Source organism: Poecile atricapillus, chromosome 33 (assembly GCF_030490865.1).
Source record: "Poecile atricapillus isolate bPoeAtr1 chromosome 33, bPoeAtr1.hap1, whole genome shotgun sequence".
In the NCBI taxonomy this organism is placed as follows: domain Eukaryota; kingdom Metazoa; phylum Chordata; class Aves; order Passeriformes; family Paridae; genus Poecile; species Poecile atricapillus.
The window spans coordinates 3,874,701-3,945,364 of NC_081281.1; the positions used below are offsets into that span (position 1 = coordinate 3,874,701).

The window sequence follows — 70,664 nt, forward strand, 5'->3', positions numbered from 1 at the left end:
CTGTCAGAAGGCTGTGCTCCTTTTCAGATGGAAGCAGCAGCAGGCACAGAGGAGTTTGGCAAGCACTAAAGAGCCACAGAAGAGCGTGGCCTAGCAAAATGGGCCAGGAAAAAGCATTTGCTACATGTGCCCTTGTTGTCGCCTAACAACGGGTAGCAGCATAAACCAGATGCGGGTGAAGTTCTTGCAGGTGACATCTAACGTCAAATGAGCAAACCGGCTTACCACAGCTACGGTCCTCTGGCAGTCTGAAAGCTTTGCGCACAAGCCGGATGCTAAGCGCCTTCCTGTGCCTTTTGGCAGTGCTCGTGCATTGCCAGCACTAGGCGGGAATGGTCACTATCCCGCACACACGTTTCGTTGTGCCCGTTGCCAAGCGCTCTGGAGCACTGTTTATGACGAAAGCGGAACACCTCTTGCCGTTCCATTCTCAGAGCTCCTGAGTTAAGCAACCTGCGACTCTTGGCGCGAATGCCAGTGGAAAACATTTCCAATGCGTCTGGCAAATAGAAACTGAACCGGGGGATCGCTTTTGTCTGGAGCTGGCACCTGCGCCTTCCGCACACTCAGATTTGCCGCACATTCCAATGGCCAAGCTCCTTCTTAAGCAAGTTGAAAGCAGCTGTCAGAAGGCTGTGCTCCTTGTCAGATGGAAGCAGCAGCAGGCACAGAGGAGTTTGGCAAGCACTAAAGAGCCACAGAAGAGTGTGGCCTAGCAAAATGGGCCAGGAAAAAGCATTTGCTACATGTGCCCTTGTTGTCGCCTAACAACGGGTAGCAGCATAAACCAGATGCGGGTGAAGTTCTTGCAGGTGACATCTAACGTCAAATGAGCAAACCGGCTTACCACAGCTACGGTCCTCTGGCAGTCTGAAAGCTTTGCGCACAAGCCGGATGCTAAGCGCCTTCCTGTGCCTTTTGGCAGTGCTCGTGCATTGCCAGCACTAGGCGGGAATGGTCACTATCCCGCACACACGTTTCGTTGTGCCCGTTGCCAAGCGCTCTGGAGCACTGTTTATGACGAAAGCGGAACACCTCTTGCCGTTCCATTCTCAGAGCTCCTGAGTTAAGCAACCTGCGACTCTTGGCGCGAATGCCAGTGGAAAACATTTCCAATGCGTCTGGCAAATAGAAACTGAACCGGGGGATCGCTTCTGTCTGGAGCTGGCACCTGCGCCTTCCGCACACTCAGATTTGCCGCACATTCCAATGGCCAAGCTCCTTCTTAGGCAAGTTGAAAGCAGCTGTCAGAAGGCTGTGCTCCTTGTCAGATGGAAGCAGCAGCAGGCACAGAGGAGTTTGGCAAGCACTAAAGAGCCACAGAAGAGCGTGGCCTAGCAAAATGGGCCAGGAAAAAGCATTTGCTACATGTGCCCTTGTTGTCGCCTAACAACGGGTAGCAGCATAAACCAGATGCGGGTGAAGTTCTTGCAGGTGACATCTAACGTCAAATGAGCAAACCGGCTTACCACAGCTACGGTCCTCTGGCAGTCTGAAAGCTTTGCGCACAAGCCGGATGCTAAGCGCCTTCCTGTGCCTTTTGGCAGTGCTCGTGCATTGCCAGCACTAGGCGGGAATGGTCACTATCCCGCACACACGTTTCGTTGTGCCCGTTGCCAAGCGCTCTGGAGCACTGTTTATGACGAAAGCGGAACACCTCTTGCCGTTCCATTCTCAGAGCTCCTGAGTTAAGCAACCTGCGACTCTTGGCGCGAATGCCAGTGGAAAACATTTCCAATGCGTCTGGCAAATAGAAACTGAACCGGGGGATCGCTTTTGTCTGGAGCTGGCACCTGCGCCTTCCGCACACTCAGATTTGCCGCACATTCCAATGGCCAAGCTCCTTCTTAAGCAAGTTGAAAGCAGCTGTCAGAAGGCTGTGCTCCTTGTCAGATGGAAGCAGCAGCAGGCACAGAGGAGTTTGGCAAGCACTAAAGAGCCACAGAAGAGCGTGGCCTAGCAAAATGGGCGAGGAAAAAGCATTTGCTACATGTGCCCTTGTTGTCGCCTAACAACGGGTAGCAGCATAAACCAGATGCGGGTGAAGTTCTTGCAGGTGACATCTAACGTCAAATGAGCAAACCGGCTTACCACAGCTACGGTCCTCTGGCAGTCTGAAAGCTTTGCGCACAAGCCGGATGCTAAGCGCCTTCCTGTGCCTTTTGGCAGTGCTCGTGCATTGCCAGCACTAGGCGGGAATGGTCACTATCCCGCACACACGTTTCGTTGTGCCCGTTGCCAAGCGCTCTGGAGCACTGTTTATGACGAAAGCGGAACACCTCTTGCCGTTCCATTCTCAGAGCTCCTGAGTTAAGCAACCTGCGACTCTTGGCGCGAATGCCAGTGGAAAACATTTCCAATGCGTCTGGCAAATAGAAACTGAACCGGGGGATCGCTTCTGTCTGGAGCTGGCACCTGCGCCTTCCGCACACTCAGATTTGCCGCACATTCCAATGGCCAAGCTCCTTCTTAGGCAAGTTGAAAGCAGCTGTCAGAAGGCTGTGCTCCTTGTCAGATGGAAGCAGCAGCAGGCACAGAGGAGTTTGGCAAGCACTAAAGAGCCACAGAAGAGTGTGGCCTAGCAAAATGGGCCAGGAAAAAGCATTTGCTACATGTGCCCTTGTTGTCGCCTAACAACGGGTAGCAGCATAAACCAGATGCGGGTGAAGTTCTTGCAGGTGACATCTAACGTCAAATGAGCAAACCGGCTTACCACAGCTACGGTCCTCTGGCAGTCTGAAAGCTTTGCGCACAAGCCGGATGCTAAGCGCCTTCCTGTGCCTTTTGGCAGTGCTCGTGCATTGCCAGCACTAGGCGGGAATGGTCACTATCCCGCACACACGTTTCGTTGTGCCCGTTGCCAAGCGCTCTGGAGCACTGTTTATGACGAAAGCGGAACACCTCTTGCCGTTCCATTCTCAGAGCTCCTGAGTTAAGCAACCTGCGACTCTTGGCGCGAATGCCAGTGGAAAACATTTCCAATGCGTCTGGCAAATAGAAACTGAACCGGGGGATGGCTTCTGTCTGGAGCTGGCACCTGCGCCTTCCGCACACTCAGATTTGCCGCACATTCCAATGGCCAAGCTCCTTCTTAGGCAAGTTGAAAGCAGCTGTCAGAAGGCTGTGCTCCTTGTCAGATGGAAGCAGCAGCAGGCACAGAGGAGTTTGGCAAGCACTAAAGAGCCACAGAAGAGCGTGGCCTAGCAAAATGGGCCAGGAAAAAGCATTTGCTACATGTGCCCTTGTTGTCGCCTAACAACGGGTAGCAGCATAAACCAGATGCGGGTGAAGTTCTTGCAGGTGACATCTAACGTCAAATGAGCAAACCGGCTTACCACAGCTACGGTCCTCTGGCAGTCTGAAAGCTTTGCGCACAAGCTGGATGCTAAGCGCCTTCCTGTGCCTTTTGGCAGTGCTCGTGCATTGCCAGCACTAGGCGGGAATGGTCACTATCCCGCACACACGTTTCGTTGTGCCCGTTGCCAAGCGCTCTGGAGCACTGTTTATGACGAAAGCGGAACACCTCTTGCCGTTCCATTCTCAGAGCTCCTGAGTTAAGCAACCTGCGACTCTTGGCGCGAATGCCAGTGGAAAACATTTCCAATGCGTCTGGCAAATAGAAACTGAACCGGGGGATCGCTTCTGTCTGGAGCTGGCACCTGCGCCTTCCGCACACTCAGATTTGCCGCACATTCCAATGGCCAAGCTCCTTCTTAAGCAAGTTGAAAGCAGCTGTCAGAAGGCTGTGCTCCTTGTCAGATGGAAGCAGCAGCAGGCACAGAGGAGTTTGGCAAGCACTAAAGAGCCACAGAAGAGCGTGGCCTAGCAAAATGGGCGAGGAAAAAGCATTTGCTACATGTGCCCTTGTTGTCGCCTAACAACGGGTAGCAGCATAAACCAGATGCGGGTGAAGTTCTTGCAGGTGACATCTAACGTCAAATGAGCAAACCGGCTTACCACAGCTACGGTCCTCTGGCAGTCTGAAAGCTTTGCGCACAAGCCGGATGCTAAGCGCCTTCCTGTGCCTTTTGGCAGTGCTCGTGCATTGCCAGCACTAGGCGGGAATGGTCACTATCCCGCACACACGTTTCGTTGTGCCCGTTGCCAAGCGCTCTGGAGCACTGTTTATGACGAAAGCGGAACACCTCTTGCCGTTCCATTCTCAGAGCTCCTGAGTTAAGCAACCTGCGACTCTTGGCGCGAATGCCAGTGGAAAACATTTCCAATGCGTCTGGCAAATAGAAACTGAACCGGGGGATCGCTTCTGTCTGGAGCTGGCACCTGCGCCTTCCGCACACTCAGATTTGCCGCACATTCCAATGGCCAAGCTCCTTCTTAGGCAAGTTGAAAGCAGCTGTCAGAAGGCTGTGCTCCTTGTCAGATGGAAGCAGCAGCAGGCACAGAGGAGTTTGGCAAGCACTAAAAAGCCACAGAAGAGCGTGGCCTAGCAAAATGGGCCAGGAAAAAGCATTTGCTACATGTGCCCTTGTTGTCGCCTAACAACGGGTAGCAGCATAAACCAGATGCGGGTGAAGTTCTTGCAGGTGACATCTAACGTCAAATGAGCAAACCGGCTTACCACAGCTACGGTCCTCTGGCAGTCTGAAAGCTTTGCGCACAAGCCGGATGCTAAGCGCCTTCCTGTGCCTTTTGGCAGTGCTCGTGCATTGCCAGCACTAGGCGGGAATGGTCACTATCCCGCACACACGTTTCGTTGTGCCCGTTGCCAAGCGCTCTGGAGCACTGTTTATGACGAAAGCGGAACACCTCTTGCCGTTCCATTCTCAGAGCTCCTGAGTTAAGCAACCTGCGACTCTTGGCGCGAATGCCAGTGGAAAACATTTCCAATGCGTCTGGCAAATAGAAACTGAACCGGGGGATCGCTTTTGTCTGGAGCTGGCACCTGCGCCTTCCGCACACTCAGATTTGCCGCACATTCCAATGGCCAAGCTCCTTCTTAGGCAAGTTGAAAGCAGCTGTCAGAAGGCTGTGCTCCTTGTCAGATGGAAGCAGCAGCAGGCACAGAGGAGTTTGGCAAGCACTAAAGAGCCACAGAAGAGCGTGGCCTAGCAAAATGGGCCCGGAAAAAGCATTTGCTACATGTGCCCTTGTTGTCGCCTAACAACGGGTAGCAGCATAAACCAGATGCGGGTGAAGTTCTTGCAGGTGACATCTAACGTCAAATGAGCAAGCCGGCTTACCACAGCTACGGTCCTCTGGCAGTCTGAAAGCTTTGCGCACAAGCCGGATGCTAAGCGCCTTCCTGTGCCTTTTGGCAGTGCTCGTGCATTGCCAGCACTAGGCGGGAATGGTCACTATCCCGCACACACGTTTCGTTGTGCCCGTTGCCAAGCGCTCTGGAGCACTGTTTATGACGAAAGCGGAACACCTCTTGCCGTTCCATTCTCAGAGCTCCTGAGTTAAGCAACCTGCGACTCTTGGCGCGAATGCCAGTGGAAAACATTTCCAATGCGTCTGGCAAATAGAAACTGAACCGGGGGATCGCTTCTGTCTGGAGCTGGCACCTGCGCCTTCCGCACACTCAGATTTGCCGCACATTCCAATGGCCAAGCTCCTTCTTAGGCAAGTTGAAAGCAGCTGTCAGAAGGCTGTGCTCCTTGTCAGATGGAAGCAGCAGCAGGCACAGAGGAGTTTGGCAAGCACTAAAGAGCCACAGAAGAGCGTGGCCTAGCAAAATGGGCCAGGAAAAAGCATTTGCTACATGTGCCCTTGTTGTCGCCTAACAACGGGTAGCAGCATAAACCAGATGCGGGTGAAGTTCTTGCAGGTGACATCTAACGTCAAATGAGCAAACCGGCTTACCACAGCTACGGTCCTCTGGCAGTCTGAAAGCTTTGCGCACAAGCCGGATGCTAAGCGCCTTCCTGTGCCTTTTGGCAGTGCTCGTGCATTGCCAGCACTAGGCGGGAATGGTCACTATCCCGCACACACGTTTCGTTGTGCCCGTTGCCAAGCGCTCTGGAGCACTGTTTATGACGAAAGCGGAACACCTCTTGCCGTTCCATTCTCAGAGCTCCTGAGTTAAGCAACCTGCGACTCTTGGCGCGAATGCCAGTGGAAAACATTTCCAATGCGTCTGGCAAATACAAACTGAACCGGGGGATCGCTTTTGTCTGGAGCTGGCACCTGCACCTTCCGCACACTCAGATTTGCCGCACATTCCAATGGCCAAGCTCCTTCTTAGGCAAGTTGAAAGCAGCTGTCAGAAGGCTGTGCTCCTTGTCAGATGGAAGCAGCAACAGGCACGTAGCAGTTTGGCAAGCACTAAAGAGCCACAGAAGAGCGTGGCCTAGCAAAATGGGCCAGGAAAAAGCATTTGCTACATGTGCCCTTGTTGTCGCCTAACAACGGGTAGCAGCATAAACCAGATGCGGGTGAAGTTCTTGCAGGTGACATCTAACGTCAAATGAGCAAACCGGCTTACCACAGCTACGGTCCTCTGGCAGTCTGAAAGCTTTGCGCACAAGCCGGATGCTAAGCGCCTTCCTGTGCCTTTTGGCAGTGCTCGTGCATTGCCAGCACTAGGCGGGAATGGTCACTATCCCGCACACACGTTTCGTTGTGCCCGTTGCCAAGCGCTCTGGAGCACTGTTTATGACGAAAGCGGAACACCTCTTGCCGTTCCATTCTCAGAGCTCCTGAGTTAAGCAACCTGCGACTCCTGGCGCGAATGCCAGTGGAAAACATTTCCAATGCGTCTGGCAAATAGAAACTGAACCGGGGGATCGCTTTTGTCTGGAGCTGGCACCTGCGCCTTCCGCACACTCAGATTTGCCGCACATTCCAATGGCCAAGCTCCTTCTTAAGCAAGTTGAAAGCAGCTGTCAGAAGGCTGTGCTCCTTGTCAGATGGAAGCAGCAGCAGGCACAGAGGAGTTTGGCAAGCACTAAAGAGCCACAGAAGAGCGTGGCCTAGCAAAATGGGCCAAGAAAAAGCATTTGCTACATGTGCCCTTGTTGTCGCCTAACAACGGGTAGCAGCATAAACCAGATGCGGGTGAAGTTCTTGCAGGTGACATCTAACGTCAAATGAGCAAACCGGCTTACCACAGCTACGGTCCTCTGGCAGTCTGAAAGCTTTGCGCACAAGCCGGATGCTAAGCGCCTTCCTGTGCCTTTTGGCAGTGCTCGTGCATTGCCAGCACTAGGCGGGAATGGTCACTATCCCGCACACACGTTTCGTTGTGCCCGTTGCCAAGCGCTCTGGAGCACTGTTTATGACGAAAGCGGAACACCTCTTGCCGTTCCATTCTCAGAGCTCCTGAGTTAAGCAACCTGCGACTCTTGGCGCGAATGCCAGTGGAAAACATTTCCAATGCGTCTGGCAAATAGAAACTGAACCGGGGGATCGCTTCTGTCTGGAGCTGGCACCTGCGCCTTCCGCACACTCAGATTTGCCGCACATTCCAATGGCCAAGCTCCTTCTTAGGCAAGTTGAAAGCAGCTGTCAGAAGGCTGTGCTCCTTGTCAGATGGAAGCAGGGGCAGGCACAGAGGAGTTTGGCAAGCACTAAAGAGCCACAGAAGAGCGTGGCCTAGCAAAATGGGCCAGGAAAAAGCATTTGCTACATGTGCCCTTGTTGTCGCCTAACAACGGGTAGCAGCATAAACCAGATGCGGGTGAAGTTCTTGCAGGTGACATCTAACGTCAAATGAGCAAACCGGCTTACCACAGCTACGGTCCTCTGGCAGTCTGAAAGCTTTGCGCACAAGCCGGATGCTAAGCGCCTTCCTGTGCCTTTTGGCAGTGCTCGTGCATTGCCAGCACTAGGCGGGAATGGTCACTATCCCGCACACACGTTTCGTTGTGCCCGTTGCCAAGCGCTCTGGAGCACTGTTTATGACGAAAGCGGAACACCTCTTGCCGTTCCATTCTCAGAGCTCCTGAGTTAAGCAACCTGCGACTCCTGGCGCGAATGCCAGTGGAAAACATTTCCAATGCGTCTGGCAAATAGAAACTGAACCGGGGGATCGCTTTTGTCTGGAGCTGGCACCTGCGCCTTCCGCACACTCAGATTTGCCGCACATTCCAATGGCCAAGCTCCTTCTTAGGCAAGTTGAAAGCAGCTGTCAGAAGGCTGTGCTCCTTGTCAGATGGAAGCAGCAGCAGGCACAGAGGAGTTTGGCAAGCACTAAAGAGCCACAGAAGAGCGTGGCCTAGCAAAATGGGCCAGGAAAAAGCATTTGCTACATGTGCCCTTGTTGTCGCCTAACAACGGGTAGCAGCATAAACCAGATGCGGGTGAAGTTCTTGCAGGTGACATCTAACGTCAAATGAGCAAACCGGCTTACCACAGCTACGGTCCTCTGGCAGTCTGAAAGCTTTGCGCACAAGCCGGATGCTAAGCGCCTTCCTGTGCCTTTTGGCAGTGCTCGTGCATTGCCAGCACTAGGCGGGAATGGTCACTATCCCGCACACACGTTTCGTTGTGCCCGTTGCCAAGCGCTCTGGAGCACTGTTTATGACGAAAGCGGAACACCTCTTGCCGTTCCATTCTCAGAGCTCCTGAGTTAAGCAACCTGCGACTCCTGGCGCGAATGCCAGTGGAAAACATTTCCAATGCGTCTGGCAAATAGAAACTGAACCGGGGGATCGCTTTTGTCTGGAGCTGGCACCTGCGCCTTCCGCACACTCAGATTTGCCGCACATTCCAATGGCCAAGCTCCTTCTTAGGCAAGTTGAAAGCAGCTGTCAGAAGGCTGTGCTCCTTGTCAGAGGGAAGCAGCAGCAGGCACAGAGGAGTTTGGCAAGCACTAAAGAGCCACAGAAGAGCGTGACGTAACAAAATGGGCCAGGAAAAAGCATTTGCTACATGTGCCCTTGTTGTCGCCTAACAACGGGTAGCAGCATAAACCAGATGCGGGTGAAGTTCTTGCAGGTGACATCTAACGTCAAATGAGCAAGCCGGCTTACCACAGCTACGGTCCTCTGGTGTTGCAGCGGCCTCAGGGAGACAAAGAGTTACATTGTCCCACCCCAAACCCCTTGTGAAGGGCGGCCCAGGAGTTCTGATTGGGTTTGAGTCCCTGGGGGGTTCTCCCTTGGTGTGTTTCTAATGGTCCCTGACCCTGAACTCCACCCTCAAAGGTGGAAACCCTCGGTTCTGTCCCTCAAAAACCCCTGCTGTGCCTCTGTTCGGGGCTCTCTGTTCTGGACCTGAGTTTGTTCTCATGCTGAATAAATGGTTTCATGAACGGGAGCCCGTCTCGTTGGTGTTTCATGCTGGTCCCCAGAACCCTGCTGCTTCCCTGGACAAGATCCTGAGGTTGCAGGCTGCAAAAAATGGTGAGAGAATGCGTGGCATCCAGGAGAACAGCAGGAGCGGCTCCATGGACACCTCGTAAGTCCCCGGCTGATGGCTTGAGAGCCAGCGAGACCCCCGCCTTGGAAAGGAGGACTCGAGAGTACCTGGCAGGGAGACTGGGTTGAGAGTGCCTCGGGCATGGGGGAAGAAAAGGGATTACGGAGGTGTGGGAGCCGAGACCAGACGCTGGGACAAGCACCTAACATCACCCAACGAGACGTATTATGGACGATTATGGACGATATCAACACTATGGACGATATCAACATTATGGACGATTAACATTATGGACGATTATGGACGGTATGGATCTTCCGGTGGACTGTTTCTGTCTTCTGTGAAGTTCCTTTTTTTTTTTTTGGTGTATACCTCCCTGTACCTTCCCCTTTCCTCTGTTCCTAAGGGCAGGACAAAGGGTGAAAAAAGCCAAGATGGCTCGGGGTTGCTGCCGTCTGCCCGCCGTTCCGTGTCCTCCTTTACCCCCTGTCTCTCCATATTCCCCGTTCCCTGTCCGGGAAAGTCTGTCCCGGACCCCCCTCCCCATCCCAAGATGGCGCCGGCCACGCGGTCTGGGATCCCTTGTTTCCCGCCTTGCTCCTTCTTTTCCGGCCCCAAACCTTCCCTTCCCGAACCTCCCAGTAACTCCTGCTTGGCCCCATCCCTTTGTTCGGTGCTCCACCCCTGGGGGCTGTGCTTCTCCATCGTGGGCAACACCTCCTCCGGGGAAATCGAAACTGTAACCGAGCTCCCAAAGCCAGTGTCACACTGAGATCATCTAAAGGGCGACACCCACATGGGAGCCGGAGCCGAAGCTGGAGATCGAAGAATTCTGCCCCTCGTAAGAGGAGATCTAAGAGCTGCACCCTTCCTAACAGAGAATCCTAAAGTGGAAGAGACTGAACTAAAAAACCATTATGTTTGTATTAAGTACCATCACCGTTTAATTTGCCCGGCGTAGTCCGAGATTTAAGTGTTTGTTTTCAATTTTGTTTTTTCTGTTTGCTTAATGTGTTTTGTTATTGAGCTATTGGTGTCCCACAAAGCAAAGTGGGTGCTCTGTGGAAGAGGTGAGATTTTAAGGTGTATGTTTGGAAACGTTTTAAGCTCCTAATTAAAATTTGAACGGGAAAAAAAAAAAAAAAAAAAAAAAGGAGCAGATGTTGCAGCGGCCTCAGGGAGACAAAGAGTTACATTGTCCCACCCCAAACCCCTTGTGAAGGGCGGCCCAGGAGTTCTGATTGGGTTTGAGTCCCTGGGGGGTTCTCCCTTGGTGTGTTTCTAATGGTCCCTGACCCTGAACTCCACCCTCAAAGGTGGAAACCCTCGGTTCTGTCCCTCAAAAACCCCTGCTGTGCCTCTGTTCGGGGCTCTCTGTTCTGGACCTGAGTTTGTTCTCATGCTGAATAAATGGTTTCATGAACGGGAGCCCGTCTCGTTGGTGTTTCATGCTGGTCCCCAGAACCCTGCTGCTTCCCTGGACAAGATCCTGAGGTTGCAGGCTGCAACACTCTGGCAGTCTGAAAGCTTTGCGCACAAGCCGGATGCTAAGCGCCTTCCTGTGCCTTTTGGCAGTGCTCGTGCATGCCAGTACTAGGCGTGAATGGTCACTATCCCGCACACACGTTTCGTTGTGCCCGTTGCCAAGCGCTCTGGAGCACTGTTTATGACGAAAGCGGAACACCTCTTGCCGTTCCATTCTCAGAGCTCCTGAGTTAAGCAACCTGCGACTCTTGGCGCGAATGCCAGTGGAAAACATTTCCAATGCGTCTGGCAAATAGAAACTGAACCGGGGGATCGCTTCTGTCTGGAGCTGGCACCTGCGCCTTCCGCACACTCAGATTTGCCGCACATTCCAATGGCCAAGCTCCTTCTTAGGCAAGTTGAAAGCAGCTGTCAGAAGGCTGTGCTCCTTGTCAGATGGAAGCAGCAGCAGGCACAGAGGAGTTTGGCAAGCACTAAAGAGCCACAGAAGAGCGTGGCCTAGCAAAATGGGCCCGGAAAAAGCATTTGCTACATGTGCCCTTGTTGTCGCCTAACAACGGGTAGCAGCATAAACCAGATGCGGGTGAAGTTCTTGCAGGTGACATCTAACGTCAAATGAGCAAACCGGCTTACCACAGCTACGGTCCTCTGGCAGTCTGAAAGCTTTGCGCACAAGCCGGATGCTAAGCGCCTTCCTGTGCCTTTTGGCAGTGCTCGTGCATTGCCAGCACTAGGCGGGAATGGTCACTATCCCGCACACACGTTTCGTTGTGCCCGTTGCCAAGCGCTCTGGAGCACTGTTTATGACGAAAGCGGAACACCTCTTGCCGTTCCATTCTCAGAGCTCCTGAGTTAAGCAACCTGCGACTCTTGGCGCGAATGCCAGTGGAAAACATTTCCAATGCGTCTGGCAAATAGAAACTGAACCGGGGGATCACTTTTGTCTGGAGCTGGCACCTGCGCCTTCCGCACACTCAGATTTGCCGCACATTCCAATGGCCAAGCTCCTTCTTAGGCAAGTTGAAAGCAGCTGTCAGAAGGCTGTGCTCCTTGTCAGATGGAAGCAGCAGCAGGCACAGAGGAGTTTGGCAAGCACTAAAGAGCCACAGAAGAGCGTGGCCTAGCAAAATGGGCCAGGAAAAAGCATTTGCTACATGTGCCCTTGTTGTCGCCTAACAACGGGTAGCAGCATAAACCAGATGCGGGTGAAGTTCTTGCAGGTGACATCTAACGTCAAATGAGCAAACCGGCTTACCACAGCTACGGTCCTCTGGCAGTCTGAAAGCTTTGCGCACAAGCCGGATGCTAAGCGCCTTCCTGTGCCTTTTGGCAGTGCTCGTGCATTGCCAGCACTAGGCGGGAATGGTCACTATCCCGCACACACGTTTCGTTGTGCCCGTTGCCAAGCGCTCTGGAGCACTGTTTATGACGAAAGCGGAACACCTCTTGCCGTTCCATTCTCAGAGCTCCTGAGTTAAGCAACCTGCGACTCTTGGCGCGAATGCCAGTGGAAAACATTTCCAATGCGTCTGGCAAATACAAACTGAACCGGGGGATCGCTTTTGTCTGGAGCTGGCACCTGCACCTTCCGCACACTCAGATTTGCCGCACATTCCAATGGCCAAGCTCCTTCTTAGGCAAGTTGAAAGCAGCTGTCAGAAGGCTGTGCTCCTTGTCAGATGGAAGCAGCAACAGGCACATAGCAGTTTGGCAAGCACTAAAGAGCCACAGAAGAGCGTGGCCTAGCAAAATGGGCCAGGAAAAAGCATTTGCTACATGTGCCCTTGTTGTCGCCTAACAACGGGTAGCAGCATAAACCAGATGCGGGTGAAGTTCTTGCAGGTGACATCTAACGTCAAATGAGCAAACCGGCTTACCACAGCTACGGTCCTCTGGCAGTCTGAAAGCTTTGCGCACAAGCCGGATGCTAAGCGCCTTCCTGTGCCTTTTGGCAGTGCTCGTGCATTGCCAGCACTAGGCGGGAATGGTCACTATCCCGCACACACGTTTCGTTGTGCCCGTTGCCAAGCGCTCTGGAGCACTGTTTATGACGAAAGCGGAACACCTCTTGCCGTTCCATTCTCAGAGCTCCTGAGTTAAGCAACCTGCGACTCCTGGCGCGAATGCCAGTGGAAAACATTTCCAATGCGTCTGGCAAATAGAAACTGAACCGGGGGATCGCTTTTGTCTGGAGCTGGCACCTGCGCCTTCCGCACACTCAGATTTGCCGCACATTCCAATGGCCAAGCTCCTTCTTAAGCAAGTTGAAAGCAGCTGTCAGAAGGCTGTGCTCCTTGTCAGATGGAAGCAGCAGCAGGCACAGAGGAGTTTGGCAAGCACTAAAGAGCCACAGAAGAGCGTGGCCTAGCAAAATGGGCCAAGAAAAAGCATTTGCTACATGTGCCCTTGTTGTCGCCTAACAACGGGTAGCAGCATAAACCAGATGCGGGTGAAGTTCTTGCAGGTGACATCTAACGTCAAATGAGCAAACCGGCTTACCACAGCTACGGTCCTCTGGCAGTCTGAAAGCTTTGCGCACAAGCCGGATGCTAAGCGCCTTCCTGTGCCTTTTGGCAGTGCTCGTGCATTGCCAGCACTAGGCGGGAATGGTCACTATCCCGCACACACGTTTCGTTGTGCCCGTTGCCAAGCGCTCTGGAGCACTGTTTATGACGAAAGCGGAACACCTCTTGCCGTTCCATTCTCAGAGCTCCTGAGTTAAGCAACCTGCGACTCTTGGCGCGAATGCCAGTGGAAAACATTTCCAATGCGTCTGGCAAATAGAAACTGAACCGGGGGATCGCTTCTGTCTGGAGCTGGCACCTGCGCCTTCCGCACACTCAGATTTGCCGCACATTCCAATGGCCAAGCTCCTTCTTAGGCAAGTTGAAAGCAGCTGTCAGAAGGCTGTGCTCCTTGTCAGATGGAAGCAGGGGCAGGCACAGAGGAGTTTGGCAAGCACTAAAGAGCCACAGAAGAGCGTGGCCTAGCAAAATGGGCCAGGAAAAAGCATTTGCTACATGTGCCCTTGTTGTCGCCTAACAACGGGTAGCAGCATAAACCAGATGCGGGTGAAGTTCTTGCAGGTGACATCTAACGTCAAATGAGCAAACCGGCTTACCACAGCTACGGTCCTCTGGCAGTCTGAAAGCTTTGCGCACAAGCCGGATGCTAAGCGCCTTCCTGTGCCTTTTGGCAGTGCTCGTGCATTGCCAGCACTAGGCGGGAATGGTCACTATCCCGCACACACGTTTCGTTGTGCCCGTTGCCAAGCGCTCTGGAGCACTGTTTATGACGAAAGCGGAACACCTCTTGCCGTTCCATTCTCAGAGCTCCTGAGTTAAGCAACCTGCGACTCTTGGCGCGAATGCCAGTGGAAAACATTTCCAATGCGTCTGGCAAATAGAAACTGAACCGGGGGATCGCTTCTGTCTGGAGCTGGCACCTGCGCCTTCCGCACACTCAGATTTGCCCCACATTCCAATGGCCAAGCTCCTTCTTAGGCAAGTTGAAAGCAGCTGTCAGAAGGCTGTGCTCCTTGTCAGATGGAAGCAGCAGCAGGCACAGAGGAGTTTGGCAAGCACTAAAGAGCCACAGAAGAGCGTGGCCTAGCAAAATGGGCCAGGAAAAAGCATTTGCTACATGTGCCCTTGTTGTCGCCTAACAACGGGTAGCAGCATAAACCAGATGCGGGTGAAGTTCTTGCAGGTGACATCTAACGTCAAATGAGCAAACCGGCTTACCACAGCTACGGTCCTCTGGCAGTCTGAAAGCTTTGCGCACAAGCCGGATGCTAAGCGCCTTCCTGTGCCTTTTGGCAGTGCTCGTGCATTGCCAGCACTAGGCGGGAATGGTCACTATCCCGCACACACGTTTCGTTGTGCCCGTTGCCAAGCGCTCTGGAGCACTGTTTATGACGAAAGCGGAACACCTCTTGCCGTTCCATTCTCAGAGCTCCTGAGTTAAGCAACCTGCGACTCCTGGCGCGAATGCCAGTGGAAAACATTTCCAATGCGTCTGGCAAATAGAAACTGAACCGGGGGATCGCTTTTGTCTGGAGCTGGCACCTGCGCCTTCCGCACACTCAGATTTGCCGCACATTCCAATGGCCAAGCTCCTTCTTAGGCAAGTTGAAAGCAGCTGTCAGAAGGCTGTGCTCCTTGTCAGAGGGAAGCAGCAGCAGGCACAGAGGAGTTTGGCAAGCACTAAAGAGCCACAGAAGAGCGTGACGTAACAAAATGGGCCAGGAAAAAGCATTTGCTACATGTGCCCTTGTTGTCGCCTAACAACGGGTAGCAGCATAAACCAGATGCGGGTGAAGTTCTTGCAGGTGACATCTAACGTCAAATGAGCAAGCCGGCTTACCACAGCTACGGTCCTCTGGTGTTGCAGCGGCCTCAGGGAGACAAAGAGTTACATTGTCCCACCCCAAACCCCTTGTGAAGGGCGGCCCAGGAGTTCTGATTGGGTTTGAGTCCCTGGGGGGTTCTCCCTTGGTGTGTTTCTAATGGTCCCTGACCCTGAACTCCACCCTCAAAGGTGGAAACCCTCGGTTCTGTCCCTCAAAAACCCCTGCTGTGCCTCTGTTCGGGGCTCTCTGTTCTGGACCTGAGTTTGTTCTCATGCTGAATAAATGGTTTCATGAACGGGAGCCCGTCTCGTTGGTGTTTCATGCTGGTCCCCAGAACCCTGCTGCTTCCCTGGACAAGATCCTGAGGTTGCAGGCTGCAAAAAATGGTGAGAGAATGCGTGGCATCCAGGAGAACAGCAGGAGCGGCTCCATGGACACCTCGTAAGTCCCCGGCTGATGGCTTGAGAGCCAGCGAGACCCCCGCCTTGGAAAGGAGGACTCGAGAGTACCTGGCAGGGAGACTGGGTTGAGAGTGCCTCGGGCATGGGGGAAGAAAAGGGATTACGGAGGTGTGGGAGCCGAGACCAGACGCTGGGACAAGCACCTAACATCACCCAACGAGACGTATTATGGACGATTATGGACGATATCAACACTATGGACGATATCAACATTATGGACGATTAACATTATGGACGATTATGGACGGTATGGATCTTCCGGTGGACTGTTTCTGTCTTCTGTGAAGTTCCTTTTTTTTTTTTTGGTGTATACCTCCCTGTACCTTCCCCTTTCCTCTGTTCCTAAGGGCAGGACAAAGGGTGAAAAAAGCCAAGATGGCTCGGGGTTGCTGCCGTCTGCCCGCCGTTCCGTGTCCTCCTTTACCCCCTGTCTCTCCATATTCCCCGTTCCCTGTCCGGGAAAGTCTGTCCCGGACCCCCCTCCCCATCCCAAGATGGCGCCGGCCACGCGGTCTGGGATCCCTTGTTTCCCGCCTTGCTCCTTCTTTTCCGGCCCCAAACCTTCCCTTCCCGAACCTCCCAGTAACTCCTGCTTGGCCCCATCCCTTTGTTCGGTGCTCCACCCCTGGGGGCTGTGCTTCTCCATCGTGGGCAACACCTCCTCCGGGGAAATCGAAACTGTAACCGAGCTCCCAAAGCCAGTGTCACACTGAGATCATCTAAAGGGCGACACCCACATGGGAGCCGGAGCCGAAGCTGGAGATCGAAGAATTCTGCCCCTCGTAAGAGGAGATCTAAGAGCTGCACCCTTCCTAACAGAGAATCCTAAAGTGGAAGAGACTGAACTAAAAAACCATTATGTTTGTATTAAGTACCATCACCGTTTAATTTGCCCGGCGTAGTCCGAGATTTAAGTGTTTGTTTTCAATTTTGTTTTTTCTGTTTGCTTAATGTGTTTTGTTATTGAGCTATTGGTGTCCCACAAAGCAAAGTGGGTGCTCTGTGGAAGAGGTGAGATTTTAAGGTGTATGTTTGGAAACGTTTTAAGCTCCTAATTAAAATTTGAACGGGAAAAAAAAAAAAAAAAAAAAAAAGGAGCAGATGTTGCAGCGGCCTCAGGGAGACAAAGAGTTACATTGTCCCACCCCAAACCCCTTGTGAAGGGCGGCCCAGGAGTTCTGATTGGGTTTGAGTCCCTGGGGGGTTCTCCCTTGGTGTGTTTCTAATGGTCCCTGACCCTGAACTCCACCCTCAAAGGTGGAAACCCTCGGTTCTGTCCCTCAAAAACCCCTGCTGTGCCTCTGTTCGGGGCTCTCTGTTCTGGACCTGAGTTTGTTCTCATGCTGAATAAATGGTTTCATGAACGGGAGCCCGTCTCGTTGGTGTTTCATGCTGGTCCCCAGAACCCTGCTGCTTCCCTGGACAAGATCCTGAGGTTGCAGGCTGCAACACTCTGGCAGTCTGAAAGCTTTGCGCACAAGCCGGATGCTAAGCGCCTTCCTGTGCCTTTTGGCAGTGCTCGTGCATGCCAGTACTAGGCGTGAATGGTCACTATCCCGCACACACGTTTCGTTGTGCCCGTTGCCAAGCGCTCTGGAGCACTGTTTATGACGAAAGCGGAACACCTCTTGCCGTTCCATTCTCAGAGCTCCTGAGTTAAGCAACCTGCGACTCTTGGCGCGAATGCCAGTGGAAAACATTTCCAATGCGTCTGGCAAATAGAAACTGAACCGGGGGATCGCTTCTGTCTGGAGCTGGCACCTGCGCCTTCCGCACACTCAGATTTGCCGCACATTCCAATGGCCAAGCTCCTTCTTAGGCAAGTTGAAAGCAGCTGTCAGAAGGCTGTGCTCCTTGTCAGATGGAAGCAGCAGCAGGCACAGAGGAGTTTGGCAAGCACTAAAGAGCCACAGAAGAGCGTGGCCTAGCAAAATGGGCCCGGAAAAAGCATTTGCTACATGTGCCCTTGTTGTCGCCTAACAACGGGTAGCAGCATAAACCAGATGCGGGTGAAGTTCTTGCAGGTGACATCTAACGTCAAATGAGCAAACCGGCTTACCACAGCTACGGTCCTCTGGCAGTCTGAAAGCTTTGCGCACAAGCCGGATGCTAAGCGCCTTCCTGTGCCTTTTGGCAGTGCTCGTGCATTGCCAGCACTAGGCGGGAATGGTCACTATCCCGCACACACGTTTCGTTGTGCCCGTTGCCAAGCGCTCTGGAGCACTGTTTATGACGAAAGCGGAACACCTCTTGCCGTTCCATTCTCAGAGCTCCTGAGTTAAGCAACCTGCGACTCTTGGCGCGAATGCCAGTGGAAAACATTTCCAATGCGTCTGGCAAATAGAAACTGAACCGGGGGATCGCTTCTGTCTGGAGCTGGCACCTGCGCCTTCCGCACACTCAGATTTGCCGCACATTCCAATGGCCAAGCTCCTTCTTAGGCAAGTTGAAAGCAGCTGTCAGAAGGCTGTGCTCCTTGTCAGATGGAAGCAGCAGCAGGCACAGAGGAGTTTGGCAAGCACTAAAGAGCCACAGAAGAGCGTGGCCTAGCAAAATGGGCCAGGAAAAAGCATTTGCTACATGTGCCCTTGTTGTCGCCTAACAACGGGTAGCAGCATAAACCAGATGCGGGTGAAGTTCTTGCAGGTGACATCTAACGTCAAATGAGCAAACCGGCTTACCACAGCTACGGTCCTCTGGCAGTCTGAAAGCTTTGCGCACAAGCCGGATGCTAAGCGCCTTCCTGTGCCTTTTGGCAGTGCTCGTGCATTGCCAGCACTAGGCGGGAATGGTCACTATCCCGCACACACGTTTCGTTGTGCCCGTTGCCAAGCGCTCTGGAGCACTGTTTATGACGAAAGCGGAACACCTCTTGCCGTTCCATTCTCAGAGCTCCTGAGTTAAGCAACCTGCGACTCTTGGCGCGAATGCCAGTGGAAAACATTTCCAATGCGTCTGGCAAATACAAACTGAACCGGGGGATCGCTTTTGTCTGGAGCTGGCACCTGCACCTTCCGCACACTCAGATTTGCCGCACATTCCAATGGCCAAGCTCCTTCTTAGGCAAGTTGAAAGCAGCTGTCAGAAGGCTGTGCTCCTTGTCAGATGGAAGCAGCAACAGGCACATAGCAGTTTGGCAAGCACTAAAGAGCCACAGAAGAGCGTGGCCTAGCAAAATGGGCCAGGAAAAAGCATTTGCTACATGTGCCCTTGTTGTCGCCTAACAACGGGTAGCAGCATAAACCAGATGCGGGTGAAGTTCTTGCAGGTGACATCTAACGTCAAATGAGCAAACCGGCTTACCACAGCTACGGTCCTCTGGCAGTCTGAAAGCTTTGCGCACAAGCCGGATGCTAAGCGCCTTCCTGTGCCTTTTGGCAGTGCTCGTGCATTGCCAGCACTAGGCGGGAATGGTCACTATCCCGCACACACGTTTCGTTGTGCCCGTTGCCAAGCGCTCTGGAGCACTGTTTATGACGAAAGCGGAACACCTCTTGCCGTTCCATTCTCAGAGCTCCTGAGTTAAGCAACCTGCGACTCCTGGCGCGAATGCCAGTGGAAAACATTTCCAATGCGTCTGGCAAATAGAAACTGAACCGGGGGATCGCTTTTGTCTGGAGCTGGCACCTGCGCCTTCCGCACACTCAGATTTGCCGCACATTCCAATGGCCAAGCTCCTTCTTAAGCAAGTTGAAAGCAGCTGTCAGAAGGCTGTGCTCCTTGTCAGATGGAAGCAGCAGCAGGCACAGAGGAGTTTGGCAAGCACTAAAGAGCCACAGAAGAGCGTGGCCTAGCAAAATGGGCCAAGAAAAAGCATTTGCTACATGTGCCCTTGTTGTCGCCTAACAACGGGTAGCAGCATAAACCAGATGCGGGTGAAGTTCTTGCAGGTGACATCTAACGTCAAATGAGCAAACCGGCTTACCACAGCTACGGTCCTCTGGCAGTCTGAAAGCTTTGCGCACAAGCCGGATGCTAAGCGCCTTCCTGTGCCTTTTGGCAGTGCTCGTGCATTGCCAGCACTAGGCGGGAATGGTCACTATCCCGCACACACGTTTCGTTGTGCCCGTTGCCAAGCGCTCTGGAGCACTGTTTATGACGAAAGCGGAACACCTCTTGCCGTTCCATTCTCAGAGCTCCTGAGTTAAGCAACCTGCGACTCTTGGCGCGAATGCCAGTGGAAAACATTTCCAATGCGTCTGGCAAATAGAAACTGAACCGGGGGATCGCTTCTGTCTGGAGCTGGCACCTGCGCCTTCCGCACACTCAGATTTGCCGCACATTCCAATGGCCAAGCTCCTTCTTAGGCAAGTTGAAAGCAGCTGTCAGAAGGCTGTGCTCCTTGTCAGATGGAAGCAGGGGCAGGCACAGAGGAGTTTGGCAAGCACTAAAGAGCCACAGAAGAGCGTGGCCTAGCAAAATGGGCCAGGAAAAAGCATTTGCTACATGTGCCCTTGTTGTCGCCTAACAACGGGTAGCAGCATAAACCAGATGCGGGTGAAGTTCTTGCAGGTGACATCTAACGTCAAATGAGCAAACCGGCTTACCACAGCTACGGTCCTCTGGCAGTCTGAAAGCTTTGCGCACAAGCCGGATGCTAAGCGCCTTCCTGTGCCTTTTGGCAGTGCTCGTGCATTGCCAGCACTAGGCGGGAATGGTCACTATCCCGCACACACGTTTCGTTGTGCCCGTTGCCAAGCGCTCTGGAGCACTGTTTATGACGAAAGCGGAACACCTCTTGCCGTTCCATTCTCAGAGCTCCTGAGTTAAGCAACCTGCGACTCTTGGCGCGAATGCCAGTGGAAAACATTTCCAATGCGTCTGGCAAATAGAAACTGAACCAGGGGATCGCTTCTGTCTGGAGCTGGCACCTGCGCCTTCCGCACACTCAGATTTGCCCCACATTCCAATGGCCAAGCTCCTTCTTAGGCAAGTTGAAAGCAGCTGTCAGAAGGCTGTGCTCCTTGTCAGATGGAAGCAGCAGCAGGCACAGAGGAGTTTGGCAAGCACTAAAGAGCCACAGAAGAGCGTGGCCTAGCAAAATGGGCCAGGAAAAAGCATTTGCTACATGTGCCCTTGTTGTCGCCTAACAACGGGTAGCAGCATAAACCAGATGCGGGTGAAGTTCTTGCAGGTGACATCTAACGTCAAATGAGCAAACCGGCTTACCACAGCTACGGTCCTCTGGCAGTCTGAAAGCTTTGCGCACAAGCCGGATGCTAAGCGCCTTCCTGTGCCTTTTGGCAGTGCTCGTGCATTGCCAGCACTAGGCGGGAATGGTCACTATCCCGCACACACGTTTCGTTGTGCCCGTTGCCAAGCGCTCTGGAGCACTGTTTATGACGAAAGCGGAACACCTCTTGCCGTTCCATTCTCAGAGCTCCTGAGTTAAGCAACCTGCGACTCCTGGCGCGAATGCCAGTGGAAAACATTTCCAATGCGTCTGGCAAATAGAAACTGAACCGGGGGATCGCTTTTGTCTGGAGCTGGCACCTGCGCCTTCCGCACACTCAGATTTGCCGCACATTCCAATGGCCAAGCTCCTTCTTAGGCAAGTTGAAAGCAGCTGTCAGAAGGCTGTGCTCCTTGTCAGATGGAAGCAGCAGCAGGCACAGAGGAGTTTGGCAAGCACTAAAGAGCCACAGAAGAGCGTGGCCTAGCAAAATGGGCCAGGAAAAAGCATTTGCTACATGTGCCCTTGTTGTCGCCTAACAACGGGTAGCAGCATAAACCAGATGCGGGTGAAGTTCTTGCAGGTGACATCTAACGTCAAATGAGCAAACCGGCTTACCACAGCTACGGTCCTCTGGCAGTCTGAAAGCTTTGCGCACAAGCCGGATGCTAAGCGCCTTCCTGTGCCTTTTGGCAGTGCTCGTGCATTGCCAGCACTAGGCGGGAATGGTCACTATCCCGCACACACGTTTCGTTGTGCCCGTTGCCAAGCGCTCTGGAGCACTGTTTATGACGAAAGCGGAACACCTCTTGCCGTTCCATTCTCAGAGCTCCTGAGTTAAGCAACCTGCGACTCCTGGCGCGAATGCCAGTGGAAAACATTTCCAATGCGTCTGGCAAATAGAAACTGAACCGGGGGATCGCTTTTGTCTGGAGCTGGCACCTGCGCCTTCCGCACACTCAGATTTGCCGCACATTCCAATGGCCAAGCTCCTTCTTAGGCAAGTTGAAAGCAGCTGTCAGAAGGCTGTGCTCCTTGTCAGAGGGAAGCAGCAGCAGGCACAGAGGAGTTTGGCAAGCACTAAAGAGCCACAGAAGAGCGTGACGTAACAAAATGGGCCAGGAAAAAGCATTTGCTACATGTGCCCTTGTTGTCGCCTAACAACGGGTAGCAGCATAAACCAGATGCGGGTGAAGTTCTTGCAGGTGACATCTAACGTCAAATGAGCAAGCCGGCTTACCACAGCTACGGTCCTCTGGTGTTGCAGCGGCCTCAGGGAGACAAAGAGTTACATTGTCCCACCCCAAACCCCTTGTGAAGGGCGGCCCAGGAGTTCTGATTGGGTTTGAGTCCCTGGGGGGTTCTCCCTTGGTGTGTTTCTAATGGTCCCTGACCCTGAACTCCACCCTCAAAGGTGGAAACCCTCGGTTCTGTCCCTCAAAAACCCCTGCTGTGCCTCTGTTCGGGGCTCTCTGTTCTGGACCTGAGTTTGTTCTCATGCTGAATAAATGGTTTCATGAACGGGAGCCCGTCTCGTTGGTGTTTCATGCTGGTCCCCAGAACCCTGCTGCTTCCCTGGACAAGATCCTGAGGTTGCAGGCTGCAAAAAATGGTGAGAGAATGCGTGGCATCCAGGAGAACAGCAGGAGCGGCTCCATGGACACCTCGTAAGTCCCCGGCTGATGGCTTGAGAGCCAGCGAGACCCCCGCCTTGGAAAGGAGGACTCGAGAGTACCTGGCAGGGAGACTGGGTTGAGAGTGCCTCGGGCATGGGGGAAGAAAAGGGATTACGGAGGTGTGGGAGCCGAGACCAGACGCTGGGACAAGCACCTAACATCACCCAACGAGACGTATTATGGACGATTATGGACGATATCAACACTATGGACGATATCAACATTATGGACGATTAACATTATGGACGATTATGGACGGTATGGATCTTCCGGTGGACTGTTTCTGTCTTCTGTGAAGTTCCTTTTTTTTTTTTTGGTGTATACCTCCCTGTACCTTCCCCTTTCCTCTGTTCCTAAGGGCAGGACAAAGGGTGAAAAAAGCCAAGATGGCTCGGGGTTGCTGCCGTCTGCCCGCCGTTCCGTGTCCTCCTTTACCCCCTGTCTCTCCATATTCCCCGTTCCCTGTCCGGGAAAGTCTGTCCCGGACCCCCCTCCCCATCCCAAGATGGCGCCGGCCACGCGGTCTGGGATCCCTTGTTTCCCGCCTTGCTCCTTCTTTTCCGGCCCCAAACCTTCCCTTCCCGAACCTCCCAGTAACTCCTGCTTGGCCCCATCCCTTTGTTCGGTGCTCCACCCCTGGGGGCTGTGCTTCTCCATCGTGGGCAACACCTCCTCCGGGGAAATCGAAACTGTAACCGAGCTCCCAAAGCCAGTGTCACACTGAGATCATCTAAAGGGCGACACCCACATGGGAGCCGGAGCCGAAGCTGGAGATCGAAGAATTCTGCCCCTCGTAAGAGGAGATCTAAGAGCTGCACCCTTCCTAACAGAGAATCCTAAAGTGGAAGAGACTGAACTAAAAAACCATTATGTTTGTATTAAGTACCATCACCGTTTAATTTGCCCGGCGTAGTCCGAGATTTAAGTGTTTGTTTTCAATTTTGTTTTTTCTGTTTGCTTAATGTGTTTTGTTATTGAGCTATTGGTGTCCCACAAAGCAAAGTGGGTGCTCTGTGGAAGAGGTGAGATTTTAAGGTGTATGTTTGGAAACGTTTTAAGCTCCTAATTAAAATTTGAACGGGAAAAAAAAAAAAAAAAAAAAAAGGAGCAGATGTTGCAGCGGCCTCAGGGAGACAAAGAGTTACATTGTCCCACCCCAAACCCCTTGTGAAGGGCGGCCCAGGAGTTCTGATTGGGTTTGAGTCCCTGGGGGGTTCTCCCTTGGTGTGTTTCTAATGGTCCCTGACCCTGAACTCCACCCTCAAAGGTGGAAACCCTCGGTTCTGTCCCTCAAAAACCCCTGCTGTGCCTCTGTTCGGGGCTCTCTGTTCTGGACCTGAGTTTGTTCTCATGCTGAATAAATGGTTTCATGAACGGGAGCCCGTCTCGTTGGTGTTTCATGCTGGTCCCCAGAACCCTGCTGCTTCCCTGGACAAGATCCTGAGGTTGCAGGCTGCAACACTCTGGCAGTCTGAAAGCTTTGCGCACAAGCCGGATGCTAAGCGCCTTCCTGTGCCTTTTGGCAGTGCTCGTGCATGCCAGTACTAGGCGTGAATGGTCACTATCCCGCACACACGTTTCGTTGTGCCCGTTGCCAAGCGCTCTGGAGCACTGTTTATGACGAAAGCGGAACACCTCTTGCCGTTCCATTCTCAGAGCTCCTGAGTTAAGCAACCTGCGACTCTTGGCGCGAATGCCAGTGGAAAACATTTCCAATGCGTCTGGCAAATAGAAACTGAACCGGGGGATCGCTTCTGTCTGGAGCTGGCACCTGCGCCTTCCGCACACTCAGATTTGCCGCACATTCCAATGGCCAAGCTCCTTCTTAGGCAAGTTGAAAGCAGCTGTCAGAAGGCTGTGCTCCTTGTCAGATGGAAGCAGCAGCAGGCACAGAGGAGTTTGGCAAGCACTAAAGAGCCACAGAAGAGCGTGGCCTAGCAAAATGGGCCAGGAAAAAGCATTTGCTACATGTGCCCTTGTTGTCGCCTAACAACGGGTAGCAGCATAAACCAGATGCGGGTGAAGTTCTTGCAGGTGACATCTAACGTCAAATGAGCAAACCGGCTTACCACAGCTACGGTCCTCTGGCAGTCTGAAAGCTTTGCGCACAAGCCGGATGCTAAGCGCCTTCCTGTGCCTTTTGGCAGTGCTCGTGCATTGCCAGCACTAGGCGGGAATGGTCACTATCCCGCACACACGTTTCGTTGTGCCCGTTGCCAAGCGCTCTGGAGCACTGTTTATGACGAAAGCGGAACACCTCTTGCCGTTCCATTCTCAGAGCTCCTGAGTTAAGCAACCTGCGACTCTTGGCGCGAATGCCAGTGGAAAACATTTCCAATGCGTCTGGCAAATACAAACTGAACCGGGGGATCGCTTTTGTCTGGAGCTGGCACCTGCGCCTTCCGCACACTCAGATTTGCCGCACATTCCAATGGCCAAGCTCCTTCTTAGGCAAGTTGAAAGCAGCTGTCAGAAGGCTGTGCTCCTTGTCAGATGGAAGCAGCAACAGGCACAGAGGAGTTTGGCAAGCACTAAAGAGCCACAGAAGAGCGTGGCCTAGCAAAATGGGCCAGGAAAAAGCATTTGCTACATGTGCCCTTGTTGTCGCCTAACAACGGGTAGCAGCATAAACCAGATGCGGGTGAAGTTCTTGCAGGTGACATCTAACGTCAAATGAGCAAACCGGCTTACCACAGCTACGGTCCTCTGGCAGTCTGAAAGCTTTGCGCACAAGCCGGATGCTAAGCGCCTTCCTGTGCCTTTTGGCAGTGCTCGTGCATTGCCAGCACTAGGCGGGAATGGTCACTATCCCGCACACACGTTTCGTTGTGCCCGTTGCCAAGCGCTCTGGAGCACTGTTTATGACGAAAGCGGAACACCTCTTGCCGTTCCATTCTCAGAGCTCCTGAGTTAAGCAACCTGCGACTCCTGGCGCGAATGCCAGTGGAAAACATTTCCAATGCGTCTGGCAAATAGAAACTGAACCGGGGGATCGCTTTTGTCTGGAGCTGGCACCTGCGCCTTCCGCACACTCAGATTTGCCGCACATTCCAATGGCCAAGCTCCTTCTTAAGCAAGTTGAAAGCAGCTGTCAGAAGGCTGTGCTCCTTGTCAGATGGAAGCAGCAGCAGGCACAGAGGAGTTTGGCAAGCACTAAAGAGCCACAGAAGAGTGTGGCCTAGCAAAATGGGCCAGGAAAAAGCATTTGCTACATGTGCCCTTGTTGTCGCCTAACAATGGGTAGCAGCATAAACCAGATGCGGGTGAAGTTCTTGCAGGTGACATCTAACGTCAAATGAGCAAACCGGCTTACCACAGCTACGGTCCTCTGGCAGTCTGAAAGCTTTGCGCACAAGCCGGATGCTAAGCGCCTTCCTGTGCCTTTTGGCAGTGCTCGTGCATTGCCAGCACTAGGCGGGAATGGTCACTATCCCGCACACACGTTTCGTTGTGCCCGTTGCCAAGCGCTCTGGAGCACTGTTTATGACGAAAGCGGAACACCTCTTGCCGTTCCATTCTCAGAGCTCCTGAGTTAAGCAACCTGCGACTCTTGGCGCGAATGCCAGTGGAAAACATTTCCAATGCGTCTGGCAAATAGAAACTGAACCGGGGGATCGCTTCTGTCTGGAGCTGGCACCTGCGCCTTCCGCACACTCAGATTTGCCGCACATTCCAATGGCCAAGCTCCTTCTTAGGCAAGTTGAAAGCAGCTGTCAGAAGGCTGTGCTCCTTGTCAGATGGAAGCAGCAGCAGGCACAGAGGAGTTTGGCAAGCACTAAAGTGCCACAGAAGAGCGTGGCCTAGCAAAATGGGCCAGGAAAAAGCATTTGCTACATGTGCCCTTGTTGTCGCCTAACAACGGGTAGCAGCATAAAGCAGATGCGGGTGAAGTTCTTGCAGGTGACATCTAACGTCAAATGAGCAAACCGGCTTACCACAGCTACGGTCCTCTGGCAGTCTGAAAGCTTTGCGCACAAGCCGGATGCTAAGCGCCTTCCTGTGCCTTTTGGCAGTGCTCGTGCATTGCCAGCACTAGGCGGGAATGGTCACTATCCCGCACACACGTTTCGTTGTGCCCGTTGCCAAGCGCTCTGGAGCACTGTTTATGACGAAAGCGGAACACCTCTTGCCGTTCCATTCTCAGAGCTCCTGAGTTAAGCAACCTGCGACTCTTGGCGCGAATGCCAGTGGAAAACATTTCCAATGCGTCTGGCAAATAGAAACTGAACCGGGGGATCGCTTCTGTCTGGAGCTGGCACCTGCGCCTTCCGCACACTCAGATTTGCCGCACATTCCAATGGCCAAGCTCCTTCTTAGGCAAGTTGAAAGCAGCTGTCAGAAGGCTGTGCTCCTTGTCAGATGGAAGCAGCAGCAGGCACAGAGGAGTTTGGCAAGCACTAAAAAGCCACAGAAGAGCGTGGCCTAGCAAAATGGGCCAGGAAAAAGCATTTGCTACATGTGCCCTTGTTGTCGCCTAACAACGGGTAGCAGCATAAACCAGATGCCGGTGAAGTTCTTGCAGGTGACATCTAACGTCAAATGAGCAAACCGGCTTACCACAGCTACGGTCCTCTGGCAGTCTGAAAGCTTTGCGCACAACCCGGATGCTAAGCGCCTTCCTGTGCCTTTTGGCAGTGCTCGTGCATTGCCAGCACTAGGCGGGAATGGTCACTATCCCGCACACACGTTTCGTTGTGCCCGTTGCCAAGCGCTCTGGAGCACTGTTTATGACGAAAGCGGAACACCTCTTGCCGTTCCATTCTCAGAGCTCCTGAGTTAAGCAACCTGCGACTCTTGGCGCGAATGCCAGTGGAAAACATTTCCAATGCGTCTGGCAAATAGAAACTGAACCGGGGGATCGCTTTTGTCTGGAGCTGGCACCTGCGCCTTCCGCACACTCAGATTTGCCGCACATTCCAATGGCCAAGCTCCTTCTTAGGCAAGTTGAAAGCAGCTGTCAGAAGGCTGTGCTCCTTTTCAGATGGAAGCAGCAGCAGGCACAGAGGAGTTTGGCAAGCACTAAAGAGCCACAGAAGAGCGTGGCCTAGCAAAATGGGCCAAGAAAAAGCATTTGCTACATGTGCCCTTGTTGTCGCCTAACAACGGGTAGCAGCATAAACCAGATGCGGGTGAAGTTCTTGCAGGTGACATCTAACGTCAAATGAGCAAACCGGCTTACCACAGCTACGGTCCTCTGGCAGTCTGAAAGCTTTGCGCACAAGCCGGATGCTAAGCGCCTTCCTGTGCCTTTTGGCAGTGCTCGTGCATTGCCAGCACTAGGCGGGAATGGTCACTATCCCGCACACACGTTTCGTTGTGCCCGTTGCCAAGCGCTCTGGAGCACTGTTTATGACGAAAGCGGAACACCTCTTGCCGTTCCATTCTCAGAGCTCCTGAGTTAAGCAACCTGCGACTCTTGGCGCGAATGCCAGTGGAAAACATTTCCAATGCGTCTGGCAAATAGAAACTGAACCGGGGGATCGCTTCTGTCTGGAGCTGGCACCTGCGCCTTCCGCACACTCAGATTTGCCGCACATTCCAATGGCCAAGCTCCTTCTTAGGCAAGTTGAAAGCAGCTGTCAGAAGGCTGTGCTCCTTGTCAGATGGAAGCAGCAGCAGGCACAGAGGAGTTTGGCAAGCACTAAAGAGCCACAGAAGAGCGTGGCCTAGCAAAATGGGCCAGGAAAAAGCATTTGCTACATGTGCCCTTGTTGTCGCCTAACAACGGGTAGCAGCATAAACCAGATGCGGGTGAAGTTCTTGCAGGTGACATCTAACGTCAAATGAGCAAACCGGCTTACCACAGCTACGGTCCTCTGGCAGTCTGAAAGCTTTGCGCACAAGCCGGATGCTAAGCGCCTTCCTGTGCCTTTTGGCAGTGCTCGTGCATTGCCAGCACTAGGCGGGAATGGTCACTATCCCGCACACACGTTTCGTTGTGCCCGTTGCCAAGCGCTCTGGAGCACTGTTTATGACGAAAGCGGAACACCTCTTGCCGTTCCATTCTCAGAGCTCCTGAGTTAAGCAACCTGCGACTCTTGGCGCGAATGCCAGTGGAAAACATTTCCAATGCGTCTGGCAAATAGAAACTGAACCGGGGGATCGCTTTTGTCTGGAGCTGGCACCTGCGCCTTCCGCACACTCAGATTTGCCGCACATTCCAATGGCCAAGCTCCTTCTTAGGCAAGTTGAAAGCAGCTGTCAGAAGGCTGTGCTCCTTGTCAGATGGAAGCAGCAGCAGGCACAGAGGAGTTTGGCAAGCACTAAAGAGCCACAGAAGAGCGTGGCCTAGCAAAATGGGCGAGGAAAAAGCATTTGCTACATGTGCCCTTGTTGTCGCCTAACAACGGGTAGCAGCATAAACCAGATGCGGGTGAAGTTCTTGCAGGTGACATCTAACGTCAAATGAGCAAACCGGCTTACCACAGCTACGGTCCTCTGGCAGTCTGAAAGCTTTGCGCACAAGCCGGATGCTAAGCGCCTTCCTGTGCCTTTTGGCAGTGCTCGTGCATTGCCAGCACTAGGCGGGAATGGTCACTATCCCGCACACACGTTTCGTTGTGCCCGTTGCCAAGCGCTCTGGAGCACTGTTTATGACGAAAGCGGAACACCTCTTGCCGTTCCATTCTCAGAGCTCCTGAGTTAAGCAACCTGCGACTCTTGGCGCGAATGCCAGTGGAAAACATTTCCAATGCGTCTGGCAAATAGAAACTGAACCGGGGGATCGCTTCTGTCTGGAGCTGGCACCTGCGCCTTCCGCACACTCAGATTTGCCGCACATTCCAATGGCCAAGCTCCTTCTTAGGCAAGTTGAAAGCAGCTGTCAGAAGGCTGTGCTCCTTGTCAGATGGAAGCAGCAGCAGGCACAGAGGAGTTTGGCAAGCACTAAAAAGCCACAGAAGAGCGTGGCCTAGCAAAATGGGCCAGGAAAAAGCATTTGCTACATGTGCCCTTGTTGTCGCCTAACAACGGGTAGCAGCATAAACCAGATGCCGGTGAAGTTCTTGCAGGTGACATCTAACGTCAAATGAGCAAACCGGCTTACCACAGCTACGGTCCTCTGGCAGTCTGAAAGCTTTGCGCACAAGCCGGATGCTAAGCGCCTTCCTGTGCCTTTTGGCAGTGCTCGTGCATTGCCAGCACTAGGCGGGAATGGTCACTATCCCGCACACACGTTTCGTTGTGCCCGTTGCCAAGCGCTCTGGAGCACTGTTTATGACGAAAGCGGAACACCTCTTGCCGTTCCATTCTCAGAGCTCCTGAGTTAAGCAACCTGCGACTCTTGGCGCGAATGCCAGTGGAAAACATTTCCAATGCGTCTGGCAAATAGAAACTGAACCGGGGGATCGCTTCTGTCTGGAGCTGGCACCTGCGCCTTCCGCACACTCAGATTTGCCGCACATTCCAATGGCCAAGCTCCTTCTTAGGCAAGTTGAAAGCAGCTGTCAGAAGGCTGTGCTCCTTGTCAGATGGAAGCAGCAGCAGGCACAGAGGAGTTTGGCAAGCACTAAAGAGCCACAGAAGAGCGTGGCCTAGCAAAATGGGCGAGGAAAAAGCATTTGCTACATGTGCCCTTGTTGTCGCCTAACAACGGGTAGCAGCATAAACCAGATGCGGGTGAAGTTCTTGCAGGTGACATCTAACGTCAAATGAGCAAACCGGCTTACCACAGCTACGGTCCTCTGGCAGTCTGAAAGCTTTGCGCACAAGCCGGATGCTAAGCGCCTTCCTGTGCCTTTTGGCAGTGCTCGTGCATTGCCAGCACTAGGCGGGAATGGTCACTATCCCGCACACACGTTTCGTTGTGCCCGTTGCCAAGCGCTCTGGAGCACTGTTTATGACGAAAGCGGAACACCTCTTGCCGTTCCATTCTCAGAGCTCCTGAGTTAAGCAACCTGCGACTCTTGGCGCGAATGCCAGTGGAAAACATTTCCAATGCGTCTGGCAAATACAAACTGAACCGGGGGATCGCTTCTGTCTGGAGCTGGCACCTGCGCCTTCCGCACACTCAGATTTGCCGCACATTCCAATGGCCAAGCTCCTTCTTAGGCAAGTTGAAAGCAGCTGTCAGAAGGCTGTGCTCCTTGTCAGATGGAAGCAGCAGCAGGCACAGAGGAGTTTGGCAAGCACTAAAGAGCCACAGAAGAGCGTGGCCTAGCAAAATGGGCCAGGAAAAAGCATTTGCTACATGTGCCCTTGTTGTCGCCTAACAACGGGTAGCAGCATAAACCAGATGCGGGTGAAGTTCTTGCAGGTGACATCTAACGTCAAATGAGCAAACCGGCTTACCACAGCTACGGTCCTCTGGCAGTCTGAAAGCTTTGCGCACAAGCCGGATGCTAAGCGCCTTCCTGTGCCTTTTGGCAGTGCTCGTGCATTGCCAGCACTAGGCGGGAATGGTCACTATCCCGCACACACGTTTCGTTGTGCCCGTTGCCAAGCGCTCTGGAGCACTGTTTATGACGAAAGCGGAACACCTCTTGCCGTTCCATTCTCAGAGCTCCTGAGTTAAGCAACCTGCGACTCTTGGCGCGAATGCCAGTGGAAAACATTTCCAATGCGTCTGGCAAATAGAAACTGAACCGGGGGATCGCTTCTGTCTGGAGCTGGCACCTGCGCCTTCCGCACACTCAGATTTGCCGCACATTCCAATGGCCAAGCTCCTTCTTAGGCAAGTTGAAAGCAGCTGTCAGAAGTCTGTGCTCCTTGTCAGATGGAAGCAGCAACAGGCACAGAGGAGTTTGGCAAGCACTAAAGAGCCACAGAAGAGCGTGGCCTAGCAAAATGGGCCAGGAAAAAGCATTTGCTACATGTGCCCTTGTTGTCGCCTAACAACGGGTAGCAGCATAAACCAGATGCGGGTGAAGTTCTTGCAGGTGACATCTAACGTCAAATGAGCAAACCGGCTTACCACAGCTACGGTCCTCTGGCAGTCTGAAAGCTTTGCGCACAAGCCGGATGCTAAGCGCCTTCCTGTGCCTTTTGGCAGTGCTCGTGCATTGCCAGCACTAGGCGGGAATGGTCACTATCCCGCACACACGTTTCGTTGTGCCCGTTGCCAAGCGCTCTGGAGCACTGTTTATGACGAAAGCGGAACACCTCTTGCCGTTCCATTCTCAGAGCTCCTGAGTTAAGCAACCTGCGACTCTTGGCGCGAATGCCAGTGGAAAACATTTCCAATGCGTCTGGCAAATAGAAACTGAACCGGGGGATCGCTTCTGTCTGGAGCTGGCACCTGCGCCTTCCGCACACTCAGATTTGCCGCACATTCCAATGGCCAAGCTCCTTCTTAGGCAAGTTGAAAGCAGCTGTCAGAAGGCTGTGCTCCTTGTCAGATGGAAGCAGCAGCAGGCACAGAGGAGTTTGGCAAGCACTAAAGAGCCACAGAAGAGCGTGGCCTAGCAAAATGGGCCAGGAAAAAGCATTTGCTACATGTGCCCTTGTTGTCGCCTAACAACGGGTAGCAGCATAAACCAGATGCGGGTGAAGTTCTTGCAGGTGACATCTAACATCAAATGAGCAAACCGGCTTACCACAGCTACGGTCCTCTGGCAGTCTGAAAGCTTTGCGCACAAGCCGGATGCTAAGCGCCTTCCTGTGCCTTTTGGCAGTGCTCGTGCATGCCAGTACTAGGCGTGAATGGTCACTATCCCGCACACACGTTTCGTTGTGCCCGTTGCCAAGCGCTCTGGAGCACTGTTTATGACGAAAGCGGAACACCTCTTGCCGTTCCATTCTCAGAGCTCCTGAGTTAAGCAACCTGCGACTCTTGGCGCGAATGCCAGTGGAAAACATTTCCAATGCGTCTGGCAAATAGAAACTGAACCGGGGGATCGCTTCTGTCTGGAGCTGGCACCTGCGCCTTCCGCACACTCAGATTTGCCGCACATTCCAATGGCCAAGCTCCTTCTTAGGCAAGTTGAAAGCAGCTGTCAGAAGGCTGTGCTCCTTGTCAGATGGAAGCAGCAACAGGCACAGAGGAGTTTGGCAAGCACTAAAGAGCCACAGAAGAGCGTGGCCTAGCAAAATGGGCCAGGAAAAAGCATTTGCTACATGTGCCCTTGTTGTCGCCTAACAACGGGTAGCAGCATAAACCAGATGCGGGTGAAGTTCTTGCAGGTGACATCTAACGTCAAATGAGCAAACCGGCTTACCACAGCTACGGTCCTCTGGCAGTCTGAAAGCTTTGCGCACAAGCCGGATGCTAAGCGCCTTCCTGTGCCTTTTGGCAGTGCTCGTGCATTGCCAGCACTAGGCGGGAATGGTCACTATCCCGCACACACGTTTCGTTGTGCCCGTTGCCAAGCGCTCTGGAGCACTGTTTATGACGAAAGCGGAACACCTCTTGCCGTTCCATTCTCAGAGCTCCTGAGTTAAGCAACCTGCGACTCCTGGCGCGAATGCCAGTGGAAAACATTTCCAATGCGTCTGGCAAATAGAAACTGAACCGGGGGATCGCTTTTGTCTGGAGCTGGCACCTGCGCCTTCCGCACACTCAGATTTGCCGCACATTCCAATGGCCAAGCTCCTTCTTAAGCAAGTTGAAAGCAGCTGTCAGAAGGCTGTGCTCCTTGTCAGATGGAAGCAGCAGCAGGCACAGAGGAGTTTGGCAAGCACTAAAGAGCCACAGAAGAGTGTGGCCTAGCAAAATGGGCCAGGAAAAAGCATTTGCTACATGTGCCCTTGTTGTCGCCTAACAATGGGTAGCAGCATAAACCAGATGCGGGTGAAGTTCTTGCAGGTGACATCTAACGTCAAATGAGCAAGCCGGCTTACCACAGCTACGGTCCTCTGGCAGTCTGAAAGCTTTGCGCACAAGCCGGATGCTAAGCGCCTTCCTGTGCCTTTTGGCAGTGCTCGTGCATTGCCAGCACTAGGCGGGAATGGTCACTATCCCGCACACACGTTTCGTTGTGCCCGTTGCCAAGCGCTCTGGAGCACTGTTTATGACGAAAGCGGAACACCTCTTGCCGTTCCATTCTCAGAGCTCCTGAGTTAAGCAACCTGCGACTCCTGGCGCGAATGCCAGTGGAAAACATTTCCAATGCGTCTGGCAAATAGAAACTGAACCGGGGGATCGCTTTTGTCTGGAGCTGGCACCTGCGCCTTCCGCACACTCAGATTTGCCGCACATTCCAATGGCCAAGCTCCTTCTTAAGCAAGTTGAAAGCAGCTGTCAGAAGGCTGTGCTCCTTGTCAGATGGAAGCAGCAGCAGGCACAGAGGAGTTTGGCAAGCACTAAAGAGCCACAGAAGAGTGTGGCCTAGCAAAATGGGCCAGGAAAAAGCATTTGCTACATGTGCCCTTGTTGTCGCCTAACAATGGGTAGCAGCATAAACCAGATGCGGGTGAAGTTCTTGCAGGTGACATCTAACGTCAAATGAGCAAGCCGGCTTACCACAGCTACGGTCCTCTGGCAGTCTGAAAGCTTTGCGCACAAGCCGGATGCTAAGCGCCTTCCTGTGCCTTTTGGCAGTGCTCGTGCATTGCCAGCACTAGGCGGGAATGGTCACTATCCCGCACACACGTTTCGTTGTGCCCGTTGCCAAGCGCTCTGGAGCACTGTTTATGACGAAAGCGGAACACCTCTTGCCGTTCCATTCTCAGAGCTCCTGAGTTAAGCAACCTGCGACTCTTGGCGCGAATGCCAGTGGAAAACATTTCCAATGCGTCTGGCAAATAGAAACTGAACCGGGGGATCGCTTCTGTCTGGAGCTGGCACCTGCGCCTTCCGCACACTCAGATTTGCCGCACATTCCAATGGCCAAGCTCCTTCTTAGGCAAGTTGAAAGCAGCTGTCAGAAGGCTGTGCTCCTTGTCAGATGGAAGCAGCAGCAGGCACAGAGGAGTTTGGCAAGCACTAAAGTGCCACAGAAGAGCGTGGCCTAGCAAAATGGGCCAGGAAAAAGCATTTGCTACATGTGCCCTTGTTGTCGCCTAACAACGGGTAGCAGCATAAACCAGATGCGGGTGAAGTTCTTGCAGGTGACATCTAACGTCAAATGAGCAAACCGGCTTACCACAGCTACGGTCCTCTGGCAGTCTGAAAGCTTTGCGCACAACCCGGATGCTAAGCGCCTTCCTGTGCCTTTTGGCAGTGCTCGTGCATTGCCAGCACTAGGCGGGAATGGTCACTATCCCGCACACACGTTTCGTTGTGCCCGTTGCCAAGCGCTCTGGAGCACTGTTTATGACGAAAGCGGAACACCTCTTGCCGTTCCATTCTCAGAGCTCCTGAGTTAAGCAACCTGCGACTCTTGGCGCGAATGCCAGTGGAAAACATTTCCAATGCGTCTGGCAAATACAAACTGAACCGGGGGATCGCTTTTGTCTGGAGCTGGCACCTGCGCCTTCCGCACACTCAGATTTGCCGCACATTCCAATGGCCAAGCTCCTTCTTAAGCAAGTTGAAAGCAGCTGTCAGAAGGCTGTGCTCCTTGTCAGATGGAAGCAGCAGCAGGCACAGAGGAGTTTGGCAAGCACTAAAGAGCCACAGAAGAGCGTGGCCTAGCAAAATGGGCCAAGAAAAAGCATTTGCTACATGTGCCCTTGTTGTCGCCTAACAACGGGTAGCAGCATAAACCAGATGCGGGTGAAGTTCTTGCAGGTGACATCTAACGTCAAATGAGCAAACCGGCTTACCACAGCTACGGTCCTCTGGCAGTCTGAAAGCTTTGCGCACAAGCCGGATGCTAAGCGCCTTCCTGTGCCTTTTGGCAGTGCTCGTGCATTGCCAGCACTAGGCGGGAATGGTCACTATCCCGCACACACGTTTCGTTGTGCCCGTTGCCAAGCGCTCTGGAGCACTGTTTATGACGAAAGCGGAACACCTCTTGCCGTTCCATTCTCAGAGCTCCTGAGTTAAGCAACCTGCGACTCTTGGCGCGAATGCCAGTGGAAAACATTTCCAATGCGTCTGGCAAATAGAAACTGAACCGGGGGATCGCTTCTGTCTGGAGCTGGCACCTGCGCCTTCCGCACACTCAGATTTGCCGCACATTCCAATGGCCAAGCTCCTTCTTAGGCAAGTTGAAAGCAGCTGTCAGAAGTCTGTGCTCCTTGTCAGATGGAAGCAGCAGCAGGCACAGAGGAGTTTGGCAAGCACTAAAAAGCCACAGAAGAGCGTGGCCTAGCAAAATGGGCCAGGAAAAAGCATTTGCTACATGTGCCCTTGTTGTCGCCTAACAACGGGTAGCAGCATAAACCAGATGCGGGTGAAGTTCTTGCAGGTGACATCTAACGTCAAATGAGCAAACCGGCTTACCACAGCTACGGTCCTCTGGCAGTCTGAAAGCTTTGCGCACAAGCCGGATGCTAAGCGCCTTCCTGTGCCTTTTGGCAGTGCTCGTGCATTGCCAGCACTAGGCGGGAATGGTCACTATCCCGCACACACGTTTCGTTGTGCCCGTTGCCAAGCGCTCTGGAGCACTGTTTATGACGAAAGCGGAACACCTCTTGCCGTTCCATTCTCAGAGCTCCTGAGTTAAGCAACCTGCGACTCTTGGCGCGAATGCCAGTGGAAAACATTTCCAATGCGTCTGGCAAATAGAAACTGAACCGGGGGATCGCTTTTGTCTGGAGCTGGCACCTGCGCCTTCCGCACACTCAGATTTGCCGCACATTCCAATGGCCAAGCTCCTTCTTAGGCAAGTTGAAAGCAGCTGTCAGAAGGCTGTGCTCCTTTTCAGATGGAAGCAGCAGCAGGCACAGAGGAGTTTGGCAAGCACTAAAGAGCCACAGAAGAGCGTGGCCTAGCAAAATGGGCCAGGAAAAAGCATTTGCTACATGTGCCCTTGTTGTCGCCTAACAACGGGTAGCAGCATAAACCAGATGCGGGTGAAGTTCTTGCAGGTGACATCTAACGTCAAATGAGCAAACCGGCTTACCACAGCTACGGTCCTCTGGCAGTCTGAAAGCTTTGCGCACAAGCCGGATGCTAAGCGCCTTCCTGTGCCTTTTGGCAGTGCTCGTGCATTGCCAGCACTAGGCGGGAATGGTCACTATCCCGCACACACGTTTCGTTGTGCCCGTTGCCAAGCGCTCTGGAGCACTGTTTATGACGAAAGCGGAACACCTCTTGCCGTTCCATTCTCAGAGCTCCTGAGTTAAGCAACCTGCGACTCTTGGCGCGAATGCCAGTGGAAAACATTTCCAATGCGTCTGGCAAATACAAACTGAACCGGGGGATCGCTTTTGTCTGGAGCTGGCACCTGCGCCTTCCGCACACTCAGATTTGCCGCACATTCCAATGGCCAAGCTCCTTCTTAGGCAAGTTGAAAGCAGCTGTCAGAAGGCTGTGCTCCTTGTCAGATGGAAGCAGCAGCAGGCACAGAGGAGTTTGGCAAGCACTAAAGAGCCACAGAAGAGCGTGGCCTAGCAAAATGGGCCAGGAAAAAGCATTTGCTACATGTGCCCTTGTTGTCGCCTAACAACGGGTAGCAGCATAAACCAGATGCCGGTGAAGTTCTTGCAGGTGACATCTAACGTCAAATGAGCAAACCGGCTTACCACAGCTACGGTCCTCTGGCAGTCTGAAAGCTTTGCGCACAAGCCGGATGCTAAGCGCCTTCCTGTGCCTTTTGGCAGTGCTCGTGCATTGCCAGCACTAGGCGGGAATGGTCACTATCCCGCACACACGTTTCGTTGTGCCCGTTGCCAAGCGCTCTGGAGCACTGTTTATGACGAAAGCGGAACACCTCTTGCCGTTCCATTCTCAGAGCTCCTGAGTTAAGCAACCTGCGACTCTTGGCGCGAATGCCAGTGGAAAACATTTCCAATGCGTCTGGCAAATAGAAACTGAACCGGGGGATCGCTTCTGTCTGGAGCTGGCACCTGCGCCTTCCGCACACTCAGATTTGCCGCACATTCCAATGGCCAAGCTCCTTCTTAGGCAAGTTGAAAGCAGCTGTCAGAAGGCTGTGCTCCTTGTCAGATGGAAGCAGCAGCAGGCACAGAGGAGTTTGGCAAGCACTAAAGAGCCACAGAAGAGCGTGGCCTAGCAAAATGGGCCAGGAAAAAGCATTTGCTACATGTGCCCTTGTTGTCGCCTAACAACGGGTAGCAGCATAAACCAGATGCGGGTGAAGTTCTTGCAGGTGACATCTAACGTCAAATGAGCAAACCGGCTTACCACAGCTACGGTCCTCTGGCAGTCTGAAAGCTTTGCGCACAAGCCGGATGCTAAGCGCCTTCCTGTGCCTTTTGGCAGTGCTCGTGCATTGCCAGCACTAGGCGGGAATGGTCACTATCCCGCACACACGTTTCGTTGTGCCCGTTGCCAAGCGCTCTGGAGCACTGTTTATGACGAAAGCGGAACACCTCTTGCCGTTCCATTCTCAGAGCTCCTGAGTTAAGCAACCTGCGACTCTTGGCGCGAATGCCAGTGGAAAACATTTCCAATGCGTCTGGCAAATACAAACTGAACCGGGGGATCGCTTCTGTCTGGAGCTGGCACCTGCGCCTTCCGCACACTCAGATTTGCCGCACATTCCAATGGCCAAGCTCCTTCTTAGGCAAGTTGAAAGCAGCTGTCAGAAGGCTGTGCTCCTTGTCAGATGGAAGCAGCAACAGGCACAGAGGAGTTTGGCAAGCACTAAAGAGCCACAGAAGAGCGTGGCCTAGCAAAATGGGCCAGGAAAAAGCATTTGCTACATGTGCCCTTGTTGTCGCCTAACAACGGGTAGCAGCATAAACCAGATGCCGGTGAAGTTCTTGCAGGTGACATCTAACGTCAAATGAGCAAACCGGCTTACCACAGCTACGGTCCTCTGGCAGTCTGAAAGCTTTGCGCACAAGCCGGATGCTAAGCGCCTTCCTGTGCCTTTTGGCAGTGCTCGTGCATTGCCAGCACTAGGCGGGAATGGTCACTATCCTGCACACACGTTTCGTTGTGCCCGTTGCCAAGCGCTCTGGAGCACTGTTTATGACGAAAGCGGAACACCTCTTGCCGTTCCATTCTCAGAGCTCCTGAGTTAAGCAACCTGCGACTCCTGGCGCGAATGCCAGTGGAAAACATTTCCAATGCGTCTGGCAAATAGAAACTGAACCGGGGGATCGCTTTTGTCTGGAGCTGGCACCTGCGCCTTCCGCACACTCAGATTTGCCGCACATTCCAATGGCCAAGCTCCTTCTTAGGCAAGTTGAAAGCAGCTGTCAGAAGGCTGTGCTCCTTGTCAGATGGAAGCAGGGGCAGGCACAGAGGAGTTTGGCAAGCACTAAAGAGCCACAGAAGAGCGTGGCCTAGCAAAATGGGCCAGGAAAAAGCATTTGCTACATGTGCCCTTGTTGTCGCCTAACAACGGGTAGCAGCATAAACCAGATGCAGGTGAAGTTCTTGCAGGTGACATCTAACGTCAAATGAGCAAACCGGCTTACCACAGCTTCGGTCCTCTGGCAGTCTGAAAGCTTTGCGCACAAGCCGGATGCTAAGCACCTTCCTGTGCCTTTTGGCAGTGCTCGTGCATTGCCAGCACTAGGCGGGAATGGTCACTATCCCGCACACACGTTTCGTTGTGCCCGTTGCCAAGCGCTCTGGAGCACTGTTTATGACGAAAGCGGAACACCTCTTGCCGTTCCATTCTCAGAGCTCCTGAGTTAAGCAACCTGCGACTCTTGGCGCGAATGCCAGTGGAAAACATTTCCAATGCGTCTGGCAAATAGAAACTGAACCGGGGGATCGCTTTTGTCTGGAGCTGGCACCTGCGCCTTCCGCACACTCAGATTTGCCGCACATTCCAATGGCCAAGCTCCTTCTTAGGCAAGTTGAAAGCAGCTGTCAGAAGGCTGTGCTCCTTGTCAGATGGAAGCAGCAGCAGGCACAGAGGAGTTTGGCAAGCACTAAAGAGCCACAGAAGAGCGTGGCCTAGCAAAATGGGCCAGGAAAAAGCATTTGCTACATGTGCCCTTGTTGTCGCCTAACAACGGGTAGCAGCATAAACCAGATGCGGGTGAAGTTCTTGCAGGTGACATCTAACGTCAAATGAGCAAACCGGCTTACCACAGCTACGGTCCTCTGGCAGTCTGAAAGCTTTGCGCACAAGCCGGATGCTAAGCGCCTTCCTGTGCCTTTTGGCAGTGCTCGTGCATTGCCAGCACTAGGCGGGAATGGTCACTATCCCGCACACACGTTTCGTTGTGCCCGTTGCCAAGCGCTCTGGAGCACTGTTTATGACGAAAGCGGAACACCTCTTGCCGTTCCATTCTCAGAGCTCCTGAGTTAAGCAACCTGCGACTCTTGGCGCGAATGCCAGTGGAAAACATTTCCAATGCGTCTGGCAAATACAAACTGAACCGGGGGATCGCTTTTGTCTGGAGCTGGCACCTGCGCCTTCCGCACACTCAGATTTGCCGCACATTCCAATGGCCAAGCTCCTTCTTAGGCAAGTTGAAAGCAGCTGTCAGAAGGCTGTGCTCCTTGTCAGATGGAAGCAGCAGCAGGCACAGAGGAGTTTGGCAAGCACTAAAGAGCCACAGAAGAGCGTGGCCTAGCAAAATGGGCCAGGAAAAAGCATTTGCTACATGTGCCCTTGTTGTCGCCTAACAACGGGTAGCAGCATAAACCAGATGCCGGTGAAGTTCTTGCAGGTGACATCTAACGTCAAATGAGCAAACCGGCTTACCACAGCTACGGTCCTCTGGCAGTCTGAAAGCTTTGCGCACAAGCCGGATGCTAAGCGCCTTCCTGTGCCTTTTGGCAGTGCTCGTGCATTGCCAGCACTAGGCGGGAATGGTCACTATCCCGCACACACGTTTCGTTGTGCCCGTTGCCAAGCGCTCTGGAGCACTGTTTATGACGAAAGCGGAACACCTCTTGCCGTTCCATTCTCAGAGCTCCTGAGTTAAGCAACCTGCGACTCTTGGCGCGAATGCCAGTGGAAAACATTTCCAATGCGTCTGGCAAATAGAAACTGAACCGGGGGATCGCTTCTGTCTGGAGCTGGCACCTGCGCCTTCCGCACACTCAGATTTGCCGCACATTCCAATGGCCAAGCTCCTTCTTAGGCAAGTTGAAAGCAGCTGTCAGAAGGCTGTGCTCCTTGTCAGATGGAAGCAGCAGCAGGCACAGAGGAGTTTGGCAAGCACTAAAGAGCCACAGAAGAGCGTGGCCTAGCAAAATGGGCCAGGAAAAAGCATTTGCTACATGTGCCCTTGTTGTCGCCTAACAACGGGTAGCAGCATAAACCAGATGCGGGTGAAGTTCTTGCAGGTGACATCTAACGTCAAATGAGCAAACCGGCTTACCACAGCTACGGTCCTCTGGCAGTCTGAAAGCTTTGCGCACAAGCCGGATGCTAAGCGCCTTCCTGTGCCTTTTGGCAGTGCTCGTGCATTGCCAGCACTAGGCGGGAATGGTCACTATCCCGCACACACGTTTCGTTGTGCCCGTTGCCAAGCGCTCTGGAGCACTGTTTATGACGAAAGCGGAACACCTCTTGCCGTTCCATTCTCAGAGCTCCTGAGTTAAGCAACCTGCGACTCTTGGCGCGAATGCCAGTGGAAAACATTTCCAATGCGTCTGGCAAATACAAACTGAACCGGGGGATCGCTTCTGTCTGGAGCTGGCACCTGCGCCTTCCGCACACTCAGATTTGCCGCACATTCCAATGGCCAAGCTCCTTCTTAGGCAAGTTGAAAGCAGCTGTCAGAAGGCTGTGCTCCTTGTCAGATGGAAGCAGCAACAGGCACAGAGGAGTTTGGCAAGCACTAAAGAGCCACAGAAGAGCGTGGCCTAGCAAAATGGGCCAGGAAAAAGCATTTGCTACATGTGCCCTTGTTGTCGCCTAACAACGGGTAGCAGCATAAACCAGATGCCGGTGAAGTTCTTGCAGGTGACATCTAACGTCAAATGAGCAAACCGGCTTACCACAGCTACGGTCCTCTGGCAGTCTGAAAGCTTTGCGCACAAGCCGGATGCTAAGCGCCTTCCTGTGCCTTTTGGCAGTGCTCGTGCATTGCCAGCACTAGGCGGGAATGGTCACTATCCTGCACACACGTTTCGTTGTGCCCGTTGCCAAGCGCTCTGGAGCACTGTTTATGACGAAAGCGGAACACCTCTTGCCGTTCCATTCTCAGAGCTCCTGAGTTAAGCAACCTGCGACTCCTGGCGCGAATGCCAGTGGAAAACATTTCCAATGCGTCTGGCAAATAGAAACTGAACCGGGGGATCGCTTTTGTCTGGAGCTGGCACCTGCGCCTTCCGCACACTCAGATTTGCCGCACATTCCAATGGCCAAGCTCCTTCTTAGGCAAGTTGAAAGCAGCTGTCAGAAGGCTGTGCTCCTTGTCAGATGGAAGCAGGGGCAGGCACAGAGGAGTTTGGCAAGCACTAAAGAGCCACAGAAGAGCGTGGCCTAGCAAAATGGGCCAGGAAAAAGCATTTGCTACATGTGCCCTTGTTGTCGCCTAACAACGGGTAGCAGCATAAACCAGATGCAGGTGAAGTTCTTGCAGGTGACATCTAACGTCAAATGAGCAAACCGGCTTACCACAGCTTCGGTCCTCTGGCAGTCTGAAAGCTTTGCGCACAAGCCGGATGCTAAGCACCTTCCTGTGCCTTTTGGCAGTGCTCGTGCATTGCCAGCACTAGGCGGGAATGGTCACTATCCCGCACACACGTTTCGTTGTGCCCGTTGCCAAGCGCTCTGGAGCACTGTTTATGACGAAAGCGGAACACCTCTTGCCGTTCCATTCTCAGAGCTCCTGAGTTAAGCAACCTGCGACTCTTGGCGCGAATGCCAGTGGAAAACATTTCCAATGCGTCTGGCAAATAGAAACTGAACCGGGGGATCGCTTTTGTCTGGAGCTGGCACCTGCGCCTTCCGCACACTCAGATTTGCCGCACATTCCAATGGCCAAGCTCCTTCTTAGGCAAGTTGAAAGCAGCTGTCAGAAGGCTGTGCTCCTTGTCAGATGGAAGCAGCAGCAGGCACAGAGGAGTTTGGCAAGCACTAAAGAGCCACAGAAGAGCGTGGCCTAGCAAAATGGGCCAGGAAAAAGCATTTGCTACATGTGCCCTTGTTGTCGCCTAACAACGGGTAGCAGCATAAACCAGATGCGGGTGAAGTTCTTGCAGGTGACATCTAACGTCAAATGAGCAAACCGGCTTACCACAGCTACGGTCCTCTGGCAGTCTGAAAGCTTTGCGCACAAGCCGGATGCTAAGCGCCTTCCTGTGCCTTTTGGCAGTGCTCGTGCATTGCCAGCACTAGGCGGGAATGGTCACTATCCCGCACACACGTTTCGTTGTGCCCGTTGCCAAGCGCTCTGGAGCACTGTTTATGACGAAAGCGGAACACCTCTTGCCGTTCCATTCTCAGAGCTCCTGAGTTAAGCAACCTGCGACTCCTGGCGCGAATGCCAGTGGAAAACATTTCCAATGCGTCTGGCAAATAGAAACTGAACCGGGGGATCGCTTTTGTCTGGAGCTGGCACCTGCGCCTTCCGCACACTCAGATTTGCCGCACATTCCAATGGCCAAGCTCCTTCTTAAGCAAGTTGAAAGCAGCTGTCAGAAGGCTGTGCTCCTTGTCAGATGGAAGCAGCAGCAGGCACAGAGGAGTTTGGCAAGCACTAAAGAGCCACAGAAGAGCGTGGCCTAGCAAAATGGGCCAGGAAAAAGCATTTGCTACATGTGCCCTTGTTGTCGCCTAACAACGGGTAGCAGCATAAACCAGATGCGGGTGAAGTTCTTGCAGGTGACATCTAACGTCAAATGAGCAAACCGGCTTACCACAGCTACGGTCCTCTGGCAGTCTGAAAGCTTTGCGCACAAGCCGGATGCTAAGCGCCTTCCTGTGCCTTTTGGCAGTGCTCGTGCATTGCCAGCACTAGGCGGGAATGGTCACTATCCCGCACACACGTTTCGTTGTGCCCGTTGCCAAGCGCTCTGGAGCACTGTTTATGACGAAAGCGGAACACCTCTTGCCGTTCCATTCTCAGAGCTCCTGAGTTAAGCAACCTGCGACTCTTGGTGCGAATGCCAGTGGAAAACATTTCCAATGCGTCTGGCAAATAGAAACTGAACCGGGGGATCGCTTCTGTCTGGAGCTGGCACCTGCGCCTTCCGCACACTCAGATTTGCCGCACATTCCAATGGCCAAGCTCCTTCTTAGGCAAGTTGAAAGCAGCTGTCAGAAGGCTGTGCTCCTTGTCAGATGGAAGCAGCAGCAGGCACAGAGGAGTTTGGCAAGCACTAAAGAGCCACAGAAGAGCGTGGCCTAGCAAAATGGGGCAGGAAAAAGCATTTGCTACATGTGCCCTTGTTGTCGCCTAACAACGGGTAGCAGCATAAACCAGATGCGGGTGAAGTTCTTGCAGGTGACATCTAACGTCAAATGAGCAAACCGGCTTACCACAGCTACGGTCCTCTGGCAGTCTGAAAGCTTTGCGCACAAGCCGGATGCTAAGCGCCTTCCTGTGCCTTTTGGCAGTGCTCGTGCATTGCCAGCACTAGGCGGGAATGGTCACTATCCTGCACACACGTTTCGTTGTGCCCGTTGCCAAGCGCTCTGGAGCACTGTTTATGACGAAAGCGGAACACCTCTTGCCGTTCCATTCTCAGAGCTCCTGAGTTAAGCAACCTGCGACTCTTGGCGCGAATGCCAGTGGAAAACATTTCCAATGCGTCTGGCAAATAGAAACTGAACCGGGGGATCGCTTTTGTCTGGAGCTGGCACCTGCGCCTTCCGCACACTCAGATTTGCCGCACATTCCAATGGCCAAGCTCCTTCTTAGGCAAGTTGAAAGCAGCTGTCAGAAGGCTGTGCTCCTTGTCAGATGGAAGCAGCAGCAGGCACAGAGGAGTTTGGCAAGCACTAAAGAGCCACAGAAGAGCGTGGCCTAGCAAAATGGGCCAGGAAAAAGCATTTGCTACATGTGCCCTTGTTGTCGCCTAACAACGGGTAGCAGCATAAACCAGATGCGGGTGAAGTTCTTGCAGGTGACATCTAACGTCAAATGAGCAAACCGGCTTACCACAGCTACGGTCCTTTGGCAGTCTGAAAGCTTTGCGCACAAGCCGGATGCTAAGCACCTTCCTTTGCCTTTTGGCAGTGCTCGTGCATTGCCAGCACTAGGCGGGAATGGTCACTATCCCGCACACACGTTTCGTTGTGCCCGTTGCCAAGCGCTCTGGAGCACTGTTTATGACGAAAGCGGAACACCTCTTGCCGTTCCATTCTCAGAGCTCCTGAGTTAAGCAACCTGCGACTCTTGGCGCGAATGCCAGTGGAAAACATTTCCAATGCGTCTGGCAAATAGAAACTGAACCGGGGGATCACTTTTGTCTGGAGCTGGCACCTGCGCCTTCCGCACACTCAGATTTGCCGCACATTCCAATGGCCAAGCTCCTTCTTAGGCAAGTTGAAAGCAGCTGTCAGAAGGCTGTGCTCCTTGTCAGATGGAAGCAGCAGCAGGCACAGAGGAGTTTGGCAAGCACTAAAGAGCCACAGAAGAGCGTGGCCTAGCAAAATGGGCCAGGAAAAAGCATTTGCTACATGTGCCCTTGTTGTCGCCTAACAACGGGTAGCAGCATAAACCAGATGCGGGTGAAGTTCTTGCAGGTGACATCTAACGTCAAATGAGCAAACCGGCTTACCACAGCTACGGTCCTCTGGCAGTCTGAAAGCTTTGCGCACAAGCCGGATGCTAAGCGCCTTCCTGTGCCTTTTGGCAGTGCTCGTGCATTGCCAGCACTAGGCGGGAATGGTCACTATCCCGCACACACGTTTCGTTGTGCCCGTTGCCAAGCGCTCTGGAGCACTGTTTATGACGAAAGCGGAACACCTCTTGCCGTTCCATTCTCAGAGCTCCTGAGTTAAGCAACCTGCGACTCTTGGCGCGAATGCCAGTGGAAAACATTTCCAATGCGTCTGGCAAATAGAAACTGAACCGGGGGATCGCTTTTGTCTGGAGCTGGCACCTGCGCCTTCCGCACACTCAGATTTGCCGCACATTCCAATGGCCAAGCTCCTTCTTAGGCAAGTTGAAAGCAGCTGTCAGAAGGCTGTGCTCCTTGTCAGATGGAAGCAGCAGCAGGCACAGAGGAGTTTGGCAAGCACTAAAGAGCCACAGAAGAGCGTGGCCTAGCAAAATGGGCCAGGAAAAAGCATTTGCTACATGTGCCCTTGTTGTCGCCTAACAACGGGTAGCAGCATAAACCAGATGCGGGTGAAGTTCTTGCAGGTGACATCTAACGTCAAATGAGCAAACCGGCTTACCACAGCTACGGTCCTCTGGCAGTCTGAAAGCTTTGCGCACAAGCCGGATGCTAAGCGCCTTCCTGTGCCTTTTGGCAGTGCTCGTGCATTGCCAGCACTAGGCGGGAATGGTCACTATCCCGCACACACGTTTCGTTGTGCCCGTTGCCAAGCGCTCTGGAGCACTGTTTATGACGAAAGCGGAACACCTCTTGCCGTTCCATTCTCAGAGCTCCTGAGTTAAGCAACCTGCGACTCCTGGCGCGAATGCCAGTGGAAAACATTTCCAATGCGTCTGGCAAATAGAAACTGAACCGGGGGATCGCTTTTGTCTGGAGCTGGCACCTGCGCCTTCCGCACACTCAGATTTGCCGCACATTCCAATGGCCAAGCTCCTTCTTAAGCAAGTTGAAAGCAGCTGTCAGAAGGCTGTGCTCCTTGTCAGATGGAAGCAGCAGCAGGCACAGAGGAGTTTGGCAAGCACTAAAGAGCCACAGAAGAGCGTGGCCTAGCAAAATGGGCCAGGAAAAAGCATTTGCTACATGTGCCCTTGTTGTCGCCTAACAACGGGTAGCAGCATAAACCAGATGCGGGTGAAGTTCTTGCAGGTGACATCTAACGTCAAATGAGCAAACCGGCTTACCACAGCTACGGTCCTCTGGCAGTCTGAAAGCTTTGCGCACAAGCCGGATGCTAAGCGCCTTCCTGTGCCTTTTGGCAGTGCTCGTGCATTGCCAGCACTAGGCGGGAATGGTCACTATCCCGCACACACGTTTCGTTGTGCCCGTTGCCAAGCGCTCTGGAGCACTGTTTATGACGAAAGCGGAACACCTCTTGCCGTTCCATTCTCAGAGCTCCTGAGTTAAGCAACCTGCGACTCTTGGCGCGAATGCCAGTGGAAAACATTTCCAATGCGTCTGGCAAATAGAAACTGAACCGGGGGATCGCTTTTGTCTGGAGCTGGCACCTGCGCCTTCCGCACACTCAGATTTGCCGCACATTCCAATGGCCAAGCTCCTTCTTAGGCAAGTTGAAAGCAGCTGTCAGAAGGCTGTGCTCCTTGTCAGATGGAAGCAGCAGCAGGCACAGAGGAGTTTGGCAAGCACTAAAGAGCCACAGAAGAGCGTGGCCTAGCAAAATGGGCCAGGAAAAAGCATTTGCTACATGTGCCCTTGTTGTCGCCTAACAACGGGTAGCAGCATAAACCAGATGCGGGTGAAGTTCTTGCAGGTGACATCTAACGTCAAATGAGCAAACCGGCTTACCACAGCTACGGTCCTCTGGCAGTCTGAAAGCTTTGCGCACAAGCCGGATGCTAAGCGCCTTCCTGTGCCTTTTGGCAGTGCTCGTGCATTGCCAGCACTAGGCGGGAATGGTCACTATCCCGCACACACGTTTCGTTGTGCCCGTTGCCAAGCGCTCTGGAGCACTGTTTATGACGAAAGCGGAACACCTCTTGCCGTTCCATTCTCAGAGCTCTGAAGCCATAAAATAGATAGCCTTCGAGAAATAATGGGTTAAAACATAGAATATGAAGGGAACATCTGGAAGTAATAAACACAACGACAGGAGGGAAAGAGAAGGATAAAAAAATCACCGGACTAAGCGTAATTTAAGCCGAAGCTAAAGCATGCCTAATGTCAATATGATAAGTTGGCCCTAGGAGGTTGGGAACTCGGCCAACTACACCGGGAAAGGACCAAATTTGGAAAGAAGTTCAAAAGTTTAAGGAGGAAGACTCCTCGGAGACCCTCGCCCACGATGAAGGCCGACCGGAACGACCCCCGAAAAGATCCTCAAAATAGAAGTTTCCGCCCACGCCCCGCCTACGGCACGCCCCATATGAATATGCATTGATATGATGTAATCCCAAACCTAAACTGTATAAAAGGCATGCTTTTGTTGTAAGACTTTGGAAAACTCCCTTTAGAGATTTCCCCAACGTGCACATTGCTAATAAAATACCTCCTGTCTATCTGACTTAAACTGCATCTCTTAGACAGTTATTCATCGCCTTTTGGGGCAAAATTCGGCATCAGTTCTGGCGACCCAGGTGGGACGAAACAGGAGACTCAGACTTTGAGGGGTTCCCTCCGAAGAGCCGGTCCGGGGCCGGGACCCTCTGGGGCCCCTGACGGATTTTTGTCAGAAGAGACTCCCCTCCCGGACCAGCGCTCTTCGGCAGAGGAAGGATTCCCTGCATCTCCTGCTCCAATTAAGAGGTATTTTTAATTGTTTATTGGTTTTGGTTTAAAGCGCTTTATTGGGACACGGGGGTCAGACGTGACCACCGAAGGGTAAACCAGGGGACGCCCTGGTAAAAATCCCTAATTGGTACCATTTGTGTTCGATATCTCGGACATCATAGGTTTTGGTACTATTGGTGTTTGTCCCTAATTGGTACCATTTGTGTTCGATATCTCGGACATCATAGGTTTTGGTACTATTGGTGTTTGTCCCTAATTGGTACCATTTGTGTTCGATATCTCGGACATCATAGGTTTTGGTACTATTGGTGTTTGTCCCTAATTGGTACCATTTGTGTTCGATATCTCGGACATCATAGGTTTTGGTACTATTGGTGTTTGTCCCTAATTGGTACCATTTGTGTTCGATATCTCGGACATCATAGGTTTTGGTACCATTGGTGTTTGTATGTGTTTTGTGTGTTCGTTTTATGTGTTTGTTGCAAAGTTTTATAGGAGACATCTTGTCACTCTTTATGTAATAGATTGAAACGCGCATTGTGCTGTCTACGTGCCTTGAATTTGGGAAGCCGGTACTTCACAGTTTGAGGGCGACTTTTTTTTGTGACAAAACCTGGTAAAACAATTTTATTTTATAAGTGTGTGTTGTATGTGAGGGTGAGTGAGACGCAGCGTAGCTGCGAAGCGAGAGGGAGTCCTGCTCCGCATTTCCTGTTCTTCGCGAGAAGCCAGGTCGGAAACGGACGAAGCGATTGAGATTGTGTGCATGAAGTGTTAAAATATATCAGCATATCGTGGTTGCGAGAGAGGGACTGTTTCGGTTAACAGAAAACGCAGATACAGGGGATAGTCATGGGAGGTCAACAGAGTAAGGACGTAAATATGAAAACCCCCTTAGGGTGCATCCTAAAGCATTGGAAGGACCTGGGAGGGAGTCCGGGGTTGGAAGGAGGGCAGCCCATTAAAATCAGAGATTGACGGGAGAAAAAAACAGCCCTCAGGGACTAGATAGTCCACAGGGGTCAGGGAGCTACATGAATGCTGACAGCCCACCCACACTGGAGGTTGAGGGGGAGGAAGGCAGTGGGTCAGAAGCAGAGAGCCGAAGGGAGGCACGTAGCATACCCGAGCTCAGTCCATATGGAGATAGCAACACCTCCAGAAATGGAGGCGTCTGTAGAATGGAAACCAGTGCACCAAGGACTGGGGATAAAAGCAATTCACCGGGAGGCGACGTCCCTAAATTGAGATACAGCAAGAAGAATGATAATGAGGCATACGAAAGGGAGGCAGAGAGTAACTCACAGAAACTGAACATAGTAATTCAGATAGAGGATAAGAGAAGTGGAGGGGGAGCAGAGGATGAGAGGAACCGCAGCCCGGGACAGGATAAGAGCTGGCAGATACAAAAGAGGCGACAGACGCAGGATGAGAATCGGATGGATTGTGTGATAGAGATAGGAGAGGAAAATGAAGAGCAGGAAGGGGGAAAGAAGAAAGAGAAGAGAAAGAATAGGGAAAGCATTGAGGCACAGGAAGAAAATCCCGGGGAGGGGACCAGTCACTCGTATTACACCAGATCTGTGGCACGGGGGGAAGCAAAGCAAGGGGAGAAAGGGAATCGCACGATAGCTCCTCTCCGACAAGTTATGCCAGTAGTAGGGGAAAAGACTAGAGTAAAGGTGCCATTCTCGACGAGTGATTTGAGCAATTGGAGGGATGAGGCAAGGAACTTCAGGAGGAATCCAGAGGGAGTAGCAAAGAGGTTTGAACTAATGGCAAAGAACTTAGATATTGATTGGGAGGATATAGAAGTGATGTTGTCAGAGTTGACAGATACGGAAAGGGAACTCGTATTGGAAACGGGGAGGCGACATGCCCAACTATTATCGGGGAGACTAGAAGATAATTTTCCCAACAGTAAACCAGAGTGGGACCCGGGCAACGCGGAACACTATCAACGGCTAGTGCAGTATAGAGCTAGGGGAGGGTAAAAAGGAATTAGACTTTTTGATTGATACGGGAGCAACCTTTTCGGTTTTAAATCAAGAATTTGTACCTAAAAGTGATGAATTTGTGCAAGTTGTGGGAGCAACAGGCCAACCAGAAAAGGCTTACTTTTGAAACCCATTAAATACAAAATTGGGAAGCAAATGGGAATTCATCAGTTCCTGTATTTACCAAATTCACCAAAACCCCTACTAGGGAGAGACTTATTGGAGAACTTGGGGGCCGTAATAAAGTTTAACAAAGACCAATTGGAGTTTCAAGTAAATGAAGAACAACTGATTACAGCTCTAAGCCTAACGATCAGTTGTGTGGAGCCTAAACCTGAAAGCCACAATTTCGAGCAAATCCTGAGCAAGATGTACCCATTGGTGTGGGCTACTGATATACCTGGAAAATCAAAACAAGCAGCACCGATTGTCGTTGAACTTAAAGCTGGGACAAAACCGGTGAGAAAGAAACAATACCCTCTGAGGATAGAAGATAGGAAAGGGATTGAGCCCACAATCAGAAGGTTTATGGAACTGGGGTTATTGGTAGAATGCGAATCAGATTTTAATACACCAATCCTGCCAGTCAAGAAACCTAATGGAACCTATAGGTTAGTCCAGGATCTGAGAGCAGTAAATGAAATAACTAAGGCATTGCATCCGGTAGTTGCTAACCCATACACGCTTTTGACCAGACTGAAGGAGAATTTGGCCTGGTTCACCGTATTAGATTTAAAAGACGCGTTCTTTTGCCTCCCCTTAGCTCTCGAGAGTCAAAAGATTTTTGCCTTTGAGTGGGAATCTGTAGACAGTGGAAGAAAGACCCAACTCACCTGGACAGTGTTGCCCCAAGGGTGGTGCAATTCCCCTACGGTTTTTGGGAATCAGTTAGCCAAGGAACTAGAACAGTGGGAAAGGCCGCTGGGAGATGGCACCCTTCTGCAGTACGTAGACGACCTCCTAATAGCAACAGTGACAGAGGAAGAATGCATTGAATGGACCATTTCCTTGCTGAATTTCCTGGGTTTAAATGGATATCGAGTCTCTCGACAGAAAGCACAGCTGGTACAGACACAAGTGGTGTACCTGGGATACGAAGTCTCCAGAGGACAGCGATCCCTGGGAGCAGCTAGGAAAGAGGCCATCTGCCAGATGCCCAAACCAGAGACGGTGAGAGATCTGCGCGCCTTTTTGGGGATGACAGGTTGGTGTCGGTTATGGATCTACCAGTACGGGATACTCGCTAAACCACTGTATGATTTGTTGAAGGAGGCTAAGAGCATCCTAGTTTGGACTCCCGAGGCAGAAGAAGCCTTCAAGAAGCTGAAGATGGAACTAATGAGAGCACCAGCCTTAGGTCTCCCAGACGTATCAAAACCATTCTGGCTGTTCTCCCACGAACGACAAGGGATGGCCTTAGGAGTCCTAGCACAGCAGCTGGGACCGCACAAGAGAGCTGTGGCCTACTTCTCTAAGCGATTGGATGAAGTAAGCAAAGGATGGCCAGGCTGTCTGAGGGCAGTGGCCGCAGTGATAATTAACATAGAAGAGGCCAGGAAGCTCACGCTGGGCCAAAAGGTGACTGTACTAGTATCCCACACCGTGTCAGCTGTGCTGGAACAGAAAGGCAACCATTGGTTGTCGCCTTCCAGATTCCTAAAATACCAGGCCGTTCTGGCTGAATCAGATGACGTAACCATTCAGGTAACTAACATTGTGAACCCAGCTTCATTTCTAGAAGGAAGAGCCCCGGCAGAACCCATCGAACACGACTACCTGGAGACAATTGAAGCTGTCTATTCCAGTCGCCCGGACCTCAAAGAAGAGCCGTTCGAAGATGCGGACAACTGGTTCTCAGATGGCAGCAGCTTCGTGAAGCAAGGAGTAAGAATGGCTGGTTATGCGGTCACTACTACAGAAAGGGTAATTGAGTCGAACCCCTTACCCACAGGAACTTCAGCCCAGAAGGCAGAACTGATAGCTCTGACTCGAGCTCTGGAATTGGCAGAGAATATGCAAATCAATATATGGACAGACTCTAAATATGCCTTTTCTGTTGTACATGCTCATGGGGCCATCTGGAAAGAAAGAGGACTGTTGACTACACAAGGAAAAACAGTCAAACATGCAGAAGAGGTTCTGCGATTGCTAGAGGCGGTCCAACTCCCAGCTCAAGTGGCCATAATGCATTGTAAGGGACATCTGAAAGGCAATACTATTCCAGAAATAGGAAATAGAAAGGCAGATACAGAGGCCAAATTGGCTGCCACAAAGTCTAGGGAAGTGGGAATAATGGCCCTAATACCAGGAGACCTGGATATCAGTATCAAGCCAGATTACCAGGAATCAGACCATAAATGGATTCAAAGAAATAAGGGCAAAATATTAGAAAATGGTTAGGGTCAATTGGAAACAGGACAGTTAGTAGTACCAGGAAATGTGATGTGGCAGTTTGTAAAAGCAGAACATGAGAAGGCCCATTGGGGTTTGGATCCGCTTTACCAATATTTGCAAACCAGGATAGCAGGACCGAAATTATTTACTACTATAAAGCACGTAACATCCCAGTGCGAACGGTGCCTGAGAAATAACCCGAATACGAGAACCAAGATACACCAAGGAGCCATAAGTCGAGGTAAATTCCCAGGTGAAGTATGGCAAATTGATTTTTCTGAGCTCCCAAGAAAAGGGGGGCTCCGATATTTGTTGGTATTAACTGATACATTTTCTGGGTGGCCTGAAGCATTCCCTTGCAGGACAAACAAGGAAAGAGAAGTGACCGAAATACTGTTGAATGAAATCATTCCGCGGTTTGGGGTACCGAAGAGTATTACCTCGGATAGGGGTACACACTTCTGTGCGAAAGTGGTGAGAGCAATAAGCAAAGCATTATGGTATCAAGCCTTGCCTATTGCTCTGCTGAGGCTGAGAGTCAAACCAAGGTCAAAAGAGAAGCTAAGCCCATTCGAAATCCTGTATGGTAGACCTTATGCTATGCAAGTTGTAAACGGGGATGCCATAGGCCAAATCGGTAACCGGTACATTTATGATTATGTAATTACAGTGGGGAAACAATTGGATAAGAATGCTACCGTGGTAATAGAGCACCAACCTAAACAACCTGATTGTAAATTGCATCCGTTTAACCCCGGTGATTGGGTGTATGTTAAGAATCTTTTAGGAAAACCCCTACAAGAGAAGTGGGAAGGACCTTTCCAAGTGCTGCTGACTACCTTCACCGCGGTCCGGATCAAGGAGCGACCTACGTGGATTCATTACTCGCGGGTCAAGAAAGCTCCAGAGAGTAAACAAGAGGAACGGACATCATGATCTTGACTTCACCTCAAGCCCTTTCAACCCTGATCATTGGACTCTCGATAAGTATAGTTCTTCCCCGAGACTCTGACCCGATAGATCCATGGTCTCACGCACACCAGTGTATCCACCCGGAATGGGGAGCGAAGGGACCCTATTTCGAGGTATATGCCCTACGTAACAATCAGCCATACGCAAGTAAATTATGGCATCAATCTTCCATGGTAGCATACAAGGGAGACCAAATCCAAATTGGGTGTCGAGAGCTTGACTCAGTGGAAGGAAGAACAAAGCAGCTAGTATTGACAATTCGATCCTTGGGGAAGTCAGCATCCGAACATAACTTAATTACCTTTAGTCCGGTAAAAATGGGTAAGCCCACTATTTGGAGGCAGCAAAAGGGCCCAATTTCATGTCGGTGGAGTGATTTCCGGGAAGATCCAACCGGATCACAGCCCCAAAGACTTGCCCCAAGAAACCACTCCACCAGCGGAATGCAAACAATGTTTGGGCCAGTTATGATTATATCAAAAATAAGTGGCAATCGGTTAGCACAGAAGCATGTATTCCTAGAGGACAGCTAGGCTATGTTTGCGAAAACGCTGTAGTAGAAGCAGAAGATTTATGCTTAGATGCTGAGAATAGAGTGTGCACCTTTGAAGTGCTTTTGCGTAATCGAACACAGTCACAAGTTTACTATATAGGGAATGGATGTGCTTGCGTACGGACAGCCTGTGACAATGTCACTATAGATAATTGCCAAGAGGAAACTAACAATACTAACTTTTGTGTATGCAACTTTACCAAAATAGTGGGTTGCGATTTTCATTATACTGTCCCAATAACTACTCAACAGCTAATTAACACAGATTTTAACCTGCATCGAGAAATACCAGAATTGCAAATAGGGATGGATGTCAAAATTCTCAAAGCAATGCTCGCACACCCTAAAGTAAAGGAATTGGTGCAAAGAGTGAATCAAACAACTACACGGATGGTATGGCAGGTAGAACATGATTCAGAAAGAATAAAGAATGTCCTCACCGAAGTAGAACAAGTAGGCCAGCATCATTGGTGGGATATCTTCACAGGATTTTCCCCAACAGCCACACAGGTTTTCAATTACCTGGTGCCCCCAATGATATTGGTAGTTGGAGCCTTGTTGGTTTTAACTTTTACAAATATTTTTATGTGGTGGAAGCTAAGGATCATAATGAAAAGGACCCAAATGGTTTGGGCTATGGTACGAGCGCATCAGCGCTCTTAGGATTAGACATCAGCACTCTTAGGATCAGACCTTGACGAAAGAATTCGTAAGTCATAAGAAAAGGGGGGAATGAAGCCATAAAATAGATAGCCTTCGAGAAATAATGGGTTAAAACATAGAATATGAAGGGAACATCTGGAAGTAATAAACACAACGACAGGAGGGAAAGAGAAGGATAAAAAAATCACCGGACTAAGCGTAATTTAAGCCGAAGCTAAAGCATGCCTAATGTCAATATGATAAGTTGGCCCTAGGAGGTTGGGAACTCGGCCAACTACACCGGGAAAGGACCAAATTTGGAAAGAAGTTCAAAAGTTTAAGGAGGAAGACTCCTCGGAGACCCTCGCCCACGATGAAGGCCGACCGGAACGACCCCCGAAAAGATCCTCAAAATAGAAGTTTCCGCCCACGCCCCGCCTACGGCACGCCCCATATGAATATGCATTGATATGATGTAATCCCAAACCTAAACTGTATAAAAGGCATGCTTTTGTTGTAAGACTTTGGAAAACTCCCTTTAGAGATTTCCCCAACGTGCACATTGCTAATAAAATACCTCCTGTCTATCTGACTTAAACTGCATCTCTTAGACAGTTATTCATCGCCTTTTGGGGCAAAATTCGGCATCAGCTCCTGAGTTAAGCAACCTGCGACTCCTGGCGCGAATGCCAGTGGAAAACATTTCCAATGCGTCTGGCAAATAGAAACTGAACCGGGGGATCGCTTTTGTCTGGAGCTGGCACCTGCGCCTTCCGCACACTCAGATTTGCCGCACATTCCAATGGCCAAGCTCCTTCTTAAGCAAGTTGAAAGCAGCTGTCAGAAGGCTGTGCTCCTTGTCAGATGGAAGCAGCAGCAGGCACAGAGGAGTTTGGCAAGCACTAAAGAGCCACAGAAGAGCGTGGCCTAGCAAAATGGGCCAGGAAAAAGCATTTGCTACATGTGCCCTTGTTGTCGCCTAACAACGGGTAGCAGCATAAACCAGATGCGGGTGAAGTTCTTGCAGGTGACATCTAACGTCAAATGAGCAAACCGGCTTACCACAGCTACGGTCCTCTGGCAGTCTGAAAGCTTTGCGCACAAGCCGGATGCTAAGCGCCTTCCTGTGCCTTTTGGCAGTGCTCGTGCATTGCCAGCACTAGGCGGGAATGGTCACTATCCCGCACACACGTTTCGTTGTGCCCGTTGCCAAGCGCTCTGGAGCACTGTTTATGACGAAAGCGGAACACCTCTTGCCGTTCCATTCTCAGAGCTCCTGAGTTAAGCAACCTGCGACTCTTGGCGCGAATGCCAGTGGAAAACATTTCCAATGCGTCTGGCAAATAGAAACTGAACCGGGGGATCGCTTCTGTCTGGAGCTGGCACCTGCGCCTTCCGCACACTCAGATTTGCCGCACATTCCAATGGCCAAGCTCCTTCTTAGGCAAGTTGAAAGCAGCTGTCAGAAGGCTGTGCTCCTTGTCAGATGGAAGCAGCAGCAGGCACAGAGGAGTTTGGCAAGCACTAAAGAGCCACAGAAGAGCGTGGCCTAGCAAAATGGGCCAGGAAAAAGCATTTGCTACATGTGCCCTTGTTGTCGCCTAACAACGGGTAGCAGCATAAACCAGATGCGGGTGAAGTTCTTGCAGGTGACATCTAACGTCAAATGAGCAAACCGGCTTACCACAGCTACGGTCCTCTGGCAGTCTGAAAGCTTTGCGCACAAGCCGGATGCTAAGCGCCTTCCTGTGCCTTTTGGCAGTGCTCGTGCATTGCCAGCACTAGGCAAGAATGGTCACTATCCCGCACACACGTTTCGTTGTGCCCGTTGCCAAGCGCTCTGGAGCACTGTTTATGACGAAAGCGGAACACCTCTTGCCGTTCCATTCTCAGAGCTCCTGAGTTAAGCAACCTGCGACTCTTGGCGCGAATGCCAGTGGAAAACATTTCCAATGCGTCTGGCAAATAGAAACTGAACCGGGGGATCGCTTTTGTCTGGAGCTGGCACCTGCGCCTTCCGCACACTCAGATTTGCCGCACATTCCAATGGCCAAGCTCCTTCTTAGGCAAGTTGAAAGCAGCTGTCAGAAGGCTGTGCTCCTTGTCAGATGGAAGCAGCAGCAGGCACAGAGGAGTTTGGCAAGCACTAAAGAGCCACAGAAGAGCGTGGCCTAGCAAAATGGGCCAGGAAAAAGCATTTGCTACATGTGCCCTTGTTGTCGCCTAACAACGGGTAGCAGCATAAACCAGATGCAGGTGAAGTTCTTGCAGGTGACATCTAACGTCAAATGAGCAAACCGGCTTACCACAGCTACGGTCCTCTGGCAGTCTGAAAGCTTTGCGCACAAGCCGGATGCTAAGCGCCTTCCTGTGCCTTTTGGCAGTGCTCGTGCATTGCCAGCACTAGGCGGGAATGGTCACTATCCCGCACACACGTTTCGTTGTGCCCGTTGCCAAGCGCTCTGGAGCACTGTTTATGACGAAAGCGGAACACCTCTTGCCGTTCCATTCTCAGAGCTCCTGAGTTAAGCAACCTGCGACTCTTGGCGCGAATGCCAGTGGAAAACATTTCCAATGCGTCTGGCAAATAGAAACTGAACCGGGGGATCGCTTCTGTCTGGAGCTGGCACCTGCGCCTTCCGCACACTCAGATTTGCCGCACATTCCAATGGCCAAGCTCCTTCTTAGGCAAGTTGAAAGCAGCTGTCAGAAGGCTGTGCTCCTTGTCAGATGGAAGCAGCAGCAGGCACAGAGGAGTTTGGCAAGCACTAAAGAGCCACAGAAGAGCGTGGCCTAGCAAAATGGGCCAGGAAAAAGCATTTGCTACATGTGCCCTTGTTGTCGCCTAACAACGGGTAGCAGCATAAACCAGATGCGGGTGAAGTTCTTGCAGGTGACATCTAACGTCAAATGAGCAAACCGGCTTACCACAGCTACGGTCCTCTGGCAGTCTGAAAGCTTTGCGCACAAGCCGGATGCTAAGCGCCTTCCTGTGCCTTTTGGCAGTGCTCGTGCATTGCCAGCACTAGGCGGGAATGGTCACTATCCCGCACACACGTTTCGTTGTGCCCGTTGCCAAGCGCTCTGGAGCACTGTTTATGACGAAAGCGGAACACCTCTTGCCGTTCCATTCTCAGAGCTCCTGAGTTAAGCAACCTGCGACTCTTGGCGCGAATGCCAGTGGAAAACATTTCCAATGCGTCTGGCAAATAGAAACTGAACCGGGGGATCGCTTCTGTCTGGAGCTGGCACCTGCGCCTTCCGCACACTCAGATTTGCCGCACATTCCAATGGCCAAGCTCCTTCTTAGGCAAGTTGAAAGCAGCTGTCAGAAGGCTGTGCTCCTTGTCAGATGGAAGCAGCAGCAGGCACAGAGGAGTTTGGCAAGCACTAAAGAGCCACAGAAGAGCGTGGCCTAGCAAAATGGGCCAGGAAAAAGCATTTGCTACATGTGCCCTTGTTGTCGCCTAACAACGGGTAGCAGCATAAACCAGATGCGGGTGAAGTTCTTGCAGGTGACATCTAACGTCAAATGAGCAAACCGGCTTACCACAGCTACGGTCCTCTGGCAGTCTGAAAGCTTTGCGCACAAGCCGGATGCTAAGCGCCTTCCTGTGCCTTTTGGCAGTGCTCGTGCATTGCCAGCACTAGGCGGGAATGGTCACTATCCCGCACACACGTTTCGTTGTGCCCGTTGCCAAGCGCTCTGGAGCACTGTTTATGACGAAAGCGGAACACCTCTTGCCGTTCCATTCTCAGAGCTCCTGAGTTAAGCAACCTGCGACTCTTGGCGCGAATGCCAGTGGAAAACATTTCCAATGCGTCTGGCAAATAGAAACTGAACCGGGGGATCGCTTCTGTCTGGAGCTGGCACCTGCGCCTTCCGCACACTCAGATTTGCCGCACATTCCAATGGCCAAGCTCCTTCTTAGGCAAGTTGAAAGCAGCTGTCAGAAGGCTGTGCTCCTTGTCAGATGGAAGCAGCAGCAGGCACAGAGGAGTTTGGCAAGCACTAAAGAGCCACAGAAGAGCGTGGCCTAGCAAAATGGGCCAGGAAAAAGCATTTGCTACATGTGCCCTTGTTGTCGCCTAACAACGGGTAGCAGCATAAACCAGATGCGGGTGAAGTTCTTGCAGGTGACATCTAACGTCAAATGAGCAAACCGGCTTACCACAGCTACGGTCCTCTGGCAGTCTGAAAGCTTTGCGCACAAGCCGGATGCTAAGCGCCTTCCTGTGCCTTTTGGCAGTGCTCGTGCATTGCCAGCACTAGGCGGGAATGGTCACTATCCCGCACACACGTTTCGTTGTGCCCGTTGCCAAGCGCTCTGGAGCACTGTTTATGACGAAAGCGGAACACCTCTTGCCGTTCCATTCTCAGAGCTCCTGAGTTAAGCAACCTGCGACTCTTGGCGCGAATGCCAGTGGAAAACATTTCCAATGCGTCTGGCAAATAGAAACTGAACCGGGGGATCGCTTTTGTCTGGAGCTGGCACCTGCGCCTTCCGCACACTCAGATTTGCCGCACATTCCAATGGCCAAGCTCCTTCTTAGGCAAGTTGAAAGCAGCTGTCAGAAGGCTGTGCTCCTTGTCAGATGGAAGCAGCAACAGGCACAGAGGAGTTTGGCAAGCACTAAAGAGCCACAGAAGAGCGTGGCCTAGCAAAATGGGCCAGGAAAAAGCATTTGCTACATGTGCCCTTGTTGTCGCCTAACAACGGGTAGCAGCATAAACCAGATGCGGGTGAAGTTCTTGCAGGTGACATCTAACGTCAAATGAGCAAACCGGCTTACCACAGCTACGGTCCTCTGGCAGTCTGAAAGCTTTGCGCACAAGCCGGATGCTAAGCGCCTTCCTGTACCTTTTGGCAGTGCTCGTGCATTGCCAGCACTAGGCGGGAATGGTCACTATCCCGCACACACGTTTCGTTGTGCCCGTTGCCAAGCGCTCTGGAGCACTGTTTATGACGAAAGCGGAACACCTCTTGCCGTTCCATTCTCAGAGCTCCTGAGTTAAGCAACCTGCGACTCTTGGCGCGAATGCCAGTGGAAAACATTTCCAATGCGTCTGGCAAATAGAAACTGAACCGGGGGATCGCTTCTGTCTGGAGCTGGCACCTGCGCCTTCCGCACACTCAGATTTGCCGCACATTCCAATGGCCAAGCTCCTTCTTAGGCAAGTTGAAAGCAGCTGTCAGAAGGCTGTGCTCCTTGTCAGATGGAAGCAGCAGCAGGCACAGAGGAGTTTGGCAAGCACTAAAGAGCCACAGAAGAGCGTGGCCTAGCAAAATGGGCCAGGAAAAAGCATTTGCTACATGTGCCCTTGTTGTCGCCTAACAACGGGTAGCAGCATAAACCAGATGCGGGTGAAGTTCTTGCAGGTGACATCTAACGTCAAATGAGCAAACCGGCTTACCACAGCTACGGTCCTCTGGCAGTCTGAAAGCTTTGCGTACAAGCCGGATGCTAAGCGCCTTCCTGTGCCTTTTGGCAGTGCTCGTGCATTGCCAGCACTAGGCGGGAATGGTCACTATCCCGCACACACGTTTCGTTGTGCCCGTTGCCAAGCGCTCTGGAGCACTGTTTATGACGAAAGCGGAACACCTCTTGCCGTTCCATTCTCAGAGCTCCTGAGTTAAGCAACCTGCGACTCTTGGCGCGAATGCCAGTGGAAAACATTTCCAATGCGTCTGGCAAATAGAAACTGAACCGGGGGATGGCTTCTGTCTGGAGCTGGCACCTGCGCCTTCCGCACACTCAGATTTGCCGCACATTCCAATGGCCAAGCTCCTTCTTAGGCAAGTTGAAAGCAGCTGTCAGAAGTCTGTGCTCCTTGTCAGATGGAAGCAGCAACAGGCACAGAGGAGTTTGGCAAGCACTAAAGAGCCACAGAAGAGCGTGGCCTAGCAAAATGGGCCAGGAAAAAGCATTTGCTACATGTGCCCTTGTTGTCGCCTAACAACGGGTAGCAGCATAAACCAGATGCGGGTGAAGTTCTTGCAGGTGACATCTAACGTCAAATGAGCAAACCGGCTTACCACAGCTACGGTCCTCTGGCAGTCTGAAAGCTTTGCGCACAAGCCGGATGCTAAGCGCCTTCCTGTGCCTTTTGGCAGTGCTCGTGCATTGCCAGCACTAGGCGGGAATGGTCACTATCCCGCACACACGTTTCGTTGTGCCCGTTGCCAAGCGCTCTGGAGCACTGTTTATGACGAAAGCGGAACACCTCTTGCCGTTCCATTCTCAGAGCTCCTGAGTTAAGCAACCTGCGACTCCTGGCGCGAATGCCAGTGGAAAACATTTCCAATGCATCTGGCAAATAGAAACTGAACCGGGGGATCGCTTTTGTCTGGAGCTGGCACCTGCGCCTTCCGCACACTCAGATTTGCCGCACATTCCAATGGCCAAGCTCCTTCTTAGGCAAGTTGAAAGCAGCTGTCAGAAGGCTGTGCTCCTTGTCAGATGGAAGCAGCAGCAGGCACAGAGGAGTTTGGCAAGCACTAAAGAGCCACAGAAGAGCGTGGCCTAGCAAAATGGGCCAGGAAAAAGCATTTGCTACATGTGCCCTTGTTGTCGCCTAACAACGGGTAGCAGCATAAACCAGATGCGGGTGAAGTTCTTGCAGGTGACATCTAACGTCAAATGAGCAAACCGGCTTACCACAGCTACGGTCCTCTGGCAGTCTGAAAGCTTTGCGCACAAGCCGGATGCTAAGCGCCTTCCTGTGCCTTTTGGCAGTGCTCGTGCATTGCCAGCACTAGGCGGGAATGGTCACTATCCCGCACACACGTTTCGTTGTGCCCGTTGCCAAGCGCTCTGGAGCACTGTTTATGACGAAAGCGGAACACCTCTTGCCGTTCCATTCTCAGAGCTCCTGAGTTAAGCAACCTGCGACTCCTGGCGCGAATGCCAGTGGAAAACATTTCCAATGCGTCTGGCAAATAGAAACTGAACCGGGGGATCGCTTCTGTCTGGAGCTGGCACCTGCGCCTTCCGCACACTCAGATTTGCCGCACATTCCAATGGCCAAGCTCCTTCTTAAGCAAGTTGAAAGCAGCTGTCAGAAGGCTGTGCTCCTTGTCAGATGGAAGCAGCAGCAGGCACAGAGGAGTTTGGCAAGCACTAAAGAGCCACAGAAGAGCGTGGCCTAGCAAAATGGGCCAAGAAAAAGCATTTGCTACATGTGCCCTTGTTGTCGCCTAACAACGGGTAGCAGCATAAACCAGATGCGGGTGAAGTTCTTGCAGGTGACATCTAACGTCAAATGAGCAAACCGGCTTACCACAGCTACGGTCCTCTGGCAGTCTGAAAGCTTTGCGCACAACCCGGATGCTAAGCGCCTTCCTGTGCCTTTTGGCAGTGCTCGTGCATTGCCAGCACTAGGCGGGAATGGTCACTATCCCGCACACACGTTTCGTTGTGCCCGTTGCCAAGCGCTCTGGAGCACTGTTTATGACGAAGGCGGAACACCTCTTGCCGTTCCATTCTCAGAGCTCCTGAGTTAAGCAACCTGCGACTCTTGGTGCGAATGCCAGTGGAAAACATTTCCAATGCGTCTGGCAAATAGAAACTGAACCGGGGGATCGCTTCTGTCTGGAGCTGGCACCTGCGCCTTCCGCACACTCAGATTTGCCGCACATTCCAATGGCCAAGCTCCTTCTTAGGCAAGTTGAAAGCAGCTGTCAGAAGTCTGTGCTCCTTGTCAGATGGAAGCAGGGGCAGGCACAGAGGAGTTTGGCAAGCACTAAAGAGCCACAGAAGAGCGTGGCCTAGCAAAATGGGCCAGGAAAAAGCATTTGCTACATGTGCCCTTGTTGTCGCCTAACAACGGGTAGCAGCATAAACCAGATGCGGGTGAAGTTCTTGCAGGTGACATCTAACGTCAAATGAGCAAACCGGCTTACCACAGCTACGGTCCTTTGGCAGTCTGAAAGCTTTGCGCACAAGCCGGATGCTAAGCACCTTCCTTTGCCTTTTGGCAGTGCTCGTGCATTGCCAGCACTAGGCGGGAATGGTCACTATCCCGCACACACGTTTCGTTGTGCCCGTTGCCAAGCGCTCTGGAGCACTGTTTATGACGAAAGCGGAACACCTCTTGCCGTTCCATTCTCAGAGCTCCTGAGTTAAGCAACCTGCGACTCTTGGCGCGAATGCCAGTGGAAAACATTTCCAATGCGTCTGGCAAATAGAAACTGAACCGGGGGATCACTTTTGTCTGGAGCTGGCACCTGCGCCTTCCGCACACTCAGATTTGCCGCACATTCCAATGGCCAAGCTCCTTCTTAGGCAAGTTGAAAGCAGCTGTCAGAAGGCTGTGCTCCTTGTCAGATGGAAGCAGCAGCAGGCACAGAGGAGTTTGGCAAGCACTAAAGAGCCACAGAAGAGCGTGGCCTAGCAAAATGGGCCAGGAAAAAGCATTTGCTACATGTGCCCTTGTTGTCGCCTAACAACGGGTAGCAGCATAAACCAGATGCAGGTGAAGTTCTTGCAGGTGACATCTAACGTCAAATGAGCAAGCCGGCTTACCACAGCTACGGTCCTCTGGCAGTCTGAAAGCTTTGCGCACAAGCCGGATGCTAAGCGCCTTCCTGTGCCTTTTGGCAGTGCTCGTGCATTGCCAGCACTAGGCGGGAATGGTCACTATCCCGCACACACGTTTCGTTGTGCCCGTTGCCAAGCGCTCTGGAGCACTGTTTATGACGAAAGCGGAACACCTCTTGCCGTTCCATTCTCAGAGCTCCTGAGTTAAGCAACCTGCGACTCTTGGCGCGAATGCCAGTGGAAAACATTTCCAATGCGTCTGGCAAATAGAAACTGAACCGGGGGATCGCTTTTGTCTGGAGCTGGCACCTGCGCCTTCCGCACACTCAGATTTGCCGCACATTCCAATGGCCAAGCTCCTTCTTAGGCAAGTTGAAAGCAGCTGTCAGAAGGCTGTGCTCCTTGTCAGATGGAAGCAGCAGCAGGCACAGAGGAGTTTGGCAAGCACTAAAGAGCCACAGAAGAGCGTGGCCTAGCAAAATGGGCCAGGAAAAAGCATTTGCTACATGTGCCCTTGTTGTCGCCTAACAACGGGTAGCAGCATAAACCAGATGCGGGTGAAGTTCTTGCAGGTGACATCTAACGTCAAATGAGCAAACCGGCTTACCACAGCTACGGTCCTCTGGCAGTCTGAAAGCTTTGCGCACAAGCCGGATGCTAAGCGCCTTCCTGTGCCTTTTGGCAGTGCTCGTGCATTGCCAGCACTAGGCGGGAATGGTCACTATCCCGCACACACGTTTCGTTGTGCCCGTTGCCAAGCGCTCTGGAGCACTGTTTATGACGAAAGCGGAACACCTCTTGCCGTTCCATTCTCAGAGCTCCTGAGTTAAGCAACCTGCGACTCCTGGCGCGAATGCCAGTGGAAAACATTTCCAATGCATCTGGCAAATAGAAACTGAACCGGGGGATCGCTTTTGTCTGGAGCTGGCACCTGCGCCTTCCGCACACTCAGATTTGCCGCACATTCCAATGGCCAAGCTCCTTCTTAGGCAAGTTGAAAGCAGCTGTCAGAAGGCTGTGCTCCTTGTCAGATGGAAGCAGCAGCAGGCACAGAGGAGTTTGGCAAGCACTAAAGAGCCACAGAAGAGCGTGGCCTAGCAAAATGGGCCAGGAAAAAGCATTTGCTACATGTGCCCTTGTTGTCGCCTAACAACGGGTAGCAGCATAAACCAGATGCGGGTGAAGTTCTTGCAGGTGACATCTAACGTCAAATGAGCAAACCGGCTTACCACAGCTACGGTCCTTTGGCAGTCTGAAAGCTTTGCGCACAAGCCGGATGCTAAGCACCTTCCTTTGCCTTTTGGCAGTGCTCGTGCATTGCCAGCACTAGGCGGGAATGGTCACTATCCCGCACACACGTTTCGTTGTGCCCGTTGCCAAGCGCTCTGGAGCACTGTTTATGACGAAAGCGGAACACCTCTTGCCGTTCCATTCTCAGAGCTCCTGAGTTAAGCAACCTGCGACTCTTGGCGCGAATGCCAGTGGAAAACATTTCCAATGCGTCTGGCAAATAGAAACTGAACCGGGGGATCACTTTTGTCTGGAGCTGGCACCTGCGCCTTCCGCACACTCAGATTTGCCGCACATTCCAATGGCCAAGCTCCTTCTTAGGCAAGTTGAAAGCAGCTGTCAGAAGGCTGTGCTCCTTGTCAGATGGAAGCAGCAGCAGGCACAGAGGAGTTTGGCAAGCACTAAAGAGCCACAGAAGAGCGTGGCCTAGCAAAATGGGCCAGGAAAAAGCATTTGCTACATGTGCCCTTGTTGTCGCCTAACAACGGGTAGCAGCATAAACCAGATGCGGGTGAAGTTCTTGCAGGTGACATCTAACGTCAAATGAGCAAGCCGGCTTACCACAGCTACGGTCCTCTGGCAGTCTGAAAGCTTTGCGCACAAGCCGGATGCTAAGCGCCTTCCTGTGCCTTTTGGCAGTGCTCGTGCATTGCCAGCACTAGGCGGGAATGGTCACTATCCCGCACACACGTTTCGTTGTGCCCGTTGCCAAGCGCTCTGGAGCACTGTTTATGACGAAAGCGGAACACCTCTTGCCGTTCCATTCTCAGAGCTCCTGAGTTAAGCAACCTGCGACTCTTGGCGCGAATGCCAGTGGAAAACATTTCCAATGCGTCTGGCAAATAGAAACTGAACCGGGGGATCGCTTTTGTCTGAAGCTGGCACCTGCGCCTTCCGCACACTCAGATTTGCCGCACATTCCAATGGCCAAGCTCCTTCTTAGGCAAGTTGAAAGCAGCTGTCAGAAGGCTGTGCTCCTTGTCAGATGGAAGCAGCAGCAGGCACAGAGGAGTTTGGCAAGCACTAAAGAACCACAGAAGAGCGTGGCCTAGCAAAATGGGCCAGGAAAAAGCATTTGCTACATGTGCCCTTGTTGTCGCCTAACAACGGGTAGCAGCATAAACCAGATGCGGGTGAAGTTCTTGCAGGTGACATCTAACGTCAAATGAGCAAGCCGGCTTACCACAGCTACGGTCCTCTGGCAGTCTGAAAGCTTTGCGCACAAGCCGGATGCTAAGCGCCTTCCTGTGCCTTTTGGCAGTGCTCGTGCATTGCCAGCACTAGGCGGGAATGGTCACTATCCCGCACACACGTTTCGTTGTGCCCGTTGCCAAGCGCTCTGGAGCACTGTTTATGACGAAAGCGGAACACCTCTTGCCGTTCCATTCTCAGAGCTCCTGAGTTAAGCAACCTGCGACTCTTGGCGCGAATGCCAGTGGAAAACATTTCCAATGCGTCTGGCAAATAGAAACTGAACCGGGGGATCGCTTCTGTCTGGAGCTGGCACCTGCGCCTTCCGCACACTCAGATTTGCCGCACATTCCAATGGCCAAGCTCCTTCTTAGGCAAGTTGAAAGCAGCTGTCAGAAGGCTGTGCTCCTTGTCAGATGGAAGCAGCAGCAGGCACAGAGGAGTTTGGCAAGCACTAAAGAGCCACAGAAGAGCGTGGCCTAGCAAAATGGGCCAGGAAAAAGCATTTGCTACATGTGCCCTTGTTGTCGCCTAACAACGGGTAGCAGCATAAACCAGATGCGGGTGAAGTTCTTGCAGGTGACATCTAACGTCAAATGAGCAAACCGGCTTACCACAGCTACGGTCCTCTGGCAGTCTGAAAGCTTTGCGCACAAGCCGGATGCTAAGCGCCTTCCTGTGCCTTTTGGCAGTGCTCGTGCATTGCCAGCACTAGGCGGGAATGGTCACTATCCCGCACACACGTTTCGTTGTGCCCGTTGCCAAGCGCTCTGGAGCACTGTTTATGACGAAAGCGGAACACCTCTTGCCGTTCCATTCTCAGAGCTCCTGAGTTAAGCAACCTGCGACTCTTGGCGCGAATGCCAGTGGAAAACATTTCCAATGCGTCTGGCAAATAGAAACTGAACCGGGGGATCACTTTTGTCTGGAGCTGGCACCTGCGCCTTCCGCACACTCAGATTTGCCGCACATTCCAATGGCCAAGCTCCTTCTTAGGCAAGTTGAAAGCAGCTGTCAGAAGGCTGTGCTCCTTGTCAGATGGAAGCAGCAGCAGGCACAGAGGAGTTTGGCAAGCACTAAAGAGCCACAGAAGAGCGTGGCCTAGCAAAATGGGCCAGGAAAAAGCATTTGCTACATGTGCCCTTGTTGTCGCCTAACAACGGGTAGCAGCATAAACCAGATGCGGGTGAAGTTCTTGCAGGTGACATCTAACGTCAAATGAGCAAGCCGGCTTACCACAGCTACGGTCCTCTGGCAGTCTGAAAGCTTTGCGCACAAGCCGGATGCTAAGCGCCTTCCTGTGCCTTTTGGCAGTGCTCGTGCATTGCCAGCACTAGGCGGGAATGGTCACTATCCCGCACACACGTTTCGTTGTGCCCGTTGCCAAGCGCTCTGGAGCACTGTTTATGACGAAAGCGGAACACCTCTTGCCGTTCCATTCTCAGAGCTCCTGAGTTAAGCAACCTGCGACTCTTGGCGCGAATGCCAGTGGAAAACATTTCCAATGCGTCTGGCAAATAGAAACTGAACCGGGGGATCGCTTTTGTCTGAAGCTGGCACCTGCGCCTTCCGCACACTCAGATTTGCCGCACATTCCAATGGCCAAGCTCCTTCTTAGGCAAGTTGAAAGCAGCTGTCAGAAGGCTGTGCTCCTTGTCAGATGGAAGCAGCAGCAGGCACAGAGGAGTTTGGCAAGCACTAAAGAACCACAGAAGAGCGTGGCCTAGCAAAATGGGCCAGGAAAAAGCATTTGCTACATGTGCCCTTGTTGTCGCCTAACAACGGGTAGCAGCATAAACCAGATGCGGGTGAAGTTCTTGCAGGTGACATCTAACGTCAAATGAGCAAGCCGGCTTACCACAGCTACGGTCCTCTGGCAGTCTGAAAGCTTTGCGCACAAGCCGGATGCTAAGCGCCTTCCTGTGCCTTTTGGCAGTGCTCGTGCATTGCCAGCACTAGGCGGGAATGGTCACTATCCCGCACACACGTTTCGTTGTGCCCGTTGCCAAGCGCTCTGGAGCACTGTTTATGACGAAAGCGGAACACCTCTTGCCGTTCCATTCTCAGAGCTCCTGAGTTAAGCAACCTGCGACTCTTGGCGCGAATGCCAGTGGAAAACATTTCCAATGCGTCTGGCAAATAGAAACTGAACCGGGGGATCGCTTCTGTCTGGAGCTGGCACCTGCGCCTTCCGCACACTCAGATTTGCCGCACATTCCAATGGCCAAGCTCCTTCTTAGGCAAGTTGAAAGCAGCTGTCAGAAGGCTGTGCTCCTTGTCAGATGGAAGCAGCAGCAGGCACAGAGGAGTTTGGCAAGCACTAAAGAGCCACAGAAGAGCGTGGCCTAGCAAAATGGGCCAGGAAAAAGCATTTGCTACATGTGCCCTTGTTGTCGCCTAACAACGGGTAGCAGCATAAACCAGATGCGGGTGAAGTTCTTGCAGGTGACATCTAACGTCAAATGAGCAAACCGGCTTACCACAGCTACGGTCCTCTGGCAGTCTGAAAGCTTTGCGCACAAGCCGGATGCTAAGCGCCTTCCTGTGCCTTTTGGCAGTGCTCGTGCATTGCCAGCACTAGGCGGGAATGGTCACTATCCCGCACACACGTTTCGTTGTGCCCGTTGCCAAGCGCTCTGGAGCACTGTTTATGACGAAAGCGGAACACCTCTTGCCGTTCCATTCTCAGAGCTCCTGAGTTAAGCAACCTGCGACTCTTGGCGCGAATGCCAGTGGAAAACATTTCCAATGCGTCTGGCAAATAGAAACTGAACCGGGGGATCGCTTTTGTCTGGAGCTGGCACCTGCGCCTTCCGCACACTCAGATTTGCCGCACATTCCAATGGCCAAGCTCCTTCTTAGGCAAGTTGAAAGCAGCTGTCAGAAGGCTGTGCTCCTTGTCAGATGGAAGCAGCAGCAGGCACAGAGGAGTTTGGCAAGCACTAAAGAGCCACAGAAGAGCGTGGCCTAGCAAAATGGGCCAGGAAAAAGCATTTGCTACATGTGCCCTTGTTGTCGCCTAACAACGGGTAGCAGCATAAACCAGATGCAGGTGAAGTTCTTGCAGGTGACATCTAACGTCAAATGAGCAAACCGGCTTACCACAGCTACGGTCCTCTGGCAGTCTGAAAGCTTTGCGCACAAGCCGGATGCTAAGCGCCTTCCTGTGCCTTTTGGCAGTGCTCGTGCATTGCCAGCACTAGGCGGGAATGGTCACTATCCCGCACACACGTTTCGTTGTGCCCGTTGCCAAGCGCTCTGGAGCACTGTTTATGACGAAAGCGGAACACCTCTTGCCGTTCCATTCTCAGAGCTCCTGAGTTAAGCAACCTGCGACTCTTGGCGCGAATGCCAGTGGAAAACATTTCCAATGCGTCTGGCAAATAGAAACTGAACCGGGGGATCGCTTTTGTCTGGAGCTGGCACCTGCGCCTTCCGCACACTCAGATTTGCCGCACATTCCAATGGCCAAGCTCCTTCTTAGGCAAGTTGAAAGCAGCTGTCAGAAGTCTGTGCTCCTTGTCAGATGGAAGCAGCAGCAGGCACAGAGGAGTTTGGCAAGCACTAAAGAGCCACAGAAGAGCGTGGCCTAGCAAAATGGGCCAGGAAAAAGCATTTGCTACATGTGCCCTTGTTGTCGCCTAACAACGGGTAGCAGCATAAACCAGATGCGGGTGAAGTTCTTGCAGGTGACATCTAACTTCAAATGAGCAACCCGGCTTACCACAGCTACGGTCCTCTGGCAGTCTGAAAGCTTTGCGCACAAGCCGGATGCTAAGCGCCTTCCTGTGCCTTTTGGCAGTGCTCGTGCATTGCCAGCACTAGGCGGGAATGGTCACTATCCCGCACACACGTTTCGTTGTGCCCGTTGCCAAGCGCTCTGGAGCACTGTTTATGACGAAAGCGGAACACCTCTTGCCGTTCCATTCTCAGAGCTCCTGAGTTAAGCAACCTGCGACTCTTGGCGCGAATGCCAGTGGAAAACATTTCCAATGCGTCTGGCAAATAGAAACTGAACCGGGGGATCGCTTCTGTCTGGAGCTGGCACCTGCGCCTTCCGCACACTCAGATTTGCCGCACATTCCAATGGCCAAGCTCCTTCTTAGGCAAGTTGAAAGCAGCTGTCAGAAGGCTGTGCTCCTTGTCAGATGGAAGCAGCAGCAGGCACAGAGGAGTTTGGCAAGCACTAAAGAGCCACAGAAGAGCGTGGCCTAGCAAAATGGGCCAGGAAAAAGCATTTGCTACATGTGCCCTTGTTGTCGCCTAACAACGGGTAGCAGCATAAACCAGATGCGGGTGAAGTTCTTGCAGGTGACATCTAACGTCAAATGAGCAAACCGGCTTACCACAGCTACGGTCCTCTGGCAGTCTGAAAGCTTTGCGCACAAGCCGGATGCTAAGCGCCTTCCTGTGCCTTTTGGCAGTGCTCGTGCATTGCCAGCACTAGGCGGGAATGGTCACTATCCCGCACACACGTTTCGTTGTGCCCGTTGCCAAGCGCTCTGGAGCACTGTTTATGACGAAAGCGGAACACCTCTTGCCGTTCCATTCTCAGAGCTCCTGAGTTAAGCAACCTGCGACTCTTGGCGCGAATGCCAGTGGAAAACATTTCCAATGCGTCTGGCAAATAGAAACTGAACCGGGGGATCGCTTTTGTCTGGAGCTGGCACCTGCGCCTTCCGCACACTCAGATTTGCCGCACATTCCAATGGCCAAGCTCCTTCTTAGGCAAGTTGAAAGCAGCTGTCAGAAGGCTGTGCTCCTTGTCAGATGGAAGCAGCAGCAGGCACAGAGGAGTTTGGCAAGCACTAAAGAGCCACAGAAGAGCGTGGCCTAGCAAAATGGGCGAGGAAAAAGCATTTGCTACATGTGCCCTTGTTGTCGCCTAACAACGGGTAGCAGCATAAACCAGATGCGGGTGAAGTTCTTGCAGGTGACATCTAACGTCAAATGAGCAAACCGGCTTACCACAGCTACGGTCCTCTGGCAGTCTGAAAGCTTTGCGCACAAGCCGGATGCTAAGCGCCTTCCTGTGCCTTTTGGCAGTGCTCGTGCATTGCCAGCACTAGGCGGGAATGGTCACTATCCCGCACACACGTTTCGTTGTGCCCGTTGCCAAGCGCTCTGGAGCACTGTTTATGACGAAAGCGGAACACCTCTTGCCGTTCCATTCTCAGAGCTCCTGAGTTAAGCAACCTGCGACTCTTGGCGCGAA

General features: G+C 52.4%; 1 long non-coding RNA gene across 1 annotated transcript; it reads left to right on the plus strand.

Moving 5' to 3' along the window:
• The first annotated feature begins 47,673 nt into the window (after nt 1-47,673).
• LOC131590444 (uncharacterized) lies at nt 47,674-53,996 on the plus strand. Its single transcript, XR_009280086.1, has 3 exons — nt 47,674-47,884; nt 48,394-48,485; nt 53,038-53,996. It is a non-coding gene; the product is annotated as an uncharacterized LOC131590444 (long non-coding RNA).
• Nucleotides 53,997-70,664: the final 16,668 nt, after the last annotated feature.